The sequence below is a fragment of the Numenius arquata genome, chromosome 6, assembly GCF_964106895.1.
Source record: "Numenius arquata chromosome 6, bNumArq3.hap1.1, whole genome shotgun sequence".
NCBI classification, from domain to species: Eukaryota; Metazoa; Chordata; class Aves; order Charadriiformes; family Scolopacidae; genus Numenius; species Numenius arquata.
This window is the reverse complement of record NC_133581.1, coordinates 62,137,706-62,209,794: the sequence shown is the minus strand read 5'-3', so window position 1 is coordinate 62,209,794 and position 72,089 is coordinate 62,137,706.

Here is a 72,089-nt window from a genome sequence, read left to right as displayed (position 1 = left end):
ATCCTTATGGACCTCAGCTAAAGCTCAAGCTATGTGAAAATACATGAATGTGGGTGCTAGTGAGGGTACTGTTATGGTCCTCTTAGTGACTTGTTTTCCAGTTCTTTCCCATACCCACCCAGCTCTATAGTAGCCAGCAGTTCTATTATTAGAGCTAATTGCAAAACAGAATTATTAGCTTATGATAAATCCACTTTTAAGTACTGTTTTGTTTGAATATGGATGAAAAATAAAAATACCTGATTTTTTTTTAAATATGGCATAAATGTATTCTGTGTCTTTTAATGCATGTTTTAATTGTAGCAGTAAACCTTTTGAAATGACTTTTTACCTACTGTTTAGATCCTGCAGACCGAAAAAAAAGAGGAGAAAGAAAATATGTTTATAATTTTTGAAAGGTACATATCTGTAGAAGCTGTGCAGTTTTATCCAAATAACCATCAAAAGCTAAGAAAGGTTAGATATTTATTTTGATGGATGCTTCATAGATAAAATCCAAGATTCTGGAGAAAGCAGAAATAATATATTAGAAGGGGTTAGTAGAACCCGCAAAGATTTCTCAGTATCAGAAAATCAATATTCTTCAGGGACAGATATTCTATAAGTCTGTCTCATTAACACTCACATCTAGAGCGTGTTTGCAAAAGACCTGTATTTCAACATACCTTGAATGTTATCTGAAGTTGTCACATGTACATGAATAGTTCTCTTCATTAAGGGGTAATATAATTTTGGACACATGGCATTTCATTATCTAACACATGGTATATCAAACATGACTGAATCAATGCCTAAGCTTCACTAATAGTGTACAAAACTAAGCTAAAAACAAAAATTGAAATGGACTTACAAGATGTATTTCTTTGTGAGGTTTTTGGAATAAGCTTGCAATCAGGAAAACAGCGTTAAAAATATATCTGAGATGTAACTTATTCAAATATGATTCATGCTATGGTGTCCTTTAACAAATGCATGGATTACACTTGGTTCTTTATTTCTGTATTCCTAAATCACTATTCTTTTAGCCATTAAGAACTCTATTAAGTTGTACATAAGCATGTGTATTAACATGAGTGACCTGGCTAGATTTGTTCATTTATATTTTACCTTACTAATATTCTGGCTGTATCTATCACAGGATATAAAATTATCCTTCCTCCTTTGTTCACATGAAATTATGCTTGACACAGCAAACATTCGAAGCCTAGTATTTCAGATGAAGATGATTGTTGTGAAAAATAAACCAAAAATGACAACTGGTTTTATGTTAAAAAGCACACATGTTACATGACAGTAGCTAGGGCTGAAAATGTAAGAGGTTAACCTCTGAACATTATTCCACATGCACTCAGATATACATTCCCACACAATCACAGACAAGCCATAAATAAAAGTGTCTCAAATTACCAAGAAATAAAAGAGCCATTCATGGAGCACTTGCTTGTCCCACACTGTGTTACATAGTACGGAGTAATAGTTGTTTCACATCACAAAGCCATCAGGTGTTTCAAGACAAACGAAATTTAAAAGGCATGTTTGGAGGGGGAGGAAGGTTGTCAAAGTTTGAATGTACCTATTGAATCTCAGTAATTGCCACTTAGTGTTTGATTTAATGAAAGCCACTGAATAAAGGCATCTATTTCCTTTGTCACGGCTCATGTTCCCCTTTGTACTATACCCTTCCCTGTCTTCCAAAGTCAAAGCCACAATCCTCCATTTCGATCGGAATACCACTTCCTTCCCTTCTCCTGCATCCGTCCTCATCTGCATGTATTTCCCACACTCTAAATGGCTGTGTTTCCAGCTATCGGCTCTGAAGCTAACAAGCTTGCTTTGACTCAGCCTTAGACAGATTGAAAAGGCACAACCACAAATGCACTCAAAACTACGTGCCTGCCTGTGTGTTCTAGCAGAAATATTTGGCCTTTGCTGTAGAGGTTTTTCATCCAAACTCCTTGCAGACAGACCATTTGTTTATCATAGAAGAGATTGTTTACAACTTCTGGGTTTTTCTATTCTCAATAGCTAAAAAAGAATCTGACAAATCAATCAAACTGTGTCAATATAGGGATGGGAGGGTGCTGTTTTCATCACACTCGGCTCTTCAAATTGTTTAAGTCCTGTTCTGATCACAGCGTTGGTAAGAAATCAAGAAGATAAAAATGGTAAGAAAGCTATTTATTCAGATGTTGATTTATTTTAGTGTTAGCTGCTACTGAGTCTCTCTTGTTCAAGATTTCCTGAGGGACAAGGGCAATCCTTTATTGTTTCAAGAAATAGTTTTTCAGAATTTAGAATCCTTTTAACTTGGTTAATTTCTATCCTGAATGCTATATTAAATTACAAAACAAATAGTCCTTAAAAAATTAGATTTGGAAATAGGACTGGAAACAGGTTTGCTGAAACACCATGAGAAAGGCCTTTTTAACTTTCTCTTCTCAGGGATTGAACTGAAAAATAATAAGATAATTAACTACAATTCCTGTACTGTTGAAAATTCCTCAGATGAATTCAGGATTTAAATTAGCGTTAAGTGCAAAGTTGGGGTACAAATGAGGACATTCTCCATTTTTTTTGTTCCTGTTGAGAAACAAAAGAAAAATGAAGAATGAGTTTTGGAAGAGGTGGGAAAATGGGCGAGGAGGCAAAATTTAACAAATAATATGCATATATATCATTAAGTGTTTAGGATGATGAGGACATGACAGTATTTTTACTTCACCAGCACATCCAGATCTATGGATATGACTTCCAGAGTACTTAAATTCTACCTACATTTTCTCTTAAGTTCCAGAATGTTATTGAATTCTTTCCTTAGAAACAAGTGATTTGGCTCCCCGCAATATATAAAACTTGCCTGTTAGGGGAAAAGTTGACTAGCATAGCAATTTCATTATAAAAGCCTTGTCATGAGCAGAACAATTATTCTGGAATAAAGATACTTCTCGTTTAAAATAAAGTGTCCACAGGAGAGCCCTTCTAGACAATTTACACATGGAGACAAGTATCCGGGCTCCTAAATGAATAATTACTTCTAAAAATGTAGTAATGTTCCAAAGTCAAATGGGTACTTCTGTGTGGATGAAAAACCAAACCAAACCGAGACTCTCAACAAACTGCTTTTGAAAAAATAGAAATATCACACAACAAAAAACTTGAATGACACTTTTGGATGTCTATGAGGCACAAATTATTTTAATCTATAAAATGAATTATGTATTTTCATAGTTGAAATGTCTTTACTGTACAGTAAAGCTTACCCTTCTATCTTGGTTTCTGCCACCCAAATTCATTTTTTTTAAAAAAGGACAAAAAAAAAAAATCAGTGAAATTAGAGCGGATTTTTACAATTATTTCTGAGAGCTGTTGAATCTCTCTAGTCTGGTGCTTTTTTCTGTCCAGTTTCCATTTGGTTGGACACCAGTATTTGGTCTAGCCTTGTCCTGCCAGTCTGTTTATTTAAAATTAGAAGAGCAAGCTATAGGCATAGAAGAAACTTGACAGTAGAGATAGGCATTTCTAGACTTATTTAACCACTTGCTTGTTTCTGAACCCTCCATGTAGATTCAGGTAGAGTGCTCTGGCTGTGCTGCTGAGCAAACACCATCTGTGTTAGAGAATGAGCCAAAAGCATCCATGTAGAATGTGTCTGCTGGCAAGTGTTTCCAGTGCTGCATATCCTGGTAAACTACATCTGCTGCAAATCTGCTTTTTTTTTTCCTTTTTATTTTTCTTTTTCTTTTCAGGGAAAGTGAGGAGCATCCAAACAAAAAGAGATTGTTTTGCTGAAAAATTGTAGGTATCCAAAAATAGGAAGTTCCAACTGCTTCTCCCAATTCTCCATACATGTTGAAGCAGAACTGTCTTTTCAGTCTTCCAGGACATCCAGCAGCAAGAACATGCCGTGTAACAAGTAATAACAATAAACAACCATGAAATGCAAGAGGGTCCTACTGCAGCTTTCATACAGAAATGGCTCTCTACCCAAATGGCTAAATAATTATCTAAATATTATTTTGCAGTTGATACTGACCAAAATAAAATAAGAAACAAGAGTTCTCTTAGTTTGAGTTTCACAGAATACATAGTTCTCTCTTCATCCCAAGACCACCATAACATGTGGGCAATTATGCTTTTATCAATTGTTACAGTTAAATAAATACACAAAAGCTAATCATCTTCCTTCTTATAATCATTCATCCTTAGTGTTCCTGTTTGTAATTAAACTGAGAGCCAGGGCAGGATCTTTTTTTATGATGTGTGAAACAAATACTGTTGGGTTTTGTGGTTTTTCATATTAGAATGTTTTCTGGTAATCATAGAATGGTTAGAGTTGGAAAAGACCTTAGAGATCATCTAGTTCCAACCCCTGGCCGTGGGCAGGGACACCTCCCACCAGACCAGGTCGCTCAAAGCCCCGTCCAACCTGACCGTGAACGCTTCCAGGGAGGGGGCAGGCAGGGGCAATGCCTATTTAGGAGGGAGACATAAGATATGGAAAGATGTGCAGCATAGCATGCTCATATGAAAAATTTCCTGTCCTGGAACCAATATCAAGAATCACACCTTCTGAGGCAGCAAACCTAAACTGTAAGTGGCTTTTTATTACTTCTTTGTTTGTTTGTTTTGTTTTGTTTTGTTTTTTTCTATGTAGTTTGTTTTTTTTCTATGTTTCTCTGACTGTCTAGGAAACTTACTTGTCTGTAGATACAATAGATGCTTTAGCAAAGTCTTCATATGCTTGGACAAAAGAAAAAAAAAGGCTTCTGATCTTACCTGAAGCTTTTATTCTTGTTCCTTCTTCATTTTTCATACTCTAAAAAGTGCAAAATTTTAAATTGAAAATCAATGTTAATAATTTGTGTGAAGAAAAGCAAACAATTTTACAGATTTTTATTTTTAAAAGCAGGGAAAATCTTTAGGGTTTTTGCTGGGGATTTTTTGGGTTTGGGGTTTTTTTTGTTGGTTTGGTTTTGTTTTTTTTTTTCCTGTGGTAATTAAGAAACACATTTCTCTCTATGTGCCTAAGTGATATGACAAACTAATTGAGTGGTTGGAAGGATAATGAAGGCGGGGTGGGAGGGAAATCCAAGCAAGCAATTCGAAAGAACAGCCCATTTCACTGGTAGGCTGCTAGAAACCAAAGCAAATAGACATGGGGGGAAGGGGATGTAGGAGGTGTATAAAGAAAGCTTAGAATCCTTAGAGAAGAATAAGAAGACCCGAACTCTGGGTTTTAACAGAGGTTGTAGACTTAACATTAAGCCTTTTTAATGTTAATGTTCATTAGCATCTGAAAAGGACTAGCAAAAGAAGAAGAGAGTAGAATAGATCAGGATTCTTATTTAGGTATGTGAAATAGGGGAATATCCATTTTCTTATGTGGTGAAGTATAAGAGTTTCCTAGGGTAGGCAAGTAAGAAAAGCTCTGGCAGATTGAGCAGAATCCTTGATTTGAAGATCACAGCTGGAATCCGACTGAAATTTCTCATCTCTCTCTCCTTTTTTTTTTTTTTTCTCCCAGTAAGAGATATTTGAACTTTACAGTGACAAAATAGATATTTTATAAAGCTGATAAAAGCAGATGGATTATAAAGTATAGGTGTGTTTAGAGCATTAAACCCTTCAGAAAAGAAACTTCATGTAGTTCTTTTCTCTATTGCCTATCCTAGCATTATTAACTTTACATATACTTCATGAAAAATGCCATACAAACCTAAATCTTTCACTTTTACAATGGTATGCTGACAGAGTTGACAGTACCTCATAAGATTACAACGTGTTTCTGTAGCAGTTATAGGGAGGGAAGATTGTAGAAACCTGTTATAAACTAAGCTGTTTAAAACTTTATTATCCTTTATGTAACACTTAACACTGCACAACAGGTGAAAGTGACTTGTCCACAAAGACCTAATACTAAAAGAAAATGAGGATAAAGGTAAAAAAAAGGAAGATAGTTTTGGATGCTGTATTGCCTTATGAATCATAAAAGTCTTTTTCCTCATTATAAGAAGTGCTATAAAAGTGGAGAAAATAGTTTTACCTAAACAGATATGAAAATTTTCTTGCAAATGATCTTTCTCAAAAATAGAATTCTGATGTATAATTAGAAAAAAAATATGTAAAATTTATATATTATTTGTATTTTTTATATATATATTATTTATGTATGTGTGTTTAATTTTACTTGTTCAGTTCTACAGAGAGTCTTCCCACTCACCTCTCACCACAGAGTTTGGATTAAATTCAAAAGAGTGAATGAGACAAAACATATGACTTTAGTAGTAAATAAACTTATTATGAACATTGTTATTTATTTCACACACAAGGTGCTACTGATGGCAACATTTTAATTTTCTCATTTTAAAGAAAGAAGAATGATATGGTATTTTGGATATAGTAAATTTATCTAAAAAGTGCTTTTCAGCATAGGTGTTACTAGCACACAAGAAATGTCAAAGTAAATATAACTAGGGCTTTGGTCATATTAAGATGAATCTCATTTTCAATAATCATATCTGTTCTGGCACTTTTTGCTTTGCCATTAGCCTTAGACTTCATATTTTGTTACGTTACCTCAACATTCACTAACAAAACCAAGTTTAGCTCTAAACTGCAAATGATTGCCCATTTAGAAAAGGAAAACAAAATACAACCATGCTATACGGCTGTACAGCTATAAATACTTGTTTGTAGGTGCTCTGGGACCAAAGAAGTGTGAACGTAAAGTGGAGCATTGAAGTCGTTTGCGGGAGGGGAAATGGCACTTGCTGTGACAGTGCAGTTGTCTGGGGCAGGCAGCACTCACTCAAAACATTATCCAGAGGAGATGTATAATCCAGCTGCTTCTCCAGCTGTTGATTTGTTGTGTTCCAGCAGCTGGGCAATGTTTGCAACATTTTTAAAGCCAACATAACCTTGACTCAAAATCATTTTGTGCCTATAAACAAGGGGAAACACCTTTGGCCTGACCAACCAAAGCTTTAAAACGCAAGCTCCACTCCTCTGTACCCCCTCTGCACTGGGGGCGGGAACTGGAACCAGTGAGATGTTTGTGCTGAAGGGTTTTTTCTGAATGATAACACAGGCATTCCTACTCTGGGCATCCAGAACCGAGAGCCAACATAGATTAGTGAAGGTTTATGGGCTTGAAGTGTTTTCTCTAAATAAAACATTTTTTTCATTCTTCGTCCAGGTACCTGTTTTATCTCATCTTTTTATCTTACTGTGAGAATATCTGCCTCATTCAGGTCCAGGTTGCAAGGTTTATTTTAAATTATTCTAGTTTCATCATTGAGTATGTCATACTTCCTTTTCTTCCTGATAACTTTTGGGCAAGGACTTTTACTAAATTTCCAGAGAAACTGTTTGGACTGCCTAAAACACAGTCTGATACGATGGATGTTCCAGCAGTCTACCCATTACCTGCTGCCGTTCAGTTGTCTTTCTGAGCCAAAGTTCTAACAAAGTCCTGCTTTAGAGTACAGTCTGAGCCCTGATGGCATCATTAGTCCAGACACAAAATTGTTTCCAGCTATTTCATGTCTATAGCCCTTTGAGAAGAAATTCCTTCCATGCACCAGGCATCTCACTCATAATAGCGCTGACCTCTTAAAAAGTCCATTTTTGTGTAGATTTCAGGTTGCTTTATGGTTCCATTTAAATCCAGGAAAGCAGAGGCATATGCAAATGCCATGGCTCCTATGCCACAACCAATAGTCTGTACAGCAAACTTCCTCACCATTTTATCACCCATAAAAATAATCACCAAACTTGGGAAACTTGCATAACTGGTTTCCCAGCCCCATTTCCTTTTCATGAAAAACATTGGAAGACAGAATAGTCCTTCCCTCATGCAAAGGGTGGGCCCAGGAGCATCAAACAAATATGTTATTTGTTGACAGACCAAAATGTGCTATACTGGCTGACACCAGTAGCCACTACACTCTACTGCTTTTTCCCAGCCTTGGCATTTATTCCCTGACTCTTAGGTGCACAAATAATTCAGTAAAAATTTCAACATCATATACCACAACATGATTGGAGAAAATTTCGCAAGGGTAATTTTTGGTGTTAATTTTTCTGTGTATATGTCACAGAAAGAGGAGATAGTAATTGTCTGAAAATTCCTTATTCAAATGAAACAAAATTTGTTCTCAGTCATAATAATAAAGCCAACAACACAGATTGTTGCTTGTTTGCCACATGGTTGTTCATTGTTTCAAACAACATAACATTTCAAAGAGTCTTTTTTTTTTTTTTTTTTTTTCCTGTTAAAACCAGTGCTAAACTGAGCTGAAATGGACCTTTTCAAACTTTGGAAGTCTCAGTTAAACTGGACAGTTTTTATAAAGTCAATTTCTCACTACTGTATGTTCTTCCTGCATTTCTTTCATGGCATCTCTGTGTGTTTCCTTAACAGTGACATAACAGTTCAGCCTGGGAACCTGGGCAGTGAGTGAAATGGAGCTTTGCCCTTTAGCTAGCTGTATGAATATGTTCATGCTTGGGCTGTAGTGCAATTTTCAGTTGCCTGTGTCATCAGTAAATATGCCTATTATATAAATGTAATATAGGAAAGACATTGTGCTGTGACAAGAGTTTTCTAAGATTGAATTTGAGATCATTGCACTCGTAAATGGCAAAACCATGGGTGAATTATGCAGGCTGTCCCAGTAGGGCATTAACACAGTTAAAATACCACCCCACGCTACAAGCAATCTGAATGTGCCATGTATATTACAGGAAAGTGAGCTATTTTATAAAAGTGTTTTAAAGAAGTTTTAAAAAAAAATATGGAAACCATGTCTTTATCCCCCACCTGTGAAGCCAGGTGCTTTATTTATTACAAGAAACTGAAAGAGGTATATATTATATTAATAACACTTTAAAATGTCTAAAGTGTCTTAAAAAGCTCTTTCTGTGTATTTGGAGCCCAAACTTGTGAAATACTAGAATTATATGCAGGGACAATGTCCCCATAAGGAAAAGATATTACAGCTTCCCACAGCATAAAGAAATTGTTCTCAAGCTTAATGATTTATAACAGTCTGAACAACAAAATCTAAAAGTGATTCAGGATTGGTTCTGTGTTTTCTGTCCTTTTAGAGACAAGTTAGAGTGCCACACTTCCTAAATAAAAGAAGAATTCTTTCTGAAGTAGCAATAGTGCCTACGCGTTGCAATGTGTACCAATAAATGGTGATGAAGCTTTTGTGAGTTTCTCTTTGTGATAATTTATCATATGTACCTTTTACCATAGGTAAACAGTTCATATTACACTACACACTTGTGGTCAGTTCCTGTGGTCTTACATATTCCTCTCTCATGTCTTTGTGACATATACCATTATTCTGACTTTTTTCTTCATTAATTTTGACACATATACTTCCCAATGCAGCTGATGGTCTTTGTTCATAGCCTCCAACTCTCTGACAATGATGTCACTGAACAGATGTTCAAGATTTGCACTGAGCATGTTTTTGCAAGGAGGGGAGATCAGCCTACTCATCCTTGCTTTGTATTTTAAATGGTTGCACAAAGTGGCTTTGGGTAGCGCGGGTTTTGGCACATGGACCATGAAGTGAAGAATGAAGCTACATTAGTGTTAGTGACAAATGTTTGACAATTCTATAAGGCTCTAGTAGTTCATAATTAATCTTGTCATTTTATTCCACAAAAGGCAAAAAGACAGCATAATTGACTGACATAGTCCCTTGAAACAATAACTGCAACATGTCTTGGTTTTGCAGCTGCACAGTAGGGTAGTATCAACATTGTATGGTACATACCTACATTTGTTTATAGGGAGTTGCCTCTTTCATTTTAGTCATTCTGCTTTTGCCTTCCAGAGACTGCTTTAGTTCTTGGTGTCCTCAGTGTGACTTGGTCAAATGGTCAAACTTAACCACCTGGCAGCTCGATCGAAACAGACAGAAATGTGTGGAACATATATAAGAGTACTTACTAGCAACTTGCTGTTATCAATAGTGTCCAGAATACACACTGCCAGATTTGGAACAGCTCAGAGCATCTGCCACCTAGGCAAAGTTGAATAAAGATGTTTTTATCTTTCTTTTTCCCTAAAAGCATTATGGAAATGTACCTATATGCAAGTACAGTGAAAGAGCACAGCTTTGCTTACTGCCATTTTTGATAATGAAATAATCTGTCAAGCTTTCTACACTGAGGATCCTCTGCACCATACCATCAAAAGATAAGCAAATTATATTCTCAGGCTTGTGTGTACAGCCAAATTCCTACATAGATCTTGAGGTCAGATCATATGTGATTACATAAAGATTTTCATTCTATTCCTCAAAATGATCTTGCATCTATTCAGCTGCAGAAATCATATTAAACTGAATTTAATTTACCGTTTAAGTTGAATTGACCTGCAGGAAGGTTTTCTGAGTAGCTCCACTAGCAACTCCATTGCCTATTTTTCTGGAAAGGTTTTTCCAGGAAACAGAGAAGCAAACTAGTCCAACATTTATCACAGCATGACTGGTGACCTTTTTGTTTGGAGAGGTCAATGGTGCTGGCAAACTTGAACTCCCAGGTCATTATCTCCTTATTTAATCTCCTCTTTGGCTGGTGACTGCTATAAGTTGGTAAGAATAACATCAGACTTCATTGCCTTGGTCCGCAACAACTGTAGACACTGCAAATAGCTGCTGTTTTGCTAGCTGGCTCCTAAGTAAAACAGTGGAATTTTATCAAAATTTCATTACCGTTAATATACAAACAGCAAAGCATAGAATTATCTGCGTTGGTACTGCACTATTTCATATTTGTTCTTAACAGAACCTAGTCATCTTCACCAGATATGCAAAATGCCATCGATTTTAGGGAAACAGAATGTTTTTGAATGCTGTAGAAATGTGTGACCTTTTTCTGGATCTGCAGCTTGACGAAAATTTTCCCACCTCTTCTACCCACCATTTATCATCTTGAGTCGAAGCCTCACTTGTTTCCTTTTTGCCTGTAAGATAAGCAGCTTTCCCCTTCACCTTTGTCTTTTCTTTTATCCAGGCTTTTTGCAATACATGCATAACAGTTATTAGAGATTTGATAGACTCCTCTTTTTATCAAATTAATTTTTATGATGACATTTGACAAAGGTAAAACCCCTTGTGAGACACTTCATAAACACCCATAAGTCTTTTCTATTCCTATTCAATACCTTTCAATTTGATTTTTTAACTGAACTATGAAAGGACTGAATTTGGTCTCCAGTTAATTCTTACTCTTGGGCATTTTTAAGTAATTCATGATTTAGTGCTTTAGAGAGCTTGATTAACTGCAAGATATGACGGTGGCAGCCACTTATACCCAGCATTTCACTAGGCTGTGGCCAGACTGGTTATTTGTATGGCTTGTCTATTTTTCTCATTATGAATGTCAGCTTTTATACACTGATGCATTCATAAAGACACAGAGGTTGGAACGTGGATGCACACATACCCTGTCAGTTGTTGGAGCATGTGTCTGTGGTTACCATCATAAAGTATTAGTTGTAGAATGGCAGGTGAATTTTCCTTCAGAACATGCTGTCCTTTCCTACAACTTTAAAGTCCTGCCAATACACTTATTAAAGTCTCTTGGTGTGATGAGATTTTGTCATTTCAAAAGTTCAAGGTAAATATCTTCTAGTAGTACAAACTCAAGTACTCTTTGATCATTGTATGTCATGGTCTGTTTATTGGTATTAATAATGAAGTGACAACTACATAAGAAGCCCGTTCATCATACCACCAAGTTGGCCTTGGAGTCCATTGGGAAGTAAATCCAATCCACAGGGAGTACATATGGCAAAGTCTGCTCAAGATAGCTTGTTTTCTCACTTTCTCATCCAATAGAGTTGACTAAAAATTCTTTCAAGCTGAGCTTTACCAAGAAGGCAAGTTTTGACAGAGTCTGCTGTGTCAGTGTTGGAGCAGACAATCTGAAGGTTCAGAAGTGCTATGAGTTCTTCAAGTCCTGTGTCCGTATCAAGAAGTGTTCAAACTTTCCATCTCTTGATGTGAAGAAGGCTGCAAATTCACACATACACACAAGTTTGGACCATACTCCACGCAACACCTTGATTATAGAAACTGTGGCAATAAATTTTATAAGCAACCACATTAAAGAGGCAAAAATTTTGTGAAGGGTAGATTGGGTGTCCTACAGGTAAATCCCAGTTAACACTATTAAAACTTCAATTTCTTTCCAGTAACGTAATTTCTGCCCTTGCACTGCAGGTATAAAGGTTTCCATGCAACATGACCAAAGTTCTGTAAATGAGGCTAAATACAATGACCAAAACCAGCTTACCTCCCAGGCAGTGAGGAGTTTGGAAAACAAGTCTGGAAACAGCAGAGAGGAGCAACAGGAGGAGCTGGGACAATCATATTAAAAAAGATTTGATTCTATGCATATTCTTTTGTCTTCTGAGGCCAAAAGAGTTGGGGTTGTTCAGCCTGGAGAAAAGAAGACTCTAGGAAAACCCTATAGCAGCCTTCAAGTGCTTAAAGGGGGCCTACAGGAAAGTTGGAGAGGGACTTTTTACAAGGGCATGTAGTGATAGGATTAGGAGTAATGGCTTCAAACTGGAAGAGGGTAGATTTAGATTGGATATCAGGAAGAAATTTTTCACTATGAGGGTGGTGAGGCACTGGTACAGGTTGCCCAGAGAAGTTGCAGAGGCCCCATCCCTGGAAGTGTTCAAGAGCAGGCTGGATGGGGATTTGAGCATCCTGGTCTAGTGGGAGGTGTCCCTGCCCATCGCAGGGGTATTGGAACTACATAATCTTTGAGGTCCCTTCCAACCTAAACCATTCTATAACCCGATGATTCTATGATTTCTCAAGAGGTGTGTGAGAGGATCAAGCCAGAAATTCAAATACAGCTTTGTTCTCCTCTAACTGCCACCCAAATATCTAATAATGACCCTAGTGTTGGTGGGTATGTGTGAGACTGTAGACTTTGGTTTGGAATTAGAATTTGAGATGAAATTGAGGAGACTAAATCAAATCAAGTGTCTTGAGCTCATGCTTGAAATTTTTTTTTTTTTTTCCTTAATAAAAAATCTTAACCACCAAAATGAAAAACCAGCTCTGTACTTGATTTAATATATTCTTTTCTCTCTCTCTCCATCCAGGATGGAGGAGGAGCAGGAAGACACCAGCACACATGGTATGGAGGATAAAAGCAATTATAATGCATGATGTAGGAGGAAGAAAATTACGGGGAAATTATATATAACAGTTCGCTGATAATTACATTGCATAGATTATAAAAGAATCACTGAAAATATAGATATGTAAATTACCTAAATTTTCTATTGGAGTTTTCCTCTCTTCTCTATATTGTGAAACTTCAGTGAAATTTTGTGAATTAAGGACAAAGATAAAAATAAAAGTAAATTTATTTTATTTCAACTGATTCATGATGCATGGCAGATGCATAAATGATTGGTTTGTGTGTGTACAATTCCTTTGCAAAATATCTGTGTGATGAGTTAGTTAATGTACTGCTGAAAGGGAATTCATTTTGGGAACAGCCTACAATTTGGAGTGTTGAAGATAAAGCAAAATAATTGCATCTGGATTCTAACTTGTGGGGGTTTTGGTTTGGTTTTTTTTTTTTTTGAGAGCCTATTATATTAAACTTTTGTATAAATGGACAGATAATTAAGCTATTCATGTACTTACAGGCTACAGCTTGGAAAATGTGTAATTTCACAATGCTTTGTATACATGCACAGTCATTTTCTACTGTATGCTTAGATATCATGGTTTAGATAACTTCCAGTAAAGCTTTTTGTTTAATCCACTGTTCAAGACAAATATGCAGAACAGGGTTTTCCCTTTTTCCATATTTATTTTATTTTCCATACCAATATTAATACAGCTATTTTGCAAAAAGCATGTCACTTGCAGAAAATCATTTGGTGTACCTGGAAGAAATGAAAGAGAGGGATGAAAGATCTGATTTTTCATTATAACCTAGGCTTCAGAAATGATGGTTATAAAGGATGTCCAGGTAAAAACCTTTTGAACTCTGAGTTTGATTCAGTTACACTAATATGAATCAGAAACAGCCCTTTCTAAAACAAAGGCAATTCCTTAAGAAGAAATCCCATGATTTCCGAGTAGAAGCTTGTGGTTTTGTTCTCGTTTTTACGAGAACTCCTTAAAAAGCTAACATTTCAATTCTTTATTTTATCCAGCTCCTCCATTTGGTTGGGGATTTTTTTGTTTGGCTAGTTGGTTGGGGGTTTTTTAGCCCTGTATTCCCACTTCATTATATGTATGCAACTGCTGTTATTTGGGGCATAGTTTTCCTGTAAGTTTATTCAGACCTATATTTCTGACCAACGCCTCCAGAAGATACTGTTGACAGAATGGTATTTCTTTTTTCTCTCTTTCTCACTTGTTATGCTCTAATTCCTGCTAAATACTACACTAGTAGTGTACACAAACTAATTTCCTTACTGGTATGAAAAATGACATTAGAGTCAAACTTCTACCTGTCATAAGGGTATAGTTACCAATTGGATTACATCTTTGTATCAGCTGGGCATCTCCATGTCTTGGAACAGGAATTTACATCTTTCCATATAAACAAGAGATGGGATAGACACTAGTCTATTACATGCAGATGTGGCTATTCACATTGGTTCCATTTCTCATTCTTCTCTTCCTATATTTCTCCCCTGTTCTTCACCCAGGGGTGACAGCCTGACTGTAAGAAGCAAGTAACAGCTCTCGCAAGAGTTCACAGGTTTTTTGGAGTAAAGTGTTTCATATACCACATATCTTTTCCTCTTCCAGGTAGTCTCTATTCTTTTCAACAGAATTTCAACAGCCTTGGTAGTCCCCATTGCAAACTGGAACAAAGCAGGCTCTGATCAGATAGTGTTACACAAAAACAAACATTGAAGTTTTCCAACTTTCCCTCTGAAGTAATATCTGGCACTATTACTCTTTTAGAATGAACCACCCAGGAAGGTATTTTGAGATCACAGTTCATGTCTTCATGAACTTTATGTGCGTTCCTGAAGTCATTCTCTTCTCATTTAAGCTGAAAACATAAAAATCTGGGTGAAATAATGAACACTTGCATGATTTCCTCTGATTCTTTTTCCTTACTACACTGACGTTATCTGAGACCAGGTCGGAATATTCAGTTTTCTTTAAAGCTTCTCCCCAGCACTTCCTGGTTTCTTTCATAAATGACAAAGTTTTACAACTCAGAGAATGTTCCTGAGATGCTTTGGGTTTGGGTCCTGTCCTTTTGGAATGAAACAAAAATAATTTTTCCTTTAAATAATCACATCACATTTAAATGGTCAGATGATTACAAACCTTTATTAGATAATTTACTGTTTAGTTACCACTCCAGAGAGTCAGATTTTATCAATAGCTTTTTTTGGATGATAGCCATTTCTTAATTCAGGGATTTTGATTTAGCAAAAGAGAATGTAAACTACCATAGTGTTACATGCAAGAATTTCTCTAGACATTTCCTTGAGGTTTTATCTCAGCATGGAGGCAAATTTAGCAGGGCTTGCAATTGCATCTCATCCACAAAACATCCACAAAACAGGCACAGGTACTGGCACAGAATTTTCAATACTGAACATAGTGAACAATCTGTGATACAGCCACAATCTACAAATGTTTCTGTTAATAAATCATCAAAAGTGGAATCCATCTCTTTTTTAAAGGAAACTTCAGAAGGATCATGTTGCATTTGTTTCTGCATCTGATATTTGTGATCATGTACAGAATACAGATAAACTTCACACAAGAAAAAAAGACGAAGAAGATCTAAAAGTTATACTGGACTAATTAAATGGGAAATGTATTAGCAGGAACAGCAACAAAACGTAGTGAAAATCCAAATCAAGTTTTCTGCCTGTGAGCCTGTGAGATCAGTGAGTTGTCTACCTAGGAATTAAAGCTCTGCCAGTATTCAAGAAAAATGTATGTTATAGGGTGTGGAAACAGATCTTTTTATCCAGGATAAGTCACAAGCTTGAGAAGTGGGCCCGTGTGAACCTCATGAGGTTCAACAAGGCCAAGTGCACCTGGGTCAGGGCCACTGCAGGTATCAGTATAGGTCAGGGGATGAAGGGATTGAGAGCAGTCCTGCGAAGAAAGACTTGGGTGTACCAGTGGATGAAAAGATGGACATGAGCCAGCAATGTGCACTTGCACCCCAGAAGGCCAACCAAATCCTGGGCTGCATCAAAAGAAGTGTGGCCAGCAGGCCAAGGGAGGTGATTCTGCCCCTCTACTCTGCTCTCGTGAGACCCCACCTGGAATACTGTGTTCATCTCTGGAGCCCTCAGCACAGGAAAGACATGGACCTGTTGGAGTGAGTCCAGAGGAGGTCCACAAAAATTATCAGAGGGATGGAGTATTTGTCCTGTGAGGACAGGCTGAGAGAGCTGGGGTTGTTCAGCCTGGAAAAGAGAAGGCTCTGGGGAGACCTTATTGCAAACTTTCAGTTCTTAATGGGGGCTTATAAGAAAGATGGGGACAAACATTTTATGAGGGCCTGTTGCAACAGGACAAAGGGCAATGGTTTTAAACTAAAAGAGGGAAAATTTAGACTAGATATAAGGAAGAAATATTTTACAATGAGGGTGGTGAAACACTGGAACAGGTTGCCCAGAGAGGTGGTAGATGACCCATCCTTGGGGCATTTAAAGTCAGCTTGGACAGAGCTCTGAGCCACCTGATCTAGTCGAAGATGTCCCTGCTCATTACAGGGGGGTTGGACTAGATGACTTTTAAGTGTCCAGCTAAATAGTCCAACTCCTATGCTGTGATTATGTGATTCTGTGAAACAGCTTTTATAGAGATAATGGAGTTTGTGTGACGTGATTCCTTATGTCATGAAATTGAACCGTTCATGCATCATGTTACTAAAATGCTGTTATTCCCCATCTGTCAATGGCTGTATGGTAAAGCGCAGCATGATGTATGTACGTCAGATAATATCAAGACACATTGCAGAGCCTTTGGAAGGGACAGATAGGAGTGGGATGTCAAAAGCATCCAGAGAACATAAGGAAAGTCTCATGTTCTGAGGAGAATGTGAATAAAAGCATAGCACAGAGTTGGCATCCATTTTCCAGCATCTCACAGGGAAGAGATAAAGCTTAATTCAAGCATATAGATTAAAGAGATGATCTGCTGAGAGTGGTGATTACTCAAGTCACCTTAAAGATTTAAAGACTGAGCATTTTTAAGAACTATCGTAGGCATGCCATGATTTTGGTCCAGGAAAAGGCTGAAAAGATTCTATAAAAATAATCAGACAGAATTTGCAGTATTGGGAGATGGATGAGAGTTAAAAGTCATAAAACTGCAACGGGTGAAACCGGTAGAAAAATGGAAGGCTTGGAAAGCACACTCCAATCAGCATCTAATTTGTGGAATGACCTAATGTTATTCTCTCTATCAAACAATAAATGTAGCAGAGAAACATTTTCAAAACTGCAGACTGACAAAAGGTTTCCCTAATCAGCCCAGCACCTCTTCAACATGAAGCTGTCAACATACCTTGGAGTTAAAAAGGCCTTTTAGTACTAACTGTAGACCACCTGCAGTATTCATCTTTGAAAAGCAAGCACAAAATCGTGAGATAAACAGATTTCAGGGTTGTGAACCGCTGGTGTCATTTATTGTTGTCCCTGACAAAACCGCTCATAACAGGAGTGGTTGGTTGAGTCTGAGCACCCTTTCTTCTCTTTCCACATGCAATACTGCATTGCTTCCCTTGAGACAATTTTTGAGACGTGAAACAAAGTTATTCACACACTTTGTTGGAGTAAAGAGCACCCTGCTTTTATGGTAAATAAAAGGGGACAGGGGGACAAATGCTGCCTCGCAGGTCTGTCTCAGCGCACTACTCCACAGTACTCCTCCAGGTGTGCAGTTCTACCAAGTTAAGCTTCACTAAATCAAATACTGTGTTGCAATTCACGGTATTGTATATCTGGAAAAAAAATGACATTGTGCTTAGTCTGCCTCAGAATTCCACTCTGGTTCAGAATGATGTCACTAATATTCCAAGGTTCAAATTCTCAGCTGATTTCAATTGCCTAAAGTAATTTCCTTCAGATTTCCTTTAGAACTAAGTCCAGTAGTTCTAAGCTAAGTCCATAATCCAAATTTATGTTCTCCTGAGACATTATGTGCAGTGAAAGGGCATCAAGACATCCACTAACGTTTAATGAAGTTTCTTAACCATGAAGCAACATGTCTCCCTAGAACTAGAATATGTGCTGATGTCCATATTTTTTAAAGTCATTTCCACCTCTTTATCCCTCAGTGATGTGGACCTACAATCTATCAGAGGCGTAATGGTGTCACATTATATGAGCTCAGACACTCTAAACATCCTCTTTGCGGTTTTAATCTGAAGATGAGAGAAGCAAGTACAGTCTTCTGCTCCTGAATTTGATTCCCATGTTGACCCTTGAGACCAAATTTTTTGAATTTAAGACTGTTGATTAAGTCAGAAACATAGCAACAGTTTCTGAAGCTGAGGGATTTTGTCCCCTGACATTTGTTCTTTTAAGATAACATCTCCTTCCTGTTGGCAGTGCTCATAAGGAAGTATCCGGTGGTTACATGGTCATGCTCATGGTGCAGCTGTTTTACTAAGTTTCTAAAATATATATCAAAATTCAAAGTGAATTTGAAAGCAAAGGAGAAAGTCAGACACATAGGAATTTTTCCTTCAAGTCTGCCTTTTAATGCCTGAACAGATAGAAAGATTTTGAAAGAAAACACTAGCAATGTTACTTGAATTTTATCACTGTAAAGAAGTTACAACGCTTTTGTTTTCCTCCTTGCCCTCCTGCTAGCTGAGCTCTGGAAGCTGTTCTTGTTTGGGTATGTTCTTTTTACTAAAATCTTTATTCATCCTTAGATACTCGATGCTTCAGAAAATAAAAGACTATATGAAAGAATGATTAACACATACTGACAACTTGAGAAGAATCTGAGTTAAGCAGCAGTTAAGGCAGCAAGGCCAGTCAAACAATGAATTAATAAGTGCTCTTCAATAGCTTTGCACAGTGAGTAGAATGGCTAATCTCCAACTAGTAAAAAAACATTTTCAAAATTTAAAAAAATAAGTCATATTTCCATACATGATAGAAATACCTTTTGCTGTTTTGGAAAACACTAAATATTTGCTCACAGAAGGTATATACCCAAACTTCACAATTTCCAGATATTAAAAGCTGATTCCTGAGGCCCTGGAAGATCTTTACAACCTTATAATATTTTCTGTCATCCCATGACTGTGGTATATAGCCATGGACATTCCAATCACCTGAGAAGGATTTTCAGATGAACTAGTTAATTTAGATTCAACTTGGTAATAGAAAACCATAACTTGTGTAACCCGTTGATTAAAGAGATCAAAGAGAATTAAAATTAATCCAAAAGAGAGCTTTACTAGAAAAATCTTCAGCAATGTGTTCAAGAAGGAGAAAAAAGAGGAATGCCTGAAGCTTCGTTTCTAGCTAGGTGGCTCTTTCTGCTACATTGTCTTGATTTCCCTCCCCCCTCTTCCAGTATTTGAAATCCTTAGCCTATTTTTTTATTTTTTATTTATTTTGGTAACCAGCATATTTTAGGCCTATTTGCTTCCTTGGCCTTCTCTGCCCAGCTCCTTACCTGATGTTCTTGCAATCGTAAATAGTGCCTAGCATCAAGTTATCTAATGGAGCCTTAGAAAGGGTTTTGTTTGAAGAGTTTTGCAAAGGGCCTTTCACTATATTTTCACAGAATCTTCATGGTTGAAAGGGACCTTTGAGATCATCAAGTCCAACCACAAAAAAAAAACAAACCCAAAAAACCAAAAACAAAACAAAAAACAACAACAACAACAACAACAAAAACCACCCACAACCACACACCACACCCACTCACAAACAGATACAAACCAACAGTCTCGGGCACTAGAGCATGCCCTGAAGCGCCATGTCTACATGTTTTTTTTGCTTCTATATAACTCTGTTCCATGTCAAGAGATAAAAGAAGAAAGAAATCTAGGCTATATCCATGTGTGTTAGCAGAACAAACAGTATCAGAACCCATTATTTGGTCTTTTTGGCCAACTAGAAGGATCTAGCTATGCCATACTATTAAGCTCTTACCTTTCAAAGCAGCTGACCATTTGCAATCTGCTTAGTAAGAGCAGTTGCCGATTTGGGCTGACAACCAAGTTGTGCGCAAAACTTGTCTGGAAGGTTTCTAGCTGGGGCAGAATGGTGGCATGGACTGGTATAATGACAAAAATGACACACATTCACTGGCAGGAGAGAGGATAGGATATGTTTAATCCACAAGTATAAACTCTGTGCCATTATCTGGCTCCAGCAGAGCTCATACATTTCATGGAATTCAAAAATGTGTTGGAAGATGGGTGGTGGAAGTCATAAGTAATTGAATTACCTACAGCTGGAGTTTAGAAAGAACGGTAAGATTCTGTGCAATTCAGATCACAACATGCCTTTTCAAACATGATTTTTGGCTTAAGTTGATGGGGAATCTGGTGATAATCTGAGCTGTATTTATTTATATTTGAGAGATAGAGAAAGGAAGGGGTTTGATTTGTGGTTTTTTAGCATAATGGTAGATTCATTATGATGTATTCTGTTGCAGTCTCAGAGATGTAATCAAATATATTCACCACAAGTATAAAAGCCAGCTAATGGAATATGTTATCTACTGACTATGGCAGGTTTTATTGCTAGAGAGCACACGACTTTTGTAGGACAAGCCACCATGTATTTGTTTCTGGTTCCTAAGCTTTCACTAGTGCATTTTTCTCTCATACGTAAGCGATAGAAGGCTTTCACAGTTCCACAAACAAGAAGCTAAAAGCTTACAAAATGTGTGAGGGATTTTTTTATATATGAATATTAGCAGTACCACATTTCCTGTCTTTATTAAAGAGAATGTACAAAATCTATACATAATGCATTGCATACTTCTCTCCCCATGCCTACGAAGAGCCCAGCTGAGATTTTGCAGGTATCTAGCTAGAACATGATCCAAAGACAAAATTCCTTGTGGTTAGCATTGATGAAAAAATGTTTGGTCGGTCTCAGGTTTGAACAGTTATTTAAACATCATGATCAATGGGATGTGTAGGTAAAAGGACTCTTCTGTGGGTTCAGTATCTGAGTTTTCCTTTTTGAATGGAATAAACAAGTTGAAATATTTCTCTGCTCAATTAGATTTTTTTCTTGGTTTTTTGTTTGTTTGTTTGTTTTCTTTTCTTTTCTGTCAGGGCAATTTCTGTGAACAATACTACTCTCTACCTACACATTGTCAGTCATGTGAGTTAAAAAAAAAATAATCACAAAAATATCTTAAATCTATATATTTCCCATTATGCTCTCAACTACTGGAAAGGCCCTTATTACTTTAACCTATGCCAGAAGGTATAATACCCTTCCTACTTGTATCATCCATCACAAAAAGTATTGTGAATCTCTATTTAAGCCTTACAGCAGGATTTATCCAACAGTGACAGTGTTAGTGTGGTTCAGAATACAACAGAATGTCTAACAGAATGCCTTTTTCAGGGGTTAATGTATTATGTCAACCGTATACTCAGTGTGTTGGCACTGTGTAGAGAAACAGACTGATCCTGTGCTAGTTCTCCAAGTGCCACTAATGACACAGGATTTAGTTATGTCCATTACATCTTTGATCCTTTAGCAATAAGGGTCATCGTCTTAAATATCTCCTACTGGTTTATGAAACCTTTCAAGGACTTCTGCTTGCTCCCTGTGCTAGAGGAGTCTGTAAGTTCAGAAGGAAAAAAGATTTGTTTAATGTTTCTGTGACAGGCTGACCTCAGTCAGCAGCCAAACACCCACCCTATGTCTTCAACACTCGCCTCTCCCATGGGATGGGGAGAAAATAGAAGGAAAGCGAGAAGACTCACGGATAGAGGTAATGACAGTTTTATAGAGAAAGCAAAAGCTGTGCATGGTAGCAAATAAAAAAGAGGAATTCATTCACTTTTTCCCATTTGCAGGCAGATGTCCAACCACTTCCCAGAGAGCAGGGTCTCACCATGCATAACAGTTTCTTGGGAAGACAAACACCACAACTATGAATGTCCTTCCTTCAGTCTCCTTTCTCTGAGCTTTTCTTGCTGGGCACATCACACAGTATGAAATATCTCTCTGGTCAGTTAGGGTCAGCTGTCCCCTCCCAACCTCTTGCCCACCCTCAGCCTATTTGCTTTTAAATAAAGTTCCTTCAGTCTATTTGTGAAAGCCCATTACAGTTCTCACTTCTCTGGATTTAGAAGAGGTATTTAACAATTAAACAAAATTTGTTCATGAACTATTTTATTCCAGTTGATTTTGTGTTTTTGTCTAATTTTCTTCTCTTTTCCCATTTATCTTCTCCCACACACTCCTTTCTTCCTCTGGCTTGTTTTCAAGTCCTGAATGATTTTATGGAGTCTCTGATGGAGAGAGAAATATAGTGCAGAGGCTCTGTGTGAAGGCCTGCAAAGCATGTACCTGGCATGTGTGGAACGAACCCTGCACTTCTGTGCGTGGGAGCTGGAGCTCTATTCCTGTCTTTGTCCCGAAACTCAGCCAAGCTTAGAGAATATTGCACATTAATGAGCACACTAACAGAAGTCAACATTTGCAGCTAGAGCTTAGATAAGTATTTACTGGAGCTCAGCCCTGGAATTCTCCCTTCCCAGCTGATATCATGCAATCATGGGGCAAAAGTCTAGCCCAAAACATTTTTTAGAGGTGAGACATCACATAAATTTATTGTTATATTTTCTAATAGTCATATTAAGAAATACAGAACCTTAGAGTGTCATGTAAACAGGATTAACTCTTAGCTACTGATGATTTTAGATTTTATTTCTTATTAACACTCAGTTGGCTTTAACGTACCCCTAGCTTTAGATTTATAAAGGTCACTGGTTAAAAGATGCAGAAATTTACATAAAAGCATCATCTGCTGCTTGAAGGACAGATGTTGAGGTTTCAAGAGCTACTACTTACACAGCCAGGTAGCAGCTATTGAACTGTTGTTAACGTATTTCCTTGTAATGTTCTGCATGTGAACACCAAGTAGACATTTAAAAAGTTGTTCATTGGCTCTTGTACTTGGGATTAGATAATGAATTAATAAAAGATATTTTATTTCACCTTTCTGTCTAAAAGCCTAAACACACAACCATCATTTTCATTCAGTAGAGGAAAGAGTGAGCTATAGGTTTAAGGAGTCAGACATGCAAACATGTAGAATTGCTGGTAGCTGCTGTAAGCAATGTGATGTTCGGCACCACCACATGTTGGCCAAAGAGACAGCTCTTTTTTTTTTAATGGGAATTAAATTCCCAATGAAATCAAAACCAAACCAAACCAGCAACTCCTAACAACAGCAACAAAAATCCTTTTAAACTTGTAAAATCAGGCATAGCAGTAATGAAAACCGAAAAGTCCAGAATGCAAAATCTGACACGCTTCACAAATAAGATTGCCTGTGCAGTCTTTAATATGACTTTTATATACACATTCCATGCAGAATTGTATGATGAGCTGTAAAACTGTGAAAGCTTCCTGTCACAGTGCACAGGAGAGATGATGCTTCTTAACAGCTATTCACTATATTGGTTTGTCCTTAATGTTCAAAATGGATGATGCCTTTATTCTGCATGATTATTCAACACATTCAGCAGACAGGATTATTTATTTTCTACAGTAATTTGCAGAAATTACTTTCCTTTTACAATACTTTCTTTATCCAGAGGAGTTGAGGGGTAGACAAATTTGACATCCTACTTAATGCACGAGTCATGAATTTTACTTCTTTTGAGTATGCATTTGTACCAGTTAAGTTCAAAAGACAGATCCCCTCAGCTTTATTTGAGGAACACGTGAAACCCAGAAACAACAAATATATAGTTAGAGATCCTCCCTAAAAGGTTTTGATTTTAAAAAATGGATCATTTGCCTAGCCTGACAGAGGAACTGCTTTGTAGAAATAAGAATTCCCTTGCTCTTTTCAAATCTTTTATTTCCTCCACTGGTCACTATATACTGTGTTCCAAATCTGTAACAAGCAAGATCCAAGTCCTATAGCAGCAGTCTGCTTTACTGCACAAGCTGGCTCCTTTCATAACTCTGCTATACACAAAAATATTTGCAAATGTTATCTACTTGCTCCACTCTCCCTCTCGAGCAACCTTCATCCATTAATTCTCTCTCTACACTATCAAATGTGATGGACAACTGCCTGACAGCATGCCTTCTTCACCAGCCTTTCCTTTCTGTCATTGATCCTTCTTTTCTAGTCCATTGGAGTAACTGATATATCAGATTATCTGATTGGTTCTGGCAAAGCTTTCAAGGAAAAGTAATATCTCTTACTAGAACATCTGCGTATAATTGGAAAAAGCAGGCAAACTTTCAAGAATCCAAGTCCTTCTTGAAGTCTGGAATAAGAGTAGCAAACTTGAAGATATGAATAGATCAAGAACACTTATGTCAATTTATTAGATGAGTTGAGAAGAAAATGTAGTTGGCAACTGTAGAGCAGAGGAGGCAGAGAGGAGGCAGAGAGGTGGGAAATCTGTAGACATTATGGGACAGCCAGATATTTATATTGTATAGTTGTCTCAGCACAGGAGTCTCTTACTCCATTCTCCTTGAAGATGGTCTCTGGGTGTTGATACTATAGTGTGGCTGCCTATGATCTGGAAATGATTTAACCCCTGTACGGAAACTCCTGATACTTTAGAGGGAAATCCTGATTTTACATCTGTTAAGGATGCAGAAGATGCCTGATACTGTAATAGAAATTATGTGATTTTGACTAATTTCTGAATGGGTCACCACTGTATAATAATAACCAGTTTTGAAATGTGCCTGAAATTTTCCCAACTCATAAGGCAGAAAAATTCAAACTCATTCAAACAATGGGACATTAAACACTGCTTTTATGGCTTAAATCTTTTCAAATCCAAAGCCATATCTGATTGACCAGATTTGGTAACACGTGCACAGGGCCAAAATAACCCAGATGACATCACTAAAGTATTCTGAATCCATGGTAGAAGCTAACAACAATGTATCTCTCTTTTCCATGTAGGTCATGATGGTGCTTCCATTCTGATTCAACTCAGATCTTTGTTCAGACTCCTGGCTCTCTGCAAGAGCTGTGCAATTTAGGAATCTTGATAAAACTGCCCAATGTCAAAAATATTATTCTACCTCTTTTGATTTCTCCTTTCTTGGATGTCACAAATTTTTCTTACAAATCTGTGAAATTTGGGCTTTAAGATTTTTGTCTCTGAATGCTTTGGATAAACCCTAATTTTTTCATACTATGAAGATAGATGTCCAAGTTCGAAAGTTTGCTGCCGAGTTGGAATGACTAAACCAGCTACTGGCTTTCTGTGTTTTGTCATTACTCTATCACTACTATTGCTATTATTATTATTTATATTACTATTTACTCCTATTTATGTTACAAAATACAGTTAGTATTAATTATTGTCTATGTTTGTCTCCAGTAATTCAATGAGTCATTTGTTGCATCAAGACTGAACAGACTAACAGAGATAACTGTAGCTTTTATTAAAGCTTTCTCAATTCTCTGGTATGATGGATTTCGGCTACCAAACGGAAAACTTGAACAGCAGTACATACCCTATACTTTCTTCTAGGCACTGAAACACAAAACAATGGCTAACACATAAAAGAGCACAGAATAAGTTTCATGCCCTGATACTGTTACAGATTTCTGAAGGAACAACATGCAATCCATATAAACATTCCTTTTATAGCTTTTCATGAGTTCAGTGTAGTTCCTGTGTCATTCTCAAAAGAAAAAATGTGGGCAGGTGCTGTGCACTTTGCTGTTCATGGCTCTGCAGATGCTTTAAAGCTTTCCTTTAATGGAACTGCACGACAGTACGTGGTAGTGCTGCGAACACCTGGCAATTAATTAAAGCCATGAGGTTCTGTTCTTGACATAAACCAGTCTCGGACTAAGCCCCACAGAACTGAAAGCCCACATGCTGTATTATTGCCTGCGCAGTCTCTTCCAACGATAGTTTAGTGCAGTCATAGCCATTCAGACAGACTGATGTTTTCCACTCAGTGAATTATGGGAAAACTCACCCTTGTCTTAGGGTTTGTCATGTTTGCATATTCATCCAAGAAGGCCGTGAACCTTGACTAGAGGTCTCTTGCTTCAGTTTTAGGGAGATTTTAGGCTCAGTGCTAGCACATATAAATCAAATTCTTCACATTCCATTCTGTATCACTGGAAGCTAAATTCTTTACCTTACAGTTAGTGATGAATCAAACCATAATTTTATATAGGAAAGGACACTGGTTATCTTAATACCTACTTCCATGACAGTAATGTTTCACTTAATGCACTTTGATGGCACAATCACCATTACAGAGCCTGCTAATACATTAATTGAACTTGCTTTTGTGATCAATATATATGAATCATTAGCTCATTTTAAGGAAAAAAGCTGAACATTCTAAAAAGCATATACAGTAGAATAATACTAATTTTATATTTTACTAATTCAAGCATTTTGCAATTTTCCCACATAAAAATTAATCACCTCTTTCCAAAGAAATATTTGACAGGAACAGTTGTGAAATATTCCACTAAGATTATTTTTTTTAATAATAAGCTTTATCACTCTTTGCACTGCGAATATTAGTAATGAAAATTAAATTATGTTTTATACAATACACAAATAAATTCCTATTTATGATCCATTATGTTTAAAATTTTACAGTTTGTTGATATTGTTGTGTTGTTTTCCTTACCTGCTAATACGGAGTATTAAGTAATTTCCTCTGTTTATTTCTGTCATTAGTGAGTTAGCAACACTGTCTCATAATGTTGTAAAAGACAAAAAGATTGGTGTATGTGTCTGCTACTCTTTCAAACAAAGGTTCTAGAACAGTGTATTTTTTGTTTCTTTGCTTTGTTTGTTGGCTTCAAAGAACTACGGGAATCCAGCTAGTGATCTCATAATTACAGTTTGAAGATATTTTGGTACACAATAATATGCAAAAATTAATAAGATTTACAACTTTTCATAGGCAAAATACCGATCGCTTGTTTGTTTGTTTCTGATTAGTGTCATTGGCACAAATCTAAGCAGGAAGGCTTTTTCTTCCAAAATTTCTCAACCTGGAAATCTAAGAAGGATTTAAGAAAATTATTTTTCAAAAGCTTAAGTGCTCACCTACTCAGCTGCATTTCTTCTTTTAATTTATGGATAACTGGAAGGCAGAAAAAACCCTCCAAATTTGCTGAGGACCCTCAAGCTCCTAGCAACTTTGTTGTCAGATGGATTTACTCAGCCTCAGTCAGGATCACTGCTGATCTCTGTGAAATGTTGCAGGTCCGCTAACCACCGGTTCCCAGGTGACCAATCTGCAATTTATTCATATCAGCAAACTTTTTTTTCTCTGGCCACTCTGAGTCTAATGTGGACTGTATATCATCAGGCAATGACAAGAGCAGAGGAATTGATCTCTCCTGGCATAATAAGCGTATTTTAGTCTTCAACCATGCCTTTGTAGTGGAGGAGATATTATAAACTTTCTGTCACTTATTTGGAGATGTATACACAGAAGAAACAACTCCCAGCAGCTTCAGGGAGTGAGCTGTTTGTGCTCAAGTAAAACTCAGGAAAATATTTCATAATAAGCTTTGGAACAAACAAAATCTTTAATGGAAGAAATGATCTTTTCCTACCTCAGAAGCTTTTAATAACTGTTCTTCTGCACAGAAGAGATACTTGGGTAAATTGGCACACGCTGACCTTGATTCGGGGACAATGTCTATAATCTGTCTGCAAAAAGCCCAGTAGGCTGTACAGAGGCTTCAGTGTCAATCAGAGAAAGAAATGGAAGTTAAACAAGCACCACTAGATTTTGTGCTTTATCCCCCCATGCTCTGTTTGTTTAACCAGCAGGGTAGCACCAGGTGGATGTTAGCGTTCGTGTACAAGGCTTTCACAGAGATTGATGTTCACGGGAACAGCTGAGTTCATTTACAATGCTGTTCTCTGAAAGCCTCGGTGAATAGATTCCTAAAGACAGTAATTTACTGTCTGTCTTTTCCTCTTTTATTATATTCCACCACCAAAGATGCCTATTCTTGTTTGATGACTTAAGTATCCTTGCTCAAAGGTGCTTATACATTTTCAAACTCTGTTACTGTTAGAAAAAGCAGAGAAGGAAGAATTATGACTGAGCTGTCTTTGAACAGTTGCCATGGTCTTACTGTCCTGTACCTATTGCAAAGTGTTACATTGACTTACTATCACTTGGAGGCGTGAACAGCAAACAAACTTGAAAGAAAAGAGTGCAGCTTCTACACAGATCCCTCTGTATTCTCTACCATCTCCTTTCCTATTTAACGTGAGTTCATCAGCCTGAGGATTAACACTGGATAGGGTTTAAATCATCCGAAGAATTAAAAAGGTAGCAGCACTTCATAGAAACTTAATAATTGTGTGCACCAGGATAGCATGTGCTAGCCAGTCTTTTCAGAAGAATTTCTGACCTTCAGTCCCCGGTGTGAGGTGAGCACATATTACTTCATTCAGTTTTCAGATGGATAAAACTGACAGAGTTGAGCAAAGCGTACTATCCATTTGTAACATTCACACTTCAAGTGCTCAAACTGTGGGGAAAAAAAAAATAATCCCAAAATAAAATAAAAAAAAAAAAAAAAAAAACAACAAAAAGCAGTCTATAAAACTACAAACCATTATTCCCGACAATTTGCACATTTTATGAGATGGGTGGTGGTTTTGATGCCAGGGCAGGGAATCAAAAAGGTATTTGTTGGTCATATCCTTAAATCAGCATCTGGAAATAAAGATAATTGACATAGACTAGATTCTGGATCTCCAAGGCTCTCATAGGAAAGTAAACAGATATTCTCTGAGGAACTCAACCAAAGTTTGCTGAAATCACTGAGTCTTTCCACTAATAATATTGGGATTTGGATCAGGTTTTTGAAAAGCTCTCTCAATGTAGTAGCAAACCCATCACTCCATCCAATATCTACATTGCAAAGTACTTCCTAAGAGATTATACATACTAATTTCAGTCACCAGAATGTTACGTCTTGTTCAAATCTTTGTGTCAAGTTTTTGTATTTTAATTTCTCTCATTTAAATGTTATGAAATTAAAAATAAAAGAATACAGGGGAATTGAGTTATAGGAAAAATGGACAACAAACTGCTGCTTATAGCTTATAAAGCTCCACCCTGTAACTGAAAATTGCCAAATATAATGCATAGTATGACATTTTTTTCTCTATTCCAGAAGGGCAGATATGCTCATTTTATTTTTCTCAGATAGAAATTGCAGTGAATTGTTGTGAGTAGCTTTTATAAGTACCAAAAATCTGGGTGAATTTCCCAACAAAGGTGATCTAAAATCTCCGTTGTAGGTGGATCTGCAGCTTAGCAGAACTTCCCTCATTTTTAAAATATGAAGAAAAAGGTAAAGAAAAGGTGGGAGACATCTCTGTATCCAAGGGTGATCCTGTTAAGAAGGGAATCCTCAAAGTCTAATGATCTTCTATTGTCAGAACTATACTCTGTGTGAGCCTCTATTTTACTACCACCTCCAGGTTTCTATGAAAGTATAAATATGAAGAGAAAGGATTCAGTCTCTTCACTGTATAATTTCCCTGGCTTTCTTTTCAGGGTAACTTGTGTGCTGATTTTTTTTAATGTTCAAGGGCTTGGCTTCCTTTTTATCCCTCCTGACCCAAGCTGAGGCACAGGTATTAATAACAGGAGGAAATTTACCTTGCTTTTGCCTGTACATATATAGAAGAGGTCAGTCTTATAAGCAAATAGTCTGTCACTTTTAGCCGGTGTCAGCGCCATCCTCCCCCAGAATAATCCTAAATATCACCCTAAGATTACAGAAGACAAAAGTAACTCAACTCACATCATAAACAGTAGATGAATACATGAGAGAGGGACATGGTATTTAGCAGTTTCAAAAAAATCCTGTCTTCTAATCCTGGTAACACAGATGCACATCCTAAATAGTCAGAAAATCAAATATTGTTCCTGTTAATGTTTTGTTAAGCAATTTTGACAACAATACACATTTGGCCAACTTACAAATATAGCATGCCTTATCCATTGAATTGTGTGTGGTTTGCACTATGCTAAGAATGACAACAATTACAGAATTTGCATGCATCTGCCAACAGAACAGATGGCCTTGTAGTTGGAGGACAATGGAGAAAAAAGAAAGAAAAGAAATGCTCAAATGAAATCCAAAACAACAAAGAAATTTTAACTAGATGCTGATATACAGGCCAGTAAAGAACTTGATTTGAAAATATTGCAGTAGCAGGGAAGGAAAGAGACTGAAATGGATTTGAGAAGCTGTCTGAGGAAAGTATGGGAAGTGGATGGCCATGCTTCTACCACATTAAATCATGTACATTCCTTAGCTCTCTGCTGGCTACAACTGCTCAGAGTTATATTGGTGTAGCTCATTCAGTCCTAACATCTATGCTGAAGCTAAAGTGTTGATCATGACAAGCATATGCAGATACCCGCAATATGGAAAGTTTACTTGTAGAAACAGATCTTAGAGTGTAAATACTGGCAAAGTTGTATAAAATTGATTAAAATAGTCACTATAGTCATGATTTTGAATAGCTGAAAAAGCTAAAGACATACGCATAGTTCCATTTCTTTTATCCTTGTACTTCAGTGGCTAACTATTCAGATAATCAATGTTGGATAACAAATGCGTACCAGCACTGATTTTTTCCAACAGTGGAAACCGTTTTTCTACCATGGGTTTCTCAATAGCACCTCCACTCTGACAGATGTTTTACAATATACTGAACAAGAATGTATCTCTGCCCCATTCAGTTTACAATCTAGGAAGCAGGCAGATTTCTGTGTGTATTTCTGTGTGCTCTTTCTAAGCAAGACACAGGGAAGTATATGATACAATACTGAGCAACATGGAAGACAGACGCCATAGCACAGAAGTAGTTGAACTGCTAATTATTTTTTTTAAAAAAGAAATGGGACAAAAAGCAATTTCAAAATAAATACTTTAGTGATAGATTGAAATAGATCTGCAGCAATCCACAGTGACTTCTTCCAATGTGTGACAGTCAGCCTGGGAAAAAGAGCACAAAGATCCTACTTGAAAAGATAACGAGTTGAATGTAGCAGTATAGCCAATTAGAACTGTGACTTGATCTCAATACTAAACAAAAAACAATAGGAAAGGTGAATATCAGCTAAGAAATACTATGAAAAAAGCTGTCCTAAGAAAAGTGAAAAAAGAAAAAGGGATTCTTAATGATCCACTAAGGAAATATCTGATAAAGTGCATCTCTGATTCACAACAATTCCCTGTGATTCAAGGTACTTTTGACAAATGACAGTTGAGTAAACCATATGCTAATATAACCAAGCTTTTCAAGCTGATGGTTTTGGGACAAAATCATAGCTACTGTAATTTGGGAGGTATGCTACTTGATTGGTGCCTTCTAAATTTCTTAACTATTATTGCATCAAATCCATATTTCACCCAAAGTATTTTCCTTTTATTAGTATTTATTTTAGGTGCTATTTTTCCCCTTGTTGTTTTGCCACCTGTAAGCACTATAATTCCTGTTTGTTACCCTGGACAGCATTCATTAAGGTCTAGTCACTCCATATGCACACACTATCTCATCTCACTTCACTTTGCCAGGCACTTCCATGTGACTGCAAAGGTTTTTTTATTGAAGAGGGAGGATTTAACACTGAAGATTGCTTCCTGTGCAGTCATCCATGAACTGTTTTTTTTCCTATTTAGTTATATATTCAGATGTAAATGAGTCATATTGCTGTGGCACAAGAACACCTCACAGAAGCTAAAAATAAATACATATTATCCCAGACCAAGGTCCTGGGACTTAATAGGACAAACTTTATTTGCTTAATTTTCCATTTCTTGCTGTATTTCCTTATTTTTGTCTCTCACAGTTATTGTTATTTATTTAATTTTATTTTATACTGGAAAATGTATCTGTGAGAAGTTTTAAATGGAAGAAATGGGTCTTGCAAATTGTTTTGAAGATTCTGACTCTTTTTTGTGGACATTTCTGTCTCCAATCAGATGAGAGTTACAAGGCCTTAGACTTATTTCTACAGAAAGGCTTGCAACTTGTTCTTTAAAAGTAAGTTAGGGATCATTAAAAGCTGAGAACAGCCAATGAAATCTGTGCATATTTCTTTCATGAACAGAAAGTGTGCTCTATAGAAGGCATCAGATGCTATCCACAGATATGAATTACATGTTCTCTATACTCAGGCAGTCAACAGGGGATGTGAATTGCTACAGATACAAATCTAAAAATCCAGCAACTGCCACTTTCTTTCCAGTGAAAACTGTCCTTGGGTGGGTCTGATAGTCCTCTAATTATAAAAAAAAAATAAATTAATAAAATATATTTTTTTCTTTGTGGCAAAGATCTACTATTGAAAAGAACTCGCCTAGTAAGATCCCATTCAGATATACATTCAGATATATAGGCATCCATGTTCACTTAATATTTTCCTTTAATTCAGATCTTGCAAAAAGACATTATTGTAACTGATACTTTAAATCTTAAAACCCTGTGTTCAGCCATCTGAATTACTGCATAAAATTAATCATTGGAAATAGAAGAACATTATCATATTGATGTGAGGAGAAAATTCCTACAGCTGAAAGGTATTTACAACATTTCTTTGGTTTCATACTGTGCTTCTTTTTTACATTTAAAACAATAGAGACTGAACTCATTCTTAAGAGACGGAAGTAGAAGTGGTTTTATAACAATTTGGAGACAGTGTACATGGTTAGTCACATTCTGAAGTCAACTACATATGCGTAATATTGGAAAATTTCAGTGAAGTTGAATTACTAGTAGAATCTGTCTTATAGATTTATTTTTTTTTAAGAATTGCTTTCAAAGATCAAATAAACATAACAGTTATACTGTTTGAATTTAATGTCTTTTCCCAATAAGTAAGGTGAATAAAATCATTGCCATATCTTAGAGCTTCAGATCCTATGACTCGCATACCACCGGTATAATGGAAACCTGAATATAGTCTGCCTACAAGTTCCACCTGCCTTTGTTGCCATGAAACAATCGGTATCCTGCATGTTTAACACTGCCCACCTGATATTCCCTAAAGGCCTTTGTACGTATTTATGCATACATTCATTGTTAGTGCACCAAAGGTATGATGTGCTTACACCCATGACTCTAACAGCAATACACTTGAGCCCAAGTTAAAGATAACACCACTTACCCATTTATTTGCCCTTCGTCCCTGATACATCCAAAAGCTATCCTGAAGCTGCTGCAGCTCACTGCAGTTGTTTTTGATTAGGTTTTGATTTAGTGCTTATATATATATATATAAAGTGAGACAGTATTTATTGTATACTGAATGTATATTTTCAGGTATGTTACCCATTTATAGCTCGTTATCTCTCTCCCTGAATCTAAACACATACTAGTGTGTGTATGTAATAGCTATCATTTTTTTTTTTCTGGGAGCTTGCACAAACATCAGGACAGTTAACGGTCCAATTTTTTTGACCGAAAATAATCTGATATTTGAAAATACACTAATTTGAAAATACATTTATTAATAAACTAGTTTGCTGGAGTCTCAAGAATATATCTTTATTTTTATTAAGGAAACCTCTCTCTCTTACAGGTGAAGTGTTAAATGGCTAATGGCATTGATTTATAGCTAATAGTCACTTCATTACGATTATGGGAACTCTGAGTACAGGCTTGGTCTCCAGACTGTGATAAAACGTGGTTTAACTATGTCATTTATTATTTTTCCTTTTGTGATTAATTGATCGTTTGGAATGTTGATTACTTAATCACCCAAAATATTAATCAGCAGCCAGCTAAACAATAGCCCTAAATTGGGTTAATATGACCAAGTGGCCACTGAAAGGAAGAAATCTGTCCAATTAAATAGCTTACTTTAGATTTTGTTGTCAAATACTCACTGTGAAGCTCACCTCCCTTCTTGCTGATGAAAGTTCAGTACTGTCATTTCACCAAAATCCGCCCTCTGAAGTGCTGGAATCTGGACTTCTACTCAGCAAATGCCTGCGTTCTTTCAAAATCCAGGGGAAATTCCACACAGCCCAGGCAATGTTTTGTAACACCATCACAAGATCTTCTGTATGCAAATAAATATGCCTGCAGCTAACTGTAAGCTAGCTAATCAATGTGATAATTCAAAGTAATACTGCAATGGTAGCCAAAGTCACTGTTGCTATATGAGGAAATTCATTACCACACAATTAAGTGTCCAAAAAGATCCCATCTATATCATCTTTGTTATTCTTGATGAAACAAATTCCCTCCTTCAAACTGGTGTAGTTCCTTTTCAATTTGTTAGTGAATACTGGGAAAGTTATCCTTTTATTTTAGGCTCAGCATAACTGAGAACACAGTTTTCCCCAGCTGGTTCTTTACTCTGAAGATTTAGTGTAGTTTAGTGATTAAAGTGGCAATTGTGTTCTCAAGTTTATTACAAAATAGCACCCAATCTCTGCGTGCCTCAGTTTACTGAATAATAAAGTCTTTTTATAATGATGTTACTGATGAAATTTTTTTGTAATGGTATTTTACTGAGCTAATAAACATGTCCTGAACCTATCTAATTATTGTGTTGATAAACACAATAGTACTAATGATAACATGTTCTGTGCTTTAGCAGGACATTGATATTTATGGGAAGCAATTATCTTCCCTCTATCTCAACTCATCTTCCACGTCCCCAAGAAATACAGCTTCATACCTAAGAAAGAATCTATGATGCAACATTGTGAGAAAAGTACAAGAGATATCCTTGTGGCTGCTTCTTGCTATTCAGTTTCCCTGAAAATGGCAATAAATGAAAAAGCCATAACTAATTAATGAACACGCTGTGCTTAAAACCAAACTTCCTGAAGGTCTGTCTATAAGAGACACACTGCAGTCAAAGCATTGGGTTGCTCCTGGAACAAACCAATAATTTTAATAGCTGACAGCACTTGAAAGAAAAAATATAAGCAGATTTAGTGTTAGTATCCTCTGTATTCTTCAGTATAATGCTGTGTCTTCAGAAATCAATACTTAATGTTTCAAACTTATTCAGATCAGTTGATTTCAAGTTTGATACATAGTCCTGTTTTGGCTTAGAAGGATCATTGTTTCCTTTCTAGATCTCAGCAGAAGAGTCTTTGGAAACTGCATTTTTCACCTTCCGACAAGCTAGAGATACTAGGAAATTCTGATAAGTATTTTTTGTTCTTCTTTGGAAGAAAGAAAATTTCTTTGCTTGCTGGTTTTTGGATTGTTTGCATTTTTTTATTTTTTTCTTTCCTTTATACTTCACGACAAGAATATTATCGTTGAATTTGAAACTTACCAGTTTTTACAAGACTTTTGTTGAGAAATATTTTTTTGAGTCAAAACGTTCCAAGTTTTAGTATGCAAGTATGTACTAAGACACTCACAGAAAAGCTGAACATTAAGGAAATAGGAAATTTCAGGTTTAAGCCCTTCCTGTTCTTAACTCACAGTGGATTTGAATGAGATTCTCTCACATCAGAAGCAGGTGTCTTTATCTCTGGTATTTTATGAGATTTCATCTTCATACAGTCCTTATTTTCATCCAGAGCAGAAATAGAAAATATTTTGAGGATATTTTCTTTTACTCACACACATATCTTTTATGTCTGTGAAAACAATGAGAGGTTTTTTTTCCCTTCAATTTAGTCTCTCCAAATCATTCCTACATCTGTGTCACTCAATCTCTGTTATTTAAAACAACCAATCAAAAAACAAAATAATCTGGCCCAGGATTTCTTACAGTTTGTGTTTGTGATTAACCAATATTCCAATGTAGCTTCAGAGTTCTGTTGACCACATGGGTTTAGAACCCCACCTCATGCAAGTCAAATTCAAAGCTAACATTAATCCTCTTTTAAGGGTAGGTACCACCAATTCTACTCCCTCTTTCCACCAGTCTTTTGTTCATGTTGAACTGTGGACTCTAAGATGGAGTCTCTCAGGACTAGAGGAGTATCCAGCCTAACTGGGATCTAATTTCATTAGAGACCTGTATTAAAAATAAACAAATATAAAGTGTCACTGATACCATGCAGTGTATCAACACAGTATATGTTTGTGCATATTGGGTACATAACACATCATTTCCAAATAAAAAACTGTCTGAGATAATAAATACTGCTTTCGGTTTTAGTGGAAAATTGTCAAAAAAGTTGGCTCCATTATAATTATAATTAATGACATCAATTATTAGGAAACAGAAATAATGCTTATGGTTTTCAAATGTTTCTGCATATATGTTGACTGACAAAAATGATAATGTCTGAGAGTAGATATAGAAAGGCACAGAGGCTCATTTGGTATAGCTCTGCTATTATGCAGTAAATGAGAATGTGATGTGAATGTACTTTGAGATTAAATGGTGATATGGTCAGTTGCTGGAACATAGGCAGGCATGACATTGATTCCATAGAGGATCATAAAAAAGATCATTTACATAAAATGAAATAGGATCTAAACCAAGACTTTTACTTCACCATTATCCTTTTCAAATTTGGGAGAGCAAGTAAGCGTTGTAACAGCTCAGAATTCTAAAATGCAGCACTCAGTGGTGTACAGATGGCCTTCTGTCTGCTTCAGACTCTAATATGCCCCTGTAGACAACTCCAAATCTTTCTCCAGCTACAGGCTCATATGTCCCACACGTTATATCATCTCTTCAGGAATCCACACAGACTTCAGACCTCTCTTGGTTCTCTCAGATAAATGATGGCCAGATGTCACTGGGATAAAATAACCAATGGGATGCAATACTAAAGAATTCTGCACTCATATGTGTATCTTCAAATCCCAGGAATTTCCCAGACAGTGGAAATTTTCCAGTGATAATAAAAGCAATCATTGGCATTTTGAATAAGTTATTGTTAAAATATATTTCTAAATAGACTTTTATATTTAAAACTTATTCAGAAAAATGAATCTGAAGTGGATGAAATATAGCAGTAGCTAGATACAAATGACACCACAATGATCAATAGGTCACAGAGTTTAAGGACCATTTGTTCAAATATGCTCAATGATAATAATAACCAAAACTATAATTGTTAAACTTTTATTCATTATCTTTGTGAAATAAGCCCTTGCCCTTGACCATACCTTTCGCATGTTAGAATAAAAAAAGGAAAATAAACAAGACAAATCAGATGAGAGACACAGATGAACAGGATACTGAGCTCCAGTCTCTTCCTGGCCTACTCAGAGTAAATGATATGGCGTGTGAGAAATAGAAAAGGTCTTACTGGCAAAAATATCGCTTAAGGTGTTGAGCATTTGATGCTGAAAAGAACTCCAGGAAAGTTACACATGTATAAAATTGAGAGGTGATGAATTAATAGCAAAACAAAGCCAAATCCCAAGAGAACAGCTAGCTAAAAGAAGCAGAAAATACTATCTTCATATTCAACTGAAGTGCAGCAGAAAGGAGCCTGGAAAATGGGAGATCTAGTTCCTGGTCTCCTAGTGTGAGGATCCAACCTAGGAAGCTGTTGATAGAGTGATCAGGTAGATAGTTAACATATTCATTACTCTAATGTAACACATGCTCTCTGAAAAAATCTCTGGCTTGACAGATGAACTGTATTTTTTTTTTTCTCTTGATCTTAAAGGATCATATCTAAACTCCTACCCGAGGACCTTATAAAGCTCCACAATCTTCAGTTTCTAGAGGAAAGGCAGATATATTCAACAGAAAAAATGGGAGACAAAACAAACAGTGATGACCCACTGTGCTAAACGACAGAGAGAAGAGATTATTCAACTTCTGCTACCACTCAGTAAAAGCAAGAATACTCCTTTCACACAGAAGCATTAGAGTATTGGAATGAAATACACTGTAAAGGCATCAAACACTCAGCTGGTACAGGGATTCAGTACCCCATACAGAAATGATGGTAAACAAGCAGTGAAAGTTATAGAAAGTGGTCAAGAATCTAGACTACCATCTAAGTTACCAAAATACAAATAATCAGAAAGTTCAAATGAAAATGGTAATAAAATCAACTACTACAGATCACTGAACAGAATAAGTTGATGTTGCACGATTGCTTCACTACAGAGGCATGTGCAAAATGAAGTAAACCCTCCAAGCAGTGCACTCATGCCTAAATCCAAAAATGAAAACCATGTAATCAATATGATAACAGTAAGTCAACAATGAGTTAACAGGAGTGAAGCTTTCCGCTCCAGTATGCCAAATATGAGGCCATTCAGAAAAAAGATACCTTTTTAAAATAAAATAAATTATAAAATACTTATATCTCCATCTATTTCTATATTAATTCATTAATTCCTCTAAAAGCAATCAGGCATTGCCATTCCTTACCTTGGGAGGTGAGAAAAGAAATGTCTGAGTGGTTGTAGTGATTTTCCACTGTGTTATAAAATGGAATTCAGCAGCACGCTGGTCTCCCTCGGAGTTTGTCTGTGATCTTTTGGCAAGTCACTTAATCCTTCAAAACCACAGTAAAACAAGAATAATACAACTTTTATGAGCTGTTTGTAGTTTGATGATAACAGATCTGTTGTACTCGCACACAGAGGCATAGAATCATAGAATCATCTAGGTTGGAAGGGACCTTCAAGATCATCTAGTCCAACCATCAACATAACTCTGACAAAAAAACCCCATCTTAGGCTTAGTGTTCCAAAGAAGAACTAGCATGGCACCAGACACCTATGGCAAAAGTAAAAAACTCTCTAAAAATACCAGTTATGAGGGAAAATATGTTGATATTTGGCAGCACAGAAAGGCAGTCTTGGAACATATTTGCATGTGTTGGGCATGTTTAAAAGACATTGGTTTTAAACAGGAAATTATACCTTCTAGTAGAGACAAGTTTGTAGTTTTGAACACGTGTAGAAATCTAGGCTGACTCTGCCTAAATGTTCCTCATGTGGATGGTTTCCTTAATCCAGACCAATGGCTCTTAGTACTATGTTAAAATATTCAAGCCTGAAATAAGAAAATGTTGAGAAACCTAGTGTAAGAGTCTCCTGTGAGCAAGGACAAATGAAGCACTTAAGTCTCTTGTGAGCTGAGGAGTTGTTCAGTTCACCACCTGATACCCTCTTCTTCAAGAGCTGAAACAACAAAAACTGTGGGCAGATCTGTGGGAGTTATTTACACTGGCTTTTGGTAGTTGGCACAGCTAGAAGGAGAGGCCAATGGAGTGAGGAACAGCTAGCAAAAACAAGTCATAGCACCATATCACATCAACTTAATTCAGACCTTAGTACCAGGACCTTAGACTTAAAAACATGAGTGAAGGAAAGCTATTGCAAGGGGAGGACAGCACCCAGCTACCCTTCAGTGGCTCCCCGGTGACAGAGACTATAAATTGATTTAGTTCTATTGTGGAAATTAGGTGCTCTTCGCTATTAAGCCTTCTGGTTAAACCTTTTTTCTGCCTCTTAAACAAACCACTTGGATCCCACCTGAGAGAGGGGAAAACAAGTTCACTAGAACCCTGAATTTCGATCTCATTTCCCTAAGTTCAGAGGATTTTGCCAGAGCTTTAAGCCAGGGTTTTTTGTAGTGACCTTTAATTTCAGCCCAGCCGTTGTTGCTGCCTATCGTATCAGATGGGGACATCTCCACTTGTTTGGTCATGCTCCACCTGACCTTGTGTGAGTCTTAGGTGTGCTGCTGGGTATAGTCTGAGGAGACCCAGGGAAAGCAAACTTCCTGCAAAGGTGTTCAGAGTGACATTGGCCTTCCTCTAAACTACTTTATTCCTAAGAAGTTAGCAAGTATTACAGCTCCATCTATTCGGGGGCTCTCCAATGAGAGAAATAAACAACACAGGAGCACTAAAAATCAAATTTGCATCCTTTGATAAGTGCTAAGAAAAAGTGCTAGAATTTATTGGTGATCTGGTTAAAAGCCTTCCTTTCTGTCCCTGATACATAGCAGAGACAGAAACTCAAGAAAAGCTGGCTGGGAAAGTGATATCACAAGGAGGAAGATAGCTGTTGACAACATAAAACATCCTTTCTTGTCTACAGATTCACTGCTTCCATTCTCTTCACGGGCAATATAAAAGAAATTGAGAGCACAATCTACTAGAAAAGGAGGAGTCCAGCAAACTGCCACACTGCCTGATGTATTTTCCTTCTCACCTCAGGACTGTCTACTACATAATTGGCAATAAATTGTTATTACTTCCCACTATGGCAATTCCCTTTGTGGCTTTTATATAGTTTGGAGAGACTATGACTGAGCCATAGAATAAAAAAAAATATACAAGAATAGTGCTTAAGTGCTCTCAATAAGAAAAGAATATTAGTGACAATAATGTAAGTCCTGAAAAGGATTTTTGTATTTCCCATAAGCTGTACAATAGAAACTTTGTTCATATGCCACACCTTGGACCAGGTCAGCAGAAAGAGTATAGCTTTCTTTTTCTAATAGCATGTTATTAAAAAGCACATTTGCATCCCACTTGTTTGCAGATGTGTTGCCATTCTTGTGTAAGTAGGTTGTGTTAGCTGACAGAAGTAAACAATAAGAAAATTATATCACCTAAGGGTTTACTTGCTCTGTCTTGTTGGTTCTTACTTGCCTTTCTCCTTTTTTCTCCACTTCTTTTGCTCTTTACTATCCCAATGTGTAACAATATCTTAACACTCTGAAGGTACCTTAAAATAGTTTTCCTATTTTTTTTTTTTTCTAAACAACTGGACTTCCTGCTGAATTCCTGAGTCTATTTGAGATTCCAGAGATATTTACAGAAGCTATATTTCCTAATCAAAGTAAAAGATGAATTGAAATAAACAATAACTCCTACATGCCCTCTCTTGTAATGTTTCATGATTTTCTTTGTTGTTATTTATGTTGTTGAAAACAGGTTGGGATTTTTGCTTTAGAGATTGAAAGAAACAAAATAGAGGATTGTACAATTTGCAACATGACTTATAATGATTGGAGTGGCTGGGGTACAAGTAATAAGAGGAGATTCCATAACAACTGACATAAAGCCCCATATTCAAGACAAAATAAATAGTGTAGAAACAAACTAAAGAAACAGGGTGGAATGTAAAGAGGCTTCTAGATCTTGAGGCACCACAACTACAGAGATTTTTATTTTTGCCTGGCCTCTCTGTCTCAGCCATTTCTAATGCACTCCCCAAAATAATCCCCAAATCTTTGGAATGATTGACAAAGATCCTATGAACAACTTCACAGAGTAACATGACACTGCTTAAGTTCAGAGACTTAACCTGACACTGCAAGGTTGCTTATACATACACCTTTTTTATGGAAGTACCAGGAGACTTTAAGGACTGAACCTAAGTTTCTCCAAATCAGGTCTCATTTTGTCCTGTGAGGTCTTGCGCTGTCTGTTAAAGCCTGATACTGAAAACTGTAGTTTGAGTACAAGACACAGAGAAATTCTTATTTGTCCATACCAATGTTGTCAGTAATTCATCTTTTCATCCTTACCAATCTTCTAACTTATTGAGGCAAAATCTTCCCTTTCCACATATTTACAATGAGGCCAAAGACAGAGGCGGAGAGATGAGAACATCCTCAGAAACACAAGTGTGGAGAAGTGTGGAGTAGATTAGAAGTGTGCTAGTTAGAGATGTGCATGGAGGAAGAAGACTGCACTGAAAATAGAATCCAAATCAAAAGAGTGTTGACAAAAGAGCCAAAATAATTTTTCCAAAGCTAGACTTGAAGGTCTTACTATCTTCTATAGCATGAATACTTTCTCATGCCCTAAAGGTCCAGATTCAGGACAATGCAAAGATTGCTTCAAGCCTTTTAGAAATACAAAGGATAATAACATTGTCCATCTGTAAAGTGTAGTTAAAATATTCTGTTATTTACCTTCCACATTACTTATGAATAATTGTTCACTGCAGAGATGTGAAATAATGTTGGGCCAAATCCTGTGATTTTTTGTTTTAATTTTTCTTTATTTAGGAAAAAGTCTTGTTAAAGTCAAGGCATGTGAAGTCTTTTTGAAATCTTTTTTATTCACTATATCTTTGCTGTTCAAACAGAACTCATATTATGTTAACATGTTTGCTTTCTGTTTTCTACTTGAAATTACCACAGCCTGATGAAAAGTGCATAATATAAACTAAACTTCAAAAAGAAAAAACAATCCTTGGAATAAAAACTGTTTATGCACCTGTGTTCATTTTCTGTCTTCTTGATAAACAGAGAAAACTGAATCAAAACTGAGTGAGCATTCAGTCATCTTTTCTCAGAAACTTGGAATTTTTCCCATTGCGTGCCTATAACCATACACCTTACTGAGGTCTTTAATGTGTTTAATAATTCTTAACTTTAATTCTTAATCTTTAATAATTCTTAATTCTTTAATTAAGAATAAAGTAGTTTATGCATTGGAATTCTGACACGAGGTGTTTTGATTGTTTTTGTTCATTTACTTATTATCTCTTTCTTGGAGAGATTCCCTGGATACAGTCCAACTAGTTTAGGAAAAATAAAAAAAGTCAGACCAATTACATTTTCTTTTGTCATAATGAGGGGTATACATATGTACTGAATGTTTTCATGCCAAAAAAACCTAGTATCTTCTATGGCAATGATGTATTCCTTCTATTCATGGTGCATCTTGTTTTGCATTTACTCGCATGATAGTAAGAAGGGAGTTCGCTGGTTTTCAGATTTTATCAATGACAAAACCCTATTTTATTAAATAGATGGTAATACGTGGTTACTGTGACAACTGTAGCTAAGTATATTTAGTGATTGATGGTCATTTCCAGTTCCATTAGCCACAAAATAAAATTTCCAGAAATCTTATTACAAAAACTTCAACTCTATTATATCACAAAGTAAATATTTTTAGATTAAATGCTGACATTTTTATCCAGCTGAACAGAACCCTGTTTTACAAATGCTCCCATCATAATTTTTTAAACAACTTGTGGCAGAAGATACTATTCAGAATGCAATAAATATTGGCTCTGTAGCTTATGAAATAATGAGATAGAAATAATTTTTAAAAAGAGATGACAAGAAAAGTACATGCAATGTTAATAAGAGACAATAAGAATTTTGGGGGTGGGAGAGTGGGAGGGTGAAAGAGACCAAAGTAACTCTTGGAGTTACTCAGCCCTGCTATGTCTTCATTTTGATGGACAGTAAACTGGTTCCGATACAGAATATAGTAGAATATCTTTGAATGCTATCAATCACAAAGCAAGTTGTTCTGAGAGTGCTATTTTTTAATTTTGTTTGTAATGCTGAAAGAAAGTAGAATTTACAAGCTAATCATTCCTTAGTGTTCTTTTAAATTTCTTTCATCTTGATGGAAAAGAAAAAAAAATGGTTTTTGATCCAGCAAAAAGTGTGTCATGTTCGAGGCGGTTACTGTTTGTTTTTTTTTCCTTTTTAAGAAACAGAAGTGCATTTCAAAATGCAAGAATAGAAGAATCAAAAATATTTCCAACAGCTTGAATTTTTTGCAGGTTTTTATTTTTTCTTTTTCTCAATGGAAATCATTACTAGAGTTCATAAAACAAGGAACTTGAAGGGACTTTGACAGGTCATCTAGCTTCTCTTTGTAAATTTGATGGATTCTACATGAACATTTGAGTCAATCCAAGACCCTTTAGTGAAAAATATTTGTTCTGAAAAAAGTCACCCAGTTCTGTCATGTGGCCTAAAGTTAGGATAAAACCAACATATTTTCCCCAAAAAGGTTTGTGCTTTAGAGGAGTCCTAAAAATCTGACATTATTAGAGATGCTAGTGTATTTTCATTCTGTAGGCCATTTTCCATCTTACAATAATTAAATAAAAACTTAGAGAAAACATATTCTGCAAAGAAAAATAAATGCAGAAGAGCTCTGAAATTCTTTTTGTAAGGGAAAAGTCAAGGCTATGTGGTGTCTAGAATAGTAAAGTTAATACTTGTCTTCAGCAAACAGCCTATGTGATATTTATGATGTATCACAAATTCCTGCTCACTATGTCCCTTTGTTCTCAAGTGATGTAGAGAAGAATTTGCAGTATTTCTGGAATCAAAGGACTTATTAGTAATTCTGAATTCTTTCTTTATTTTTTTTCCTTTTCTAAATTTTACCTTTCCCTGCTGTATTTTAATTTTTATTCTGATTCTGATTCACCACAAATATGTCACCAAACTCCTATGCACCAGCTATCTCCTCAGTGTCTAATCACCAGCCCTTCAAGTGAAATAGAAATATCGATTTCATGATAGTCTGAAAACAGAAGTAAACCACTTTGCAGTTCTGCTCTGAATGTATGTGCTTCCTAGTTACTACTACAAGATTTCATAGATTTATAACGCTCTGTTAGGCTCTGGCTGGCTGGTTTTTGAATGCGCATTTTCTAATGAAAACTGTTTATTTGATGTGCTTAAGGTAACATTGCCTTTTCCTATAAAACTGAACCGCTCAAGTGTATGTGAATACAAAATTCTGCAGGGCTGTTTTGGATGTCTATGCTAAATGAGATTGGGAAAATGATAGGAAGGGTCATGCAACCTGATACAGGTCAAAAATTTAACCACTGAAATAGCTATTATAATGGTAGAGTAAAACACCATTGTTGATGTATAAAGCAAAAAACTGCTAAGTGTGTGATACATTAGTAAAGTGTTCTTTTTCACAAAAAGTGCTGCAGTAAAGATGACTATACCTTAACATTTTATGCAGCCTGTTTCTGCATATAGGTGGCTTCCTTTCATGATGGATGATTTTATGTTCCTGGACAATGTGCTAATCCCACTGAGAGTTTAAGAACAAGTTATGAAGTCCAACGTCGATGTCCTTGCGAAGTAGCAATGTCTGCAGGATAGAGAGTTTGCTATGTTTGAAAACCTCAACTTCAAATAGAATTGTTTGCATTCCAGATACCACCATTAACTAAAACTTTTGTTTTGAATGGCTATAGGCATATCAGCATGAAAATCTAGTTCTCACAGAATAACGGTCTATAGGATAATGGTGAGGATAGGTAAACCTGTACCTGTAGATTGAATTTTAAAAGGAGAAATTGTTCTACCTTATCATTCTTGATAGTACAGAGGACAAAGAGATAAATACAGAGACAGAAAATAAATGTTTATGAAAAGAAATTGGGAGAGATTCAAAATAGTGACTTGCTTTTGTGCCTATGTGGATGTGTACACATATATACAACACATATGGAAGAGCAGTAATGGGTACTAGTTCAAGGGCCGTACCAGGCTAGAAAGTTTCCTAATGATCTCCTTAATCCAGGCCCCAGGCAGGCAGCAGACTCCCCTAAGAGGAAGGTCTGTCCGGCATATTGAGCCCTTCTTTCTCCTCAGAAGGGAGTCATCTACAACTATAACCCATCTTTTCTTCCTCATGGAGGTAGTCTTGAGATGGGGTGTAGACCTTTCTGACCCTGGCAACACCTCTGGTGTAGACAGACTGTCATTCACATCATCCATTGACTGGCCTTCCACTTCTAGAGTTGAACTTCAGTTCATATCTGTTGTCCAGAGGCACCTGGGAAGGTAAGGTGGGCAAGGAGGGGGTTAGCCTGCTGCCCTGAGTGTGGACTTGCCTCCATTCACTCCTTTCCTTTTAAACTACTACCTTCAGCCTGGGTGGGGGAGGATACAAGATGGCTTGATCCTGTTTTTTTTTCTGGTGGTTATTCTTGTTTCTGTCTCAGGGAGGGGCAGAATACCACCACAGGTACCACCGGTCTGTCTTTTTCTCAGCCTCCCTGATGCTTCTTAACCTTTCTACTTCCTCTCGTAGCTCTGCCACCAGGCTTAGCAGATCATATGTTTTCTGACATTTCCTCAGTCTGTGCTTCTCCCACGCCCTTGCACATGATCCATATGTTTAAATCTCACAAAGACCTCATTTTGTTTTTGACTGAGATAAAAGATACTATTTTTTTCTGATTCATTTATAAGATATGTGCTGCCAGATTGATCTTCCAAACACCCAGACATGGAAAAGCCTTCTTGCTCTCAATAATATACAGGCATTTGATTTTTACAGTAGTGTACAATCATAAAATTATTACATATGTGCACTCTGAGAAAAAAAAATAATCGTCTTCTCACTGCTTTTTTTTCTTAAAAAAAAAAAAAATATCTTCTTTCTGTCCCAGATGAATATATATATAATTATTAAAATTAACACAAACTAATATTTGGATGACTCACATAATGAATCACAGCCCTGCAGGCACAACTTATGAAACTCAGTTCCCCAATGTGCCTTTTTGGTAAATAACAACCAGCAGCACATGTGAGACCAGAAATCTGACAGAAAGTTTTGGTCAATATCGTGCCAATTATGAAGAATTTTATTTGAACAAATCAACAGAATTCCAACTCCCACAAGATCCTGCGATCACAAAATTTTCCCAACAGCTTTTGCCACATGACATCCTTCTGTTTTTCATACTTAACTGTCTTTGCTGTATCATCTATATTAAAAAGAAAGGATAGGGTGCTTAAGAGAAAGTGCCATCTTTTTGCCATTATGGGAGTACATCATTAGTTATGTCTTAATTTCAGTATTTCAATGTAAAATGTGGAAAAATGTGATAGGGTTAATTTACTCTACATTTGAACTGATATGATTTATCTAAGTTGGGAATATCTCTCAGCTGGTGTCTTCTATAACAAAGCACTTATATTTAAAATTTTGTGAAGGCACAAATTTTTCTTTCAGGATGGATTTTCTCTGTCCTGTTTCTACATCTGGTTTAAAGGTCAAAGTAATACCAATGAAACATATAGTCAGGTGTGTACTTCTGGATAGACGTTGGGGGAGTGAATGGTCTTCAGTGTGTTTCTGAATCACACAAGGCAGAACAGAGCTGTGAACTCCCCTCCCTCTGCTCCTTACAACAGTTAAGGTACTTCTGGAGATGTGTGGATCTGTAAAATTTGGTGGGTTGCATTTCTATTTTATTTTCTCTACTTACTGAGCTTCTCTTGGAAGCTTAATAAGCTACCAACCTTTAACAGATTATTCTGATTACCACAGGCTAAGATACTTTGGTAGGTACTTTATGAAAGAGTCATTAACAACTCTGGTTATTATCTAGATTTTATGAAAGTCATAGACAATAGCTCCTTTGGTTTTGGTGAGTACCACGTAAGGCTCTTTGTTATCACGTCTTCATGAAAAAAATCTCATTAAATTTTATGAAATTTAAATCCATACTGTATTTTCAAGTACAGATTTTGTGCCATGTAATCCACTTGACATCCACTATGATCATCTACTGGGAAAAAAACAAAGTTTGGAGGTAGTTTTTCCATTTTTATCAACGCATTCTAATGGTCAAACTGTGGCTGAATAATGGAGGTTTTTAATTTGTTTTCACATAAAACTTCTACATTATATATGTGGAACTGCGGTAATTTTTATGTGACGGATTGACTGTATCTCTATATAGATACAGACATACAGATATAGCCATTTGAAAAAATGCAGTGATTAGAAACAAAGTGGCAACTCTGTTCACATCTTTTTCAGTGAGGGTCTCCACTGAATAAAGTAGAAAGTAGATAACATTTTAATAGCTTTCTCCTCTCTTCCTTTCTTCGGACCACTAGAAAATGTTGCCTCTGAAATAAGTTTACCACTTTGACATATTGTTGAATGCAATTATTTTCTTTAATGAGACAATTCCTGCTCTGGAATACAAACAACAAAAATATCACCCAGTTTGACCAGAGATAAAATAAGCCAGATTGTATTAAAAACAGGATAATAAAAATTCTTTTTGCAGTCAGTAAAGAAGTTCCCATTGGTTTCCATAACTATATGCCTAAGGCTTAAAATTCAACACAAATATCCAATGGGAGGAACCTTACAATTCTTTGGTTTTCTATATATTATAAATTATAATATTTTGCATTCCTTTGCAACATCTTTCTGTTCCCACGTCACATGAGTGGGATTTTCAAAACGACTTAGTATTGGTCTAATGCAGTTTCTGCTGAAGTCTATGACAGCCTTGTCAGTAACCTTGATGGCAACAGGTAAACTAATAGGGATTTGAGAAATTCCTGCCCCTATCCATTGTTAGTTTCTAAAAGAAGGACAGAATAAGTCAATTTACTGTTACTACTATTTCACTATTAGTTTTACATAATAAATCAAAGCTCTGCTTGTTAATTTGGTAGCTTATTTATTTTTCTATTGTTTATAACCACTACAGTTTTGGTATTAATACGAAAAACAGTTTGATAAAAAAAAATATGAATAGATAAATGACTAGCAGTAACCAAGCACCAGCAACATTAGGCTGAATTGTAACTGCTGGCTGTATTCAAGAGACTTCTGTCATTGCCTCCTTCAGAAAACTTTTTGTTGCTTAGACAAGTAAACGGGGCAAGTGACACAGTAATTTCATTCGGTTTGTTCCATTTTCCTAGACTTTCATGAATTGCCATGCCAAATAGTCTTGCAGCTCTCAGTATTTCACAATACCCCATTGAAGAACTCAATGTTTTATACATTGACACTCCTTTCAAATGAAGCAAGAGTGATATAAACAAATGCTGGACCTGCAGCAAAGCTCAACTGTTAGTTAGGGAGTAAAGTGAACTGCTGAAGAATCTTGCTTCAGAGCAAATTTTTTTGTTCTTTTTGGTTTTTTTGTTGTTTTGTAGTACTGCCAAAAAGCACTTTGCTAAAGGGCCAAATAGGGGAAATAATGCCAGTTAGCAATTCTGCAGAGTACCTTCTTCCAAGCTCCGTCCATTTCAACGTAATGCACAGAAGTCAATATGAATTGAAGAAAACAGTGCAACCATTTGTTCTCTTACAATTTTTTTTACGCATAAAAATGCAACGGAACCATCACAATATAAGCTCCTACCACACCTGAGTGACCATGTGGTACTCTTACAGTACTTGAACCACTCGTCTGGTTTCTGTTCTGGGAAGTCAAGAGGATGAGGGAACAGGAAGGAGTGACAGAAAACACCTTCTTATTTCAAATATGCTCTGAAGAAAAGCTCTGAAATTGAGTGAACTTGATACTTTCTAAATATGCCTTTCTACTTCTTTCCATGGATGTATACCAGAAATTCTGTGGATGTGTGGCTTTTCTCACAGCAGGCTGATTTAGACTTTTTGTACATAGAAAACAGAAGTAGACGATTGCCTGGGCCAAGCACATCTATTTTTTACAGTTAAAGCCTCTTTGGGAATATTCAACATAGGTTGCTCATTTTTTTTATTTTATTAAAGCATCATCCCGATTTTGCTTGAACTTATTCATCATCCTTGATGAAAAGTTAAGTAACAGTGAGACCTAAAGTCTGGGGCTTTTTAAAAAACGTATATAGTAGTCATTTGAAATATATACTACCTACTGCCAGATCAAAGCTTAGAGCACTTAGTACTGGCTCAAGTGCTACCTAAGTAGGAATAGTAGGAAGCAAGCTACCCATAGTTTCTCCTTCCTGTTACTAATCACTGAGATATCACACCTGGTGCAGGTAAAACAACTGTTCTTTATTAGTTGCCTATTCAGCAGGTCTATCTCTTCATGTCATCATATGACACATAATCATTCACCTCCATCCAAGAGTATATTTATATACTTTTAAATTCGATTTTGTGTACAGAAAAAAAAAAAAGTAGTATTCCAAAATCCAGGTCCTACAACATTCTGAGTCATCTCCATGAATTTCTTAATAAGTTGATTGATTTTAATTAAAATTTAGGGTATTCAATTAACTTCTGTCAATTTGAAAACTCCATACACTTCTAGGGGTAAAATTCCATTTTAAGTAGCTTTGGGTTGTGTACATTTTACCCTTCAAAGAATGGTAAGAACGAAACAAAAGATGGGATGGTGTGAAGCCACATCCTAAAACCATTTCCTCAGGAGGAGTCCTACATATCAGCAGGAATGAGTGTGCTTTTATCTATGCAGATTCCCTGAGAAGCCAGAAGATGCTGACAACACATTGAGGATCTTTTCTTTCTTGCCATTTGCATGTCCAGCAGCACCTTTCTCCATATATTTGTGCACACTGGTAAGGGCTCCTAGGCACATGCCTGAATCTTTATGTGGTTTTGCTATAATATCTAGATATTAAAATATGCAGCTATATTTTCTATGACTTTTTTTTTTCTAAGATAAATCATCCTTTCTACTTATAATTACATCTGAAAACACGTCTCGTTGAAGTAATGGTGGAAAGATAAAGTAAAAATACTGTAAAAGATTCAATTAATTTTCATCACTAATGAATGCATTGGAATTGAATTACATTGAAAGGAAGTGATTATTCCATAGAGATAAGCATAAAAGTAAATATCTGAAGAGAGGCTGCAATAACCAAATAATTGATTAATCAATTAATCATTCTGCATACATTTAATTAATCAGATAGAAGTGTCATAGAACAAAACAGAGACTTTATATAAATGGAGCGGGAATTTTAGTCATTAAAAAATCACCAGCTGTTCTTTTGATAGATAAAGTATTTTGCTGTAAATACAAGCATGTGCTCTTTTTCTCTGTTTTGATTAATCAATGAGAAAATTCAGGTATAAATATTTACCTCCTGTTAGAGAAGACTTCAGCTGATTATCAACTTATACTTTTTATGACTTATTTTTATGAGAAATATGTGAGCTTTGGGATATATTGTTACCATGTAATAATCAATAATTACTTGCAAAGAGCCTGTTTTAAAATGTTAGATTGGCTAAATTTCTTTATATTAATGAATTTACAGGTAGATACATGTTCCAGGAAGGGCACTGAATGAGCTTCCATTGGCTCATACCTATAATCCAGATGCATACCTAGAAACCTTGGCTGGTTTCTTTTTCTTCCTTGCTTTTCCTTGTCTTGCCTCGCCTCATCTTGCCTTTTATGAACTTAACTCCTGATTTCTTACTAGCATTATCGTATCTTATCTCTTTAGAAGTAGCCCAGAATTTCCTACTTACAAGTAAGATACTTCTAATATTCAGTGCGTCCTTCACTACCCTGTGAACTTACTAGGAATTTCTACCTTGTCAGTTTGCTAAGTCTCACACATTGGACCTAGATACCAGTGGTCGTATTAATGAACTGCTTTGCAAAATGAACTGTGTAATTTCTGTCTCTATTCCTTGGTCTGTCGCGACGGAGGGAAGACAGGGCCACTCAATATGAGTGATCAGCAAGCTTCGTTTATTGATTCACACAGTGGCCTTTTATGTTCTAACATAATTAGCTCATACATATTACAAAAGTTAAGCTCATGATTGGTTAGTTCTTAGAAAGATCAACTCCGCCCTTGGTTCCTTCTTTACAGTTACTTTCATCCTCTTTTCCCATGCCTGAGCAGCTGCAACCTCCCTGTTATCTTACAACGATTATAGTCAAGGACGAGGTGTCTTTACCAGCCCAGTAGTTACGGGGGCTGAATCCGATGTTTCTCAAGCTTTTGCTCGGCCAGCTGGATCATGTCTACGTGACCCTTCTCAGCTAGCCATTCTCCCACAATTCCCCCATTTTTATTTTGAATGACATAGGCTTGGTTAAACATCCGTAACACAAGGGTTTTCATACAAGACAACATACAACTCACACAAAGCAACGCTATTAGTACAATGATTAAGACTAGCAATCCTGTCTGTAAAAGGTTTCTCAGCCATCCGGACAGACCCAATCAGTCTCCAAGAGCACCCCTATAAGGCACGTAGTAAATGGGGAGCGGGGTGTTGCTAGGCTTGCACAAAAGCTGGTCGTGTTGAGTGACCGAGCTAAAGTTATCCACACATTTTCTCGTGGGTCAAACATCTCGCTATATGGGATGGCTCTTATGCTTACAACTAAGGCAACTACTATAAAGCTTTCTATACCTAAATTAACCATTTTCTCTGTTTCAACTTCTAAGCAAATAGCATGCACAGAATACCTAGGGGTTACAGACCCCACAGACTGTACAATTAATTTCTGTCTTTGCGACCTCATGGTTCACACTCAGGCGCAGCGGTCTCAGTCCGTTGGTTTATGGTGATTAGTCGGGTCACCTTTAGCGGCGACTTCAGGGTGGTCGATGGTGGGTCTTACCCAACGGCTGGGAACCCAGATGATACCTTGTCCCCTATGGTCCATCGTAGAAGGGGTGATTTGCGAGCAAGGGTCAATCCTCCTACTCCCGCGACCGTGGCGTTGCTCACGTAGGTCGGCCATTGAGCCGGCCACTTATGCGTGCTGATTATGGAAATGTCAGCGCCAGTGTCTAGAAGAGCAACAAGTGATATAGTTAGGTTGGCGTATTGCACAGCAACCGGGCGTTGTGGCCTTTGGCGCAAGCCGACAGTTAGTAGGGCCATTTGTCCTGTAGATCCAAAGGCTCCTTGCCCTCGTGGCTGCTCTTGCAGCGGTGGAAGGGCTCCCGCAAGATGTGGTAGGGGAATTAATTGCGCCACCTTGGTGCCTTTAGCGATGAAGAGCGGTGGAAATAACGTGTGGGCCATGATCTGGATCTCACCGTGGTAATCTTTATCAATCAGTCCCACCAACACATTAAGTCCCAGCATGGTGGCCGATGAACGGCCTATAAGTAGTGCTCCGACAGCTTGTCCATTGATACAGATTGGTCCTTGAGTGCTAGTAGTAATCCGGACAGGCTTTGAGTCCAACAGGGTACAATCTACTGCTGTTGCCAGGTCCAAGCCGAGGCTTCCGCTTGTGGCTGGTCTGAGCTGAAGGGATTGAGTGCTGCCGGATATGCAGCCGCTTTTTGTGTCGGCGCGGGGCGGCTCTTCCCGCTGAATCGTCCGTTTCCCGGTTTAGAAGCGCGACATGCAGTCTCATTGTGGTTGTCCGACCGGCAGTTTCTGCACCATACTGAGCTGGCGTCGCAGTTCCGTCTGATGTGTCCAGCAGCGCCGCAACGGTAGCATCGTGGGCGAGGTGATCCAGTAGCATTTAATCGATGAACGGAGGCTTGCAAAGGAGCAAGGGCTGCAAGAACTTGACTCTGCGTAGCCTGCACGAGTTCCTTTAAACTATTCCCTAGTTCCTTTACTGCCTCAACTAACATTGCCTGTGGCCCTACCGGTACCTGAGCCATCCTTTCTAGTCCTTCCTCGATAGTCCATGTCCCTGGCAATGTAGCCAAGATGTTGCGTGTGGCCGGATTACTATTTTGTATAGCACACTGCTTTAGTATAGTGCCTCTGAGATAATCGGGCACCCTGGCCGCCTGTATGGCGTCTGCTACTCGATCTATAAATAGACCAAATGGTTCCTCTCTTCCTTGCTTAATACCCCTATATGAAGGGATTCTCTTTTTTTCTTTTTTTTTTTTTTTTTTTTTTTTTTTTTGAGTGAACGGCTTTTTTTTCTCTCTCTCTTTTTTTTTTTTTTTTTTTTTTTTTTTTTCTCAGCTCGGTTTGCAACGGGGCGTTAGCGACTGCCCGCCACGGCTTTATCAACTTTTTGGCTGATTTATTATCGCATATAACTTCGTCAAACAATTTATCCTCATATTTACGCCATTCCTCGTGTTCAAAAACCGTATCTGGATTATCAAAGCAACCTCTCGCTACTCCATACGCTGATAACCCAGGCAACTCCCTTTTACAATCTATACCCTGAACGCTCCGCTTTTCTAAAAAGCATTTGAGCAAATCATACACTGCTTGTCTGTTCATACCTTCGTTATCTATACCCTAAATGCTCCGCTTTTCTAAAAAGCATTTGAGCAAATCATACGCCGCTTGTCTATTCATACCTTCGTCAGCGCGCTGTTGCAGCCTTCCAGACTTCGGCGGCGCGTAGCCGGCAGGACACTCTCTATAGGTGCTCCAGGGCGCGGGGACCTTTTCCTTTAATCCCTTTCGCTCTTGGGCGCGGGGACCTTTTCCTTTAATCCCTTTCGCCTCCTGCGCTGCTTACAGGACCAGCACTGAGACTCCGTTGACCGTGGCTCGCAGGTTCAGCCCTCTGTAGGGTCCCTGTTTCGGGCGCCATTTGTCGCGACGGAGGGAAGACAGGGCCACTCAATATGAGTGATCAGCAAGCTTCGTTTATTGATTCACACAGTGGCCTTTTATGTTCTAACATAATTAGCTCATACATATTACAAAAGTTAAGCTCATGATTGGTTAGTTCTTAGAAAGATCAACTCCGCCCTTGGTTCCTTCTTTACAGTTACTTTCATCCTCTTTTCCCATGCCTGAGCAGCTGCAACCTCCCTGTTATCTTACAACGATTATAGTCAAGGACGAGGTGTCTTTACCAGCCCAGTAGTTACGGGGGCTGAATCCGATGTTTCTCAAGCTTTTGCTCGGCCAGCTGGATCATGTCTACGTGACCCTTCTCAGCTAGCCATTCTCCCACACTTGGTCCTTGTCCATACATTAGATACAGCAATACGCAACTATGTCTCACAGGGTCAAATCCATCTTCTATGAAAGTCAGAACCTGGACTGATCTCAAGTGGTTTTATGAGATATCATGGCTAGAAGACTACTGCCATGATTTGGCCACTTTCTTGTTCCTGAGGGCACTCCTTCAGGTAGGACTTCATTCCCTTATCTATTTGAAAGTGTATGCCCGGAATTCTTCTGCTCTTAAACTAAATCTGGGTACAGTGCACTCATAGTTGCTTAGCATGCAATTTCACATGCCACACGCATTTTCTTCCCTTTGAAAGGAGGAGTTCAATACATATACTTTTACCAGTGCAGTACATGGGGGTGAGAAAACTTCTTAAAATATATAAAATTAAGCACTAGATGAAAAAACAAAGAAATGAACAAACAAACAAAAAAATACCCACTGCAAAGCATGTCAATGCTTTACTTACCTAAAGATGGAAGGTGGGGCCAGACACCCTTGTCACTAGAGTCGAGCCAATGGACATGGACAGAGGGGAAAGTGGTCCGAGGGAGAACCCTGGGAGAGCAAGCTCCTGCAGGGGAAGCAGCATAAATTGGAGTGGCAACTGCCCATGGGTGCTGCTCACACACCTCAAAATTTGCCTGAGCAGCAGTGGTCAGTTTTGAGGATTCAGCTTAAGTAAATGTCATAGCACTGACATTTCTGATCCCTCACCATCTGCCTCTCAGGCAATCCTTCCCTTTCGCTGGCTTAGCTCCTTGCAGGGCCCAAGCTGGTCTCCATTCTTTCTTAGCATTATGTGGCTTAGATTTTACCCTTGTTATCAAATCTATTCCTTTATAAATCTCCACTCTTTCTCTCTGAGGCAGTGCTGTATATTGCATCAGTCTGAACTGTAAATCCTAGATATGAAAATTTCTATTTTCTATAACCTGTTTTATATGGTCAGATGTTATTTGATTCTTTGCCATTGTCGTGGTTTTGGCCTGATTTACCAAAACCAGACCGACAGATGGCCCTTCCCCTCCCTTCTCCCCCCACAAAAAAGAGAAGAGAGGAGATTCAGAAGTTTAGAATGAACTAAACTACTTTAGTGAAGAATTAGTATTAAAATAAAAATAAAGAAGAAAATAATGAAATAGATACAATATATATACAAAACCGTATCAAGCTCCCAGGATGACAGTCACGTCACCAGCAGGCACTGGGGAAGTCCCAGACTGGACTCAGCGACGAATGGGAACTGGATTCCAGCTCTGGAGTCAGGAACACACGGATCGGGATCAAAGGCAGATGAACAGACAGAGTCCTCTCTGGACGTCGGCCATCGCAGGAAGGGGACTGACCCTTTGATCCCTCAGCTTTTATACTGAGCATGGGGCAGATGGGATGGAATACCCCAGTTGGTCAGGTTTGGGTCACCTGTCCTGTCCACTCCTCCCCACTGATGTGACCCCTCTACGTTTTTTCCGTTTCCGACCCTCTAAGGGGGCAAATAAGGAAATGGACTGACCTTGGTTGTTACAGCAATAAGTATAAGCAAGGGCCTCCCTGCATACCATTCCTTGGCATGGAGCACAAACATTGGTCTGATCATTCTGAGAACGAGCAGTTTTCTCCACAATATGCCGTTAATTTCAGAGAGTTAGAGGAGGCCTAGCTAGGATGTAAAGTTACAGAAAGGAAAATTCGTTCAGTTTTACTTCAAACTGGGACAGCCATTCAGATTGATTATGCTGAAAATACTTTTTATTACAAATCTTGTCTCCAAGGAAGATCATACTTTCTTCTGCCACCACTGTTTCCTCCTCCTCCTGCTGTTCATTCCCTCTCTCTAATTCAGGAATCTTATACACAAAATCTTTTTTTTTGTGGCAGGGAGCTATTGCCATTAGCAGAGTCCCACAAGCTGTTGCACTGAGATTTGCATTTTTTCCAGATCCATACTGAGAAAATATGTTAAGATTTTGAATTATTCATTCAAGTGACTGGTCTTACAAGGATCATCCTAAACAGTCTGGATTATTTCCTGTTGTTTTGACAGCAGCTAGGTCATAAAAAAGCTTTTGAGTTTTAAGAGAAGGTCATGGGAATCAATACTACTGTAGAAGTATATAGTACAGGACAGCCCCTATACTGAAATAACAAAACTTAGAGAGGGGTACAGGGAAGGCAGTCCAGTCATAAGGAATGAGAGAGGCAGTTACTGAGCTCAGTCTGGGTTTCACTATGGAGCTTCATATATGTTAATGTAATCTCTATAATGCAATATAAAATTTTTGTTAAATGCAAGATAACAAAAGGAATTCTAAGTAAAGTTCCTACACAGTGAAGCGGACCTTCTAGAAAGAAACTGTCTTTTTAAAAATACTGAAAAAAAAGTTTAAAATTATTGTTTACACATAGTCTCCTTTTTTTTACAAATATTTTCTTAAAGCTAGAGAATATATAATACTCAGTGAATGCTATCAAGATCACAGATAATTTTCAAAGGTACATCCTGTAATTGAGTTTTGCCCATTTGTGAGGTCCGTAGCTGGCATTATTGTTTGGGGATTGATTGGGGTTTTTTTTTCAGATTTGAAAATCTACAAAAGAATTTATTTCAGAGAAAAACATCTTACTTAAGAGTGTTACCCTTTTTGGTGGAAATGTTTTAATTTAAACATGAAAATGTCATGAAGCATGGAAGTCTGCTTCATTCTCAATTTGCAAAGAAATTAAAACATGCTGAGCATTTTAAATTATGTAAGCAATACTCCCATAGCCTCCCTTGTCCTAACAAGTAATTATCTTCACTTTCTTTAATATTTTTTAAAAAATCACATTGCTTTTCCCTTATTAATCACATTAACCTTCTGCATAATCCCACAGTAAAAGCACAATTCACAATTTGTGACATTTGCAAGCTTTCTCCATGGAAACTAGAAAGACACTACAAACTCAAATTTATATTCAATATCTTCAAAATCTCCCTTATGTTGTTTGTGCTTTCTTCCCTCCTGTTTTATAGATTACACTTTTTTCCCTTTTCCTGCCTTCAAGTTTCTCCTAGGCTGTCCTATTTACTTGAAATTTCCTCTTTCTCTACGTTTCTTGCATCACAGTCATTCCTTATTGAAGACAAAGTCACATAGTATAAACCGAATAAAAATAGCATGGTAAACATAACATGAAAACCAAGGAAAAATCTCTTATAAGGTAGATTTTTGTTTTTTACACATGACAGTTGAAGATTCCTGAACATAAAAATCACTGATAAAAATGTATGGAAAGATGTGAAAAAAAATTCTTTTTCAAAAAGCACCAAGCTGTAAAACTAAAAAAATACTTCCACAGAAAGAATGAGTATAAATAGTATGTAAGAATGATAAATGTAATCCTGTTGAAAAATAAAAGTCCTGATGCCAATATATTTTATTCACTTGCATATAACATATACTGGCATGTTTTATATTAAAGATCTGCAAGTTGTAACTAGTTTTTTTTTTTCCTAAAATTCCACTAGTATTCTTTGTTTTAATGCATAAAGTCTTGGTATTTGTTGAGATGATAAGAAGAAATATGCAGATATTGAAGAAATACAAATACTGAGAAAACTGAAGACCTTCTTTCTTTCAAGTCTCATGAAACTGCCTTTGCAGTCAAATATCTCAGGTTCAATTAATTTGCGTAATTTTACTGAACATCTCAACAATTGAATTTACAATGTTTTCAATTTCAGCCATCATTAGTCAGGAGTCAGACACTGACCTTGTAGCAAAAGTGAGAATTACAATCTAATTCTTTTTGATGTTCATATTCTTGAAAATAGAAATGTTGGCTGCTGCATAGAATTACAGGTATTAAATACTACCTGATTCACCTAATCTGAAGAGGAGCTAATCAAGTCTTCTATCTCAAGCAGTTCAAGTTCATTGTTTTGTTAGAGAGTAAATGCTTTCACCACTTTCAATGGGTATTTTTTTGTGTCCATAATACCATACTACTACTCCAAATACAGATAACTGTGAACTTTGAAGGAAAAACATACAGAAGCTTTTTCTATTAGTCATGTCCAGGGTGGTTGAGTTATAAAAATTAAATATTAACCCAATTTTATGTTTCTTAGGTAGAGAGACTGGTTTTATTTTTTTTCCCCAATAAGTCAGAAAATTCCTTTTATTTTTTTTTTAATGCCAAAAAAGGCTTCTTAGGAGAAGAAATATACTATGCCCCATTGCTGGATTCATGCATTGCCAAGGTAACATTTAACTGTTTGTAACGATATTATTGGAATAAAACCAGCTCTCTGACCAAGCATGTAAATGAAGCCAAATTCTTTAATAGGACTCTTGTCTGAAAGCATTTTGTAACAGAAACTTGTTAGTAGAAACCATGTTAACCTCTAAAGTGTTGAAAACATTCCATTACAACGTGCATTTCCCTTTCCCAACCCTTAAGTATATCCTTCTACTACACCTTCATGTATCTTCTCTGTTCTGTACCCTCTGAAGGAAACAGGGTCATGGACTTGGGGAAACCATAAAAAATAGTGTTTTTAAAGTAATATTCCAGCCTTCTGCAGAATGGACTATGTATGTTCCCTAAAACGTTTACTTTGCACACCGAGCACGCAGAGAGAAAAGTAAAGCCACCACAGTGTCTGTGCTCAGTCGGATCTGCCCCATTGTACTCATACAAGCTGACGAGGTGCCAGAAAGATACTGGAAGCCTAAGAATCTCTGGAAGATTCTTAAATGAATAAAGCAAATAAGAATTAAACATTGAGACGAGAGTAGCGTAGTTAAATATAGTGCAGAAAAGCAAGGTCCACTGGTTAGTGCTGATGTTGCCTTATTGGGCTTGAGAAGAAGGAAAACGAAAATCTACAATGCAGCTCATCATCCATGACCTAATTATTACTGTCTGGAATAATTTGGATTTAAAATAGAGGCCACAGAGCCACAGTGAATTTACTTAGATAAACACAGAGTCACAGAACACGTGCTCAGCTGTGTTTGCTATGGGATATGGCGTTCTCCTATTATGTCTGTTTGTAAGATGAGTTAAATTAAGCTCGAAATTGCATGAGAGAAGTCTGGCTCAGAGAAATTTTGCAAATGTTCAGACAAGAAGATGGTGGTAGAACGTATTGTGACTTCACATGTAAAATGGTTTGGATCAGCACAACTTCACCACAGCTGTAGGAGTAAGACAGAGAATTTGACAGCAAACAAAAAGCTTTTAACTCTATTGACCTTAGTGCTGTCTTACCTCTCTGAACATTGATGTCTATAATGAAATTTAACTGAATTACCTCATTCCTTAAAAATTCTTGGTATATTTCTCCTCTTTTGTGCTCCTGGGGTAAGTTGTTTGTAAGGCATGCTTGACAGTGAAATGGACAGGTTCTGCTGGCATTCTCTGTCCAAGTGCAAGTGATGGCAGGGCACTAGTAGCACATGCGGAGACCTGGATACAGCAGAACTTGTGATTGGTGAATTCTATGAACCCAGAAATTCTGGACAAATTAATATACTGCACACACTGAATAAAACATGCTTTAACATTGGCCTAATGTGGATGCAAACAGTATGTTTGGCACATCTGGAAATTCTGAAAAATAGTAGAGAAGGGTGGACTGCTCCATATACATACAGTGTATGTAATAATTCTGTACTAGATACTGCAATTCCATTAATGACAGACTGGAGAATGACTTGTATGGTACTCTCACATTAGAAAAAAGAATAGAGCTTTTTGAAAATTTTATTTCATTGGCAAAATAAATAAATTAAAAAAAAGAAAAAAAGGATTACATATTTTAATCAACCTAATATCTTTTTTTCCACAGTTTTTCCAGTACATTAAAAATGAATAAATCAATATCATTTCACTGTTGGAAGATATTTTACCCTTGAAAAAAGAACTTTGGATAAATATTTTTAATGAAATAGTATTCTTAAATACAACCTTAAAATAAATAATTTTTTAAAAAGCCAAATGAAACTTTAAACTTTAGATATATATATGTATAAGTGTGGCTTACTGGAAAAAAAATTAGTATACTTAGTGCAAAAACGGCTCCCTCAGATCTTTTCAGGGAAATCCTTCCCAAATACCAAGTCAATGGTAAAAGAAATTTCTTCTGCTTGAAATTTCAAAATGTTAAAAAGAATGTAAATGACTACAAATATTTAAGAAGTGACACTACCTCCTACTTCCTATGTCTAAGAATGAAAAACAAGCATTGCTCTAATGTGAATATAACCCAAAGTAGAGTGATTAATATGCAGTATTTTGCTTGTTCCATTATATATCTTGCTTGTCACTGTATCTCCTGTTCTTTGACATTTCCCTCCTCATTTTTAAGCTTAGGATTTTTAGATCACTTCAGATAGCCTTTCAAGAAGCTGTGCAGGTGTACTAAAATCTTCAGACTTCTTAAGGTTTTCAACTCCCAGTCCAAGTCTAGACAAAGTGCTTGGACACGCATTTTAGTGCCTTCATACAGACCTTTTCTCTGTTTAAATGCAACAGGTGGCCTGTGTAGCTGTGCTGGCCAGGCACCAAAACCTTAAATTCTAGGAAAATTGCAGATGAATTGTAACAGAAGATAGAGCAAAGAGTGCAGTAGCAGAGTATTTAACATATATATATTGGTGTCTGATTTCCATTAAGAACTGTTATAATTGCTGTCTGTAAATGAACTTTCACCTTTATTATGTAAACTTGATCCTACTTTGTCATAGATTTCTTTATATTTTGATTCTATACGAGTCCACTAAATTTCTTCATATGTTTATTCATTGATATCTGTAAAAAAAATTTCTGACATATTTCCTCAGAAATTATGACTTCTTAACCTAAAATTCAGTCACAAATACATTGATAGAATCTCTTGCAATAATGCACCTTTTGAATATGATTATGTCTTAGTCTATGTGCCATTCTTTTAAGTGACTTTAGTGAGCAAAGCCTTTACATGTTTACATGTCATGAAGCATAACAAAATACTCTGATCTAAAGTGAAAAAAAAAATTTAGTCTTTTTAAAAAATATTACTATGAGTTGAATTTCACAGAAAATTCTCATACAAGGATGGTTGAATAGGTGAATAAATAGCATTTGAAACAATTAATCTTGCATTTTATTAACTAGGAAACCTGTTTCTTTGCTCGCTTGGTTTTCATGATAAATAATATATTCCAAAGTATTGACTAAATCAAAATTCTGACCAGTGGTAGGGTTATAGATTTTATTTCATCCTGAGCTGCATAACTCATTCTCATGCATTAGATCACAACTGATTGGAAAGCTGGACCTTAGGTGGCTGTAAGCCAACTGAACTGAATCCAGAGCGAAGTGCGAAGCTTTGACATGTTACCCCTGTAAAGAATGGTTGAAATAAAATTAAAATTCTTCTGCTGGAGTTGAACATTTTACACTACTTGAGTACTAAATACTATAAGCATGTCAGACATGCAGACCAGTCTCTTTCCAGACCATTTGTTTTAAACTGTTGAGTGTGGATTTCAAAAGTGAATAAGAAATCTTAATACAGACCAGTCATCTAGGTTTCTTTGTTTTTATTAAGGAACACACAATAGAAAACAATAGGGCTGTGAAAGTCATCTTTTTGTTTGTTTGTTTATGACAGTCTTTTGTCAAGTAAATACGAAGGTATGAAAAAAACACGTTTATATTATCTCCTTACTGATAATACTGTTGGGTTTGGAATAGGTCGTATATGTCTTTCCACATCTTCACGTTGTTTCTCATCAGGCTTAGTCATATTTATTTTCTGGCTATTTTATAAATGCAGTTTCAGTACATGGCTTATGACTGGACCTTCCAAATACTGCAAGTATATGTATAATAAAAATACTTACTATAAAGGTCAGCTGACAAAAGTTTAGGCTTTGCATTATACAACTCGAACACTACCGTGTAGGATTGGAGCTATACTTCATGTTAATTAAAGCCTAGTCTGTATTAAAACTGTCACTCTTCCTACCAGCTGTAGATACTACTCCTGTGTCAACCACAGAACTTGAATGAAATACACTACATTAAGGACAAATTTGCAAGAGGAAAGAAGGACAGCGAATCATAAATAAGATATTTGAATTACATTGTATAATCATTGATGATAAAAATAAGAATATGTGATGCATAAGTGAGGTTTCAAAAAGAAAATCATGCTTGTTTTGAAGAAGAAATATTCAAATAATTTTACACTGTAATACTGACCTGATGCAATAAACCAGTAAGTAATTTCCGGAACCAGAAAAAAGAGATAACACTTTTTTTTTTCTACTTCCACAATTGCCTTCTAGGCTTACCAGTTGCTATGCAGTATCCTTCTAAACAGAAGGAATATTATAAACACAGTTCTCAGGGGTCTGCCACTAACATCATATGATTAGGGTGTCACTTTGGCAGTAACAGGTTTCAAATGCCACCTCAAGTTCAACAACCCAGGACACAGGTTTCTTTCTATAATGTACTATAGCATTGTGCTGACCTTTATAATTCGTTGGACAATCTAAATGATAGGTACTTAGTTAAAAATAGCTCCTCCTGTTTGATCAAAATGTAAATTGCCAATATTTTACTTACTCTTTCTGTGAAATAGCAAGTGAGAATTCTCTGCAATGCAAGAAGGAAGAGGCAAACACAGACCTTTCCATGTACTAAGCCTCATGTACTCAGTCATCAAATACATGGTTTCACTCGTTCCCTTCTGGCATCCTCAATGTGTTCAGACATTCAGACAAGCTGGAATAGACACTGTGAGTTTGAACAGTAATTTACATCTTTTTATAGCAACAAGAAAACAAAGAAGTGAGGAGAACCCCCAACCACAACACTAGTAATGGAGTTTGTCTCACCCAGCTTTAAATGTCTATAATGTGGGTGTTTATGAACAAACATTTTTCTGTACTCCACTCCCTGCACTATCTAAAAGCAGAAACAAAGTAGTTCTAACAACAGCTGTATTTTGTGAAAAGATTAATTCCAAAGTTCATAATGTGGGACACCTGTACCTTGTAGTGAATAAAAGTAGGATCTCATTATGAAAATAAATAAAATAAAATGAAAGTTAGTTAAGATTTAATGTTATGACTTTCTACAGTTGTTATGTTAGCTGTCTCCTTCATGATCTGTCTGGTTCTTTAGTCACTTTTACTGTGTTTGGTGCAGCACATACTTGAGATAATATAAAGAAATGGAAACAATGCAATTTTAGGATTGTTGTTAGGATTACAATGTTTGTTGGTGATTATATCAGAAAGCAACTTTTAACAAGCAAAAATAGATTTTTTTGGATTCTTCACAAGTCCCTTTTTGTTTTTATAATTATTTGAATTATAAAGAAGATAGTGTACATAGTGATGCCAAAACTAGAAAAGAAAGATTATTATGAAATAAAAATTCTAGAGAATCTTAATCCTTATGATAATTGAGAAAAAAAGACAGCTTTTGTTTAAAACAAGGAAAACTAATGCTTATGAGGATGATGTTTGATATGAAGATTAAAATAAGCAAAAGAGCAGATCACAGAAGCACCTATAATTAATTTAAACAGGTGTATTTTCAAAACTTTATGCATCATATCTCCACTCACATCAAATTCAGTGCTACTTATGCAACTTTAAACTTCACATCTGACTTTGAAATTCTTCTTCCCTGAGGGAATGTATCATTTAAAAAGTTTGAAAGTGTTTCATGCACAGCTGTACAATACCCAGCTTGTAAAGGTACTTTTCAACTCATCATTTCTGTAATCTCCTTTCACTAGTCTGTCTCTAAAACCTGATGTATAAGCAAATGCTTTAGAGTAACAGTAAACTGTACATTACTTGGATTTGACTATTTTCTTCTATGGATTACATTATTGCACTTCTCAATAAAGCATCTTTTTGTATGAGATTTACAGAAAGGATTACGTAAAATGGTTGTGTTTGCTAACAGGGGACAGTACTTGGTGACCTACGAAGTTTCTGGAAGTCATATATCCATATAATGGTATTGGAATGTTTTTTCTCTTACGGAGTGAGTACTGCATGAGATCTACATTTTACTATAATTTACGCATCTTACAAACTGCTATTACTTAATTGTCTCCCATTACTTCCCTGTCCTATTGACCTGCCTATGTATATCCAGTCCATAATTTCACGCACTGCCCATATTAAAACTGGTTTCACATTGGAGATAATTAAGATTCTCAAGAAATGGGTGGAGCCGATCTATGGAATACAAGGAGCAACTCTGAGAGATCACACGTTGGCTAAGATCAAAGGCTTGTCTTAATGAAAAATTGGATCATCAAAGCTTTGTTTAATCTTTATACTTGCAAAAATATCAGCTCATTTGGTATGGGGGGGAGGGGAATGAGGGAGGACGAGAGGAAAGGAGAGAGAGAAAGGGGGAGAAGGGGAAAAGAGAGAGGATAGTGAGACAATCTCTCTCTAGACATAAGACAGAAACTTATCTTAGTATAGGGTCTAAATACGGATATTTTCTTGCCAATATGGAGCTTCTAGAACTGTGCATTAGAAAGGGAGAAGACTGTAGTGCAATGGCTTCATGTAAACACTCAGACTAAGAATACCAATCTGCTCCACTTAAGAATCATCACCAAAGTGAAGCAGATAGAAAGTCTGTGTAGCAGAAGGAGCCAACTTCCCTCACTCTGGTGCTTGCATATCAAAACTGTTACGTAATTGAGAGATACATATTGCATTCCTTGGAGAGACATGAGAGTTATATTACAGAGGAGACTGGAGATGATGATTCTTCAAGGATCTTGAGACTCCAGGGCTGGCTTATGGCTAAGTTTCAGAAAAGCTACCAAAGCCTGTCATCAGCAATCTTGTTTACTCCCACACCCAGGAATGTAGGTCTAGAAGAGAGTCTCTATTTGAATTGCTTATGAACTCCATATGACTGTAGAGCCAGTAGCTGGCCTCAGTTTCAGATAGTCAGCCCTCTGAGTAGGAGTTTCAATCAGAAAACAAAGCAAGGGAAAACATGCATAAAATCTAAACCTCTCCATGGTTTAGAAAGCAGGATCACATTCCATTCTGTCACAAGGACTGGATGCAATAACCTACCCGTCCACCCACTTTAACCTGATGATTTTATTTCTTCTTGCTAGTTTTCTTCAACTTGCAGTACAGACTTGCCTCTGTTTAATGTTATAGATATTGAATACCCTAAATTATGATAATAATTAATAAAACTGGTATTCAGCATTGTATAGTTATTGATGATTTAGCTATAGAAATATATGGCACAAAACTGGGGTAAACTTGCAAGAGGAGACAGTCAGTTGGCTTCTACCATCTGCACTTTACTAAACAACTCCTTAGGTAAAAATCTACGAGAGTACATTGCAGACCAGTTCCCCTTCTCTGCTCAAGTGACTGATGTGAAAACAGTGCATTAAACAAGCTTAATAAAACTGACATGAAATGAGACACTGCAGGAACAGCAAAGGTACACACAAAGTGTGTGATACAGGGTGATAGTTTCAGGAAGGTATGTTTAACAGAGTAAGTTCTGACAAGCATTAGCCAGAGCCATTATACACTCCTCTTGTATAGAGTCCAGCTTAACTGTGAGGATTGACACCAACATAATCCTGCCTGATCCAGATGACAGTGGAGCATGGGGGTCATTCTAAACCCAGGTGAATATGGTGTCATATTTTTAGCATGTAACTAATAAGAAGGTAGTGTCAGTACTTCATAAGTCTTTATTAGAGGAATATATATATTAACATTATAAAGCTTGAAAGAGGAGGGAACTTTGATTTTCTTAGACTGCTAATTCTCAAAGTTAACAACACAATGGGAGCTGGTCTACACTAGATTTTTCTCAAACTGGTGGGATAATGAATGTGAGCCCATGCTTTAAATGGCCAAACCATAGGATAGAGTGAAGACAACTTTCCTCCGCTTTGTAATACATTCTCCTTGATGTACAACAGCAAACAACTATTGGATAAATCCTTAGGTCATGCTGTATATCTTCCAGTAATTCAAGGAGTGTTCTTTAGTCAAGAGTTACCAAACTGCTTTCAAAAAACTAGAGTGAAAAACTTTCAATCCTTGGTACATTAAGCCATGTCTTAATAAAGTAATCAGTAGCTCTGATTTTTGTTTGATGTGTTAATTTTCCTGGTTTTGTTTTCTTTAGTGAAGGCTTAGTAGCAATGATAAAGTGCATATGCTGAATATAAAAATCCACACTCAAAAGGACTATTAGGTACTGAGGAGATTGTATTTAATACCAACAGGCTTGGGAAGACAAAATGCCCAATAGCAATGCCAGCAGTATTAATTAATGGCAGTGGTCTGGGCAGGCTGGTGATTGGAGCTGCTGTTATCTTGGACAAGAATAGACTCTATAAATGGGTTTGAGTGTTACAAACCCTTTCCACTACTCAATGCCTCTTAGAAGGTGTATTATGCCTAAGCAAACAAAATGAGTGATAACACTCCTGTCTCTACTGACCTACATAACAAAATGTACACTTGCAGCGTTCCAATCAATTACTTTGCTAATCCAGCTGGCTATTCCATCTCAATCAATGAGATCACAGATGAATCGCTCATTCCCCATTTTCTTGGTCTGAATGAATATGGATTTGCTCATGAACTCAAAACTTTTTTTGCTCTAAGGGCAAAGTAAAGAAAAAGGTGCTTCTCAACTTAGCAGACTGGTGACAAAATGTTAAAGGACCTAGCCATTTTCCAGTGAGGCCAACAGAAACTTTTCTACTTATTTTAATTAACACACTACCAGGCATTTGTCTGAGATAGAGACTGAAGTTACAGATTCCTCATATGCATCTGGAATATGAAGGCCTCAAATTTCAGAGAACTGGTGATTTGCTTTAAACTGTAACAAAGTTAGGGCACTGCTGGAAAATATAGAAAAGGTTAGGTCTACCATCTGTGGTGTCATGGAAGAAAAAATAGGTATTAACAAGCTCTCAACAAGGTTGTATGCTGATGGCAACCTTCCCATGTCCTTTACTGAGTTACCAAAAATTTTCTTTTTTTCCCTCTTAAGAGTTTTGAGCTTTAAAACAATCAGCCAGGAAATTTCAAAAGTAAGCACATTTTTGCAAGAGTCAATTAACAGTCATTATTAGACACCTGAATACACATTTTAGGATATGAATATACCTGAGCTGATTTTCAGAAATGCTGTACATCAGCATATCTGTGTCATCGGTGTCAGTAAAAAGCTGAAAATCAAATAAATAAATACCCCACCCAAAGAATAAAAAAAAACCCCACCCAAGCAATTAATTAAGTGCTTATAAAAAGCACTGCATTGTTACCAACCGTTTTCCTGAAAGAATGTAATTTTTTCTTTTTTTTATGCATTTATGCAAGACTCCAGTACACTTAAAGAAGTGGTAGAATATTCCTTTGCTTAGCAAGGAGTAAACCAACTAAATGTAGACAAAATCACAAAGGAAATACTGGGTCCTAACACTGATAACACACTAAGAAATTTAAATGCTATTTGTCACATATAGTGATCAACAGCCTAACCACTTAAGTTAACATTATACAAGCACCGAGCCACAACCTTAAAAGCTGCACACAATTTGTTAAGTATTACATACTTTCAACATGAAAATTACATCAGCAATAAACCCTTTTAATTAGGCTTTCTTTAATGCATGGATGGAAATTGGATTTTGGCTATGTTCATCAGTCTTGAAAACAAGAAATCCTTAAATATAGTCAGAAATCCGTTAGAAAGACATAACAGAACTTGAATCAATTTTATAATATTCCACTGGGTTGTTCTTGCCATCCATTTTAAGCCATAATAAGGTCAGCATGATTTTACTGCTCACAAGGTTGCCTTACCCAGGGCGGGATTCTTATAGAGGCTTTAGGATACCCTATCTAAAAAAGAAAGCAGATTTTCAAAAAATGTTCTGCATGCAGAAACAGACACAGAAGTCAGAAGATATTCACAGGGCACAAAGCTATTGAACATATTTAAGTACGAAGACTAACAGAAACACACCAGCCCAAGTGGCCACATGGATTTTTGAGAAGTCATTAAGCAGATGTACAGTTTTCTCTGATACTCTTTTTTTTAAACTACATCCAAAATCCTATTCAGTACAACGTATTGGAATTGTCTGCAAAATGGTAGTTTATGTGAGCATAGGGAATGATTTCTATTTTTATTATGTTTCAAAAAAGTATTTGTTTTACACGATCTAAATTTCAGACCTCAACTTAATAGTATCCATTGACATTCTTATAAATTATCCAAATTAATAGTTGCAGATTCCATAGAATCATCTCCTCTATTTGAGAAGCAAAATGCTTTTTTTCTGATGCTCAAAAAGTGACATAATTTTAACTTATTCAATCTGAAAAAGAGAGACAAATATAGGTAGAGTAAGGAAAAATAACCAGTAATTAGATGAAGTGGGGAAATGGATGAGTTTTTATTTGATATATTTATATTTTATTTGATACATTTATAGCATGTGTGCTTTGTAAACAGTGCCAGAAGCTCATGAATGAGATGAACATATTCAACTGTCTACAGAAGAATGGGTTTACAAAGCACAGAAACCGAAGTCATCCATGTGTAGGTCACAGAACAAAAAATTGGTTTTTCTTTGGGAAGACATTTCTAGCACAACCACCTGATGATAAAGACAATACTCCCCAGGAACTCTTGCTTTCAACCCAAGAAGAATAAGACTAGATATCTCTATGCTAACCACTGAAATCTGGCAAACTATCAAACTGCCTGCAGTGTATTCGGGTCAGTCAGCAGTGTGAATGTCTGAAAAACCTTAAGATGGAAGTAATAAGTAAGATGGAGCAAAAGAATTGAAGCTCCAGTGATGTCTGAAGCTCAACTCTTCAAACAGGAATGTTAGGGAGGCGAAAGACTTCATTATGCAATTTATCTCTCATGTGTGTTGCTGTAGACATAGGCCATGTAGTTATTCTGGTTTTGTGTATAACCACATATAGTGTAGGTGTAATCCTAATTGATTGCCATTAGATGTTACTGCGCTTATTCAAAGTATGTGCCAAAGAAAGTAACGTAACACCGAAGCATTTGCCTGTGTGGTCTGTGACCTGTTTTACAGGGAATTCTAGAAGTTTATGAGGACACACATGTTGCCGATGGTGGTAAGGAATGACCTCAGTGATCAATATCTACATTACAGCAGTTCATGGAGCAGCTAATACTGAGTAAGATATAAGGGGTTTTATATGTGATTTAATATACTACTACAGCCTCTTTGAGACCTTGAAGTAAAAACTTCACACATAATTTAAGTATTTTATCATTTTTCTGACCTTATAACTATTAGTCCAATCATCTAGTCAGGTAGTTTTTAAAACTAAACTAGACTTTTCATCTGGGTCAGCTCTTTGAATCTACAATCTGTTTTTTTGTGATTGTCTGTGTCCACACTATTTCTCTGATCCATCCTTATTACCTGCCGTCTCAGCAACTGAATAAGCATTTTAGAAGTCTAGGTAACAGTTTCATATCAGAAAATTATTTTTACTGTCTGCTCATTTCAGTCAAGTAATCATTTTAGAATTTGTTAATGATTGTCTTCTATCTTTTTAGAGAGAGAGCACAGGACAGAGTGAATCTGAAATGTGTAAATATCAGATAGGCAGCTTTTAAATGTAAAATGAGATTTGTCCAAAAGAAGCAAGGAAACCACAAAGCCACAATCAACGTCATGAAAAAGGTACAAATTAACGTTAAGCTCTATAATTACTTTACAATTTAGAGGCCTCATATATATGCATAAAATACGGCTTTGTAATGTGGTTGAAATGATATTTCTGAAAACAGATGCTTTCTCCTGCCATCTGTGAATAAGCCTGTTTGTGCCCTAGCCTTCTTACTTGTTTAGAAGCCAGAATAAATAAAACAAAAATGTCTCCTGAAAAGCACTGGTAAAATAACGTCAGTTCATTAATTTTCATACCACGTCATTTTCCCATGTCAATACATGGCACATTTTTCTCTCTTATTTCTCACTTATGATAATTTTATTTTATTAGCAATTAAAAAAAAAAGTTAAAAAAATAATTTCCTCATCCTTTCTAGAGGGACTGCTTAACAGACTGGAGAGCCCCTCAGCTAAGAGCTCTGAGAACTTTGTGGACGCTTTCTGGCCATGTGAACCCAACTAAATCTACGGCCAAGGAAGTCTTGAGAAGCAAACAGCGTGGGGGGGGCTGGTCATGACTATTGTATTAATAGCTAAGAAAAGGCTGGTATGGGACAAAGGTAGGGCTTTCAAATCTGTGTCCTCCGCTTCAGGCGTTGGCCAGAAGGATTTACTGAAGATGTTAGCACATGCTCTCAATTTTTATCTGAGAGTCAGAATTTTCTCATTTACTATAAAATTGTGTACTGCAAAGTACTTTTTCAGTCTATCAGTGAATGCAAAAGTGTCCTGATCTGGTACTTATAAATAAGTAACAGTATAACATTCAACACAGTCACCAGCTGATATCTATATCACCTGTATCTCTCACAATTGCACTGACTCTCTGTGTATTGAGTGGGTTTAACAAATATTGTCTGACAATCCACTTTGTTAAACCAGCTTTTATAATCTGGATAGAAAATATAACAAGCTTTGATGTGTAATGAATCACTGTATGTGCCAGCTATATTTTGTCCTGCAATAATCCAGGTTTTTTTTATATTTTCTTCTGCATCCTTTGATTTTTCGTAATGATACCTTATTTGAAATAAGGACAAAGGAAGAAATAAAAAGGATAGCAATAAACTTGTGACTCAACTAGAGATAAACAGACATTTCAAAGAGAAAAAAAGAGAATTTGCTCATGAGTTTAATGGTTCAGAACACTGGGACTAAATATCAAGTTTATTTCTGTCCTTCCAAGTTCTGTCTGCAGACTGCTGAGAATGACACTGTAACATGTTCTGATTTAGTGGTTATTTTATGGCTAGGACACTACAGTGTCCCTGAGTCTTTTTATGACTAGGAAACCACTGTGTCCCTGAGTGTTTTTGCGTTGTTATAGAGAGAAATAATTGCCCTAAAACAAGATGGTGAGACGACTATCACAGCATCCATATAAAGGATGGAAAATATTTAATTTCTTTCAAAACTCCTACTGGCTTCCCACTGAACTTTACAACAGCTGAAAAAAAAGGTACTACAGAAACCACTAGGTCTTTGAAAATATTGGTAGGTCATTAATATTTGTAAAACATTTTAGAACACTATTACTGAAAGCTAATATTAAACCTCTTACCATTTAGTTATAGTTTAGATTTTTTTTTCCTTCACTTAACATTTATTTTGGACTCTGAAGTGTACATTCAGTTTACTTTCTCAAGGGTGGTTTAACTCCACAGCAAGACAGATAGTGTAATTAAAAATTATTTTCTTTGAGAAACTTATTAAAACTAAAGTCTTCAGTGTGTGTTTATGGCATATCATAAAGCTGTTTTTGTGCGAGCTTGGAAAGTAA